The sequence below is a fragment of the Macaca mulatta genome, chromosome X (genome assembly GCF_049350105.2).
Source record: "Macaca mulatta isolate MMU2019108-1 chromosome X, T2T-MMU8v2.0, whole genome shotgun sequence".
Classification (NCBI taxonomy): Eukaryota; Metazoa; Chordata; class Mammalia; order Primates; family Cercopithecidae; genus Macaca; species Macaca mulatta.
In genome coordinates, this window is record NC_133426.1 from 2,273,147 (window position 1) to 2,331,371 (window position 58,225).

Below are 58,225 nucleotides of genomic sequence, written 5' to 3' on the forward strand. Positions count from 1 at the left end.
GGAAGTGGCTGCACGGGCGAGCGGGGAAGGGGGAGCTCTGTGTTTCCAAGAAGGGCGGCAGTTTTATGCCACTACAGTTAAGAGCTGCCCTGGGGCGTGCATTCAGGGGGCTGTAATCTGGGAGGGACCCGCACTTTCCCGAGAATGTTGTAGTCCACTTTGCTCCGGGTCGGCGCCGCCCTGGCTACGGCCTTGTGGGTGGGGGAGGGGGCGTGGGCAGCTTCTCGAAAAGGGAGGGGGGTGTCCCGTGCTCCCCTCGGTGCTGCCTGGGGCCATCCCCTCCCGCCTCCCCGTTCTGTCCCCTCCCCAGGCCCGGCGTTCCCGCCCCTTCTGTGCGCGCGTGGAGGCCGGGGCGGGGCGGGGCGGGGCCGGCGCAGCCGGGGCTGAGCTTGCAGGGCCGCTCCCCTCACCCGCCCCCTTCGAGTACTCCTCGGGCTTCGCACCACCCGGCCCGTGGGGGAGTATCCGTCCCGCCGCCTTCGCCCACGCGCTGCATTCGGGGACAGTCCCTGCGCGCTCTGGGCGCACCATGGCCCGCGGGGCTGCGCTGGCGCTGCTGCTCTTCGGCCTGCTGGGTGCTCTGGTCGCCGCCCCGGGTGAGCGAGCGGAGGGATCCGGGTGGCGGGACGCAGAGGGCGCGGACCGGGCCTGGGGATCCGCTTGGGATGCGGGGTTGCTGGGACACCCGCACCCTCCTCCCTGCCTAGCGGGACGTGCTGTGCCCGCGGGGGCCCAGGCCCGGAGGAGGCCCCCACTTTCTCCCTAACGCTTTTCCTGGAGCCATTTCACAGAGAAAAGTCAGCGTTTGTTGTCGGAGTTGTAAACTCTTAAATTTGGGGGGGCCTTGGGAGAGGTGGCATACGATTCTTCCCAATCTAGGGGACTTTCTTACGGATCTCTGCCCCTTTGGATAAGCCCCTCACCCCACCCCGTTATCTCCCCGCAGGGTTTGGGGACCTGCGTCTTTAGGCCGCGCGCGGAAGCCGCCCTGGAGTTGCCTGTCAGAGCCACGCCCTGCGTCCCGGGCCTAAATTTGGAATCGCTGGGAGCCGGAGACCCGGGTGGTGGGGGGAAGGGAAGGAAAAGTTAGAAAAACACTTTGAGCCCTGAATATGTTCCAAAATACTGTGGATGCAGGCTCTGGGCATTTCAGCGCGTGTGCGCCAGGCAACACGGGGCGCCGAAAGAAACGTGTGCTTACCAAATTGTCCATCTGTGGCGGTGGAGAATTCGGGAAACAAAAAGTATCCAGGGAAGAGCGAGCCACGGTCACCCTCCCACGCACGGCCTAAACCGGGCCTATTTCTAATTGTTACTCTAATCATGTTTTTCTGTTTCCCTCCCTTTGAAAGGGAAACGGGACCCTGCTGGATGTGGTGTGTTATCAATTCTTTTTTCCAGTGGCCAGTGCATTTTTGCTTTTAAGTAGGCAGGCTTTTAAGTAGACCGGCTTGCAGGTGGTGTAGACTTCAGGACCGGCCTTATCAGGGTTGGACATATTTAGGAAGGAGAGGCGGGAACGCCCAGCTCTGGGGAGGACAGAGGCGGCCCGGTTTGTGTTGAGGGGATCTAGCTCAGCCTGGAGCTGTGGTGACTAGACCGGGTCTGTATTTTTAGGGAGGAGTTGCTAATGGGTTTACACCCTGTTTAAAGGGGTCCCGGGTATCCTAGAGATTGTGGTTTCACTCGGTAGAGGTTAGAGATAATGAAGCCTGCTCTGTAGAGGAAAACTGGGAGGATTTTCCAGCCTGCAGGGGAGGTTCCAAGCAGAGCTTCCTGTTTCTCCCTTTTCTTCCTAAATGGCCTTCCTTCTTGCCGGCAAGCTGCCACCACGAACGGGATGGCTCTGTAGGGTTTTATCAGCTGCATTTATTCCCAAGGCACCCTTTAGATGAAAGGGTTTTTTCTTGTCTCTCTGCGAATGCATTTCTTCATCCTTCATGTGTTCCTTCCTTTCTTTGCATCTACTGTGTGCTTGGGGTCAGGGAAAAATATATCCAAGGGAGTTCTGGTGGCCTAAGAATTCAGTTTCCTGGAGAACAGAGGCATCTGAACAGGCAGATGGGAGACAGGGCGACAGGCACCATTATAGTTCCATCACAAAATAACTCCGGGGTTCCCAGTGGTCAGTCTTGGTGAGGGGCTGGGCTACGTTTTGAAGCCCTGGGGACAGTTTTGCCGGCTGGTCTGGCATTCCAGGTCATTGGAGGAGAGTGGGTGGAAAGCCTTATATTCTCTGAGCCCCAAACAAGTCGTTGCACAGTTTTTTTGTTTGTTTTTGTTTTGTTTTGTTTTTTGAGACGGAGTCTCTGTCGCCAGGCTGGAGTGCAGTGGCGCGATGTCGGCTCACTGCGTTGCACAGTTTTTAAACCCATGGCAGTGTTCATCTGGAACTCCTGATTTTGGAGGCATACTGGGCTTAGGAACTCCAAGCTGCTGATGTTTGAGTAAAGGGAAGCGTAGCTGTCTATGGGGTGGGTGGGTAGGGCAGGGCAGTGGGACAGGGGGATAACAGGGGCCAATCTGTCCTTCAATTGCAGAGGAAGGCCTGGCCGTCGGCACTGATGGATCTCCCTGAGGGACCCTTCTCACCTCGTCTTTCCAGTCTGACCCTGCTAGAGATGGAGACAGAAACAGCCTGTCCCAGTAATATTAGTACACATGTTGTTTCATTAGGAAAGTTGACTTTTGAGTTGATGATGCTCAGAACACACTTTCCTATCGAGCGATATGCATCAGGTGCACAACCCCGTTGAGCCTGGAGTAGGTTCTCACACTGGTGCTGATAGCCCTGGCCTGATCTCAGAGGGTTGGGGACGCTGTGTTCCTTGGTGTCTTCATAAATTCTCAGGGGTACAGGTGGGATGTGGCGAGGGGTGGATGGACAGAGGGAAGTGTATAGAGGAAAAGAGGACGCTTCAGCTTTGTAGAGAGCAGGACGTCCCCACAGGGCGACGCTGGCCCGGAGGAGACACTTTGTGATGGTTGCAGACATTTTTGGTTGCCACCCTGGGGTGGGACCTCCTACCATCCTGCAATGGGTGGGGCAGCTTAGGGAAGCTGCTCAGAATCTTTCAAGGGCCAGAACGGCCCCCAGCACAAATAATTCATCTAGTCCCAAATGCCAATAGTGTTGAAGGTGGAAAACCTTGAGGAGGGCTTGGGAGTTGTATGTATGCGCTGATTCAGGGCTGCCCCGTCCCAGACAGTAGAGCAGCGCACATCCAATGCATCCGTGCTCTCCAGCAAAGGCTGATTTCCACCCCCGGGCAAAGGCACAGCGGCCTGTGCAGTTTGAAAAACTCCAAACACCCACGGAACTGCCATCTCTTGAACAATACCAGGCCTCTTCAGGATTCCTTCACCCCAGTGGAGCAAGCGTGGGCTTCGTTTTTTTACTCTCCAGAGCTCTTGTCTCCTGCCCGTGTGGGTGTGTGTGGAAGTTATTAGGAGAATGTTTCTGGGCAGAGGAAGTGGGTTTTATCATCCCGCGAGTTTGCCTTGATTTTCCACCAGCATGTTTGGCTCTGATAAAAGTTGATTGCTTTGCATTTAACTCCCTACTAAAGGCCGGGCATGGTGATTCAGGCCTGTAATCCCAGCACTGTAGGAGGCCAAGGCCTGTGGATCACATGAAGCTAAGAGTTCGAGACCAGCCTGACCAACATGGCAAAACCCCGACTCTATTAAAAATACAAAAATTACCTGGGTGTGGTGGTGAGCTCCTATAATCCCAGCTACTCAGGAGGCTGAGGCAGGAAAATCACTTCAGCCCAGGAAGCAGAGGTTGCCATGACGTGAGCTGAAATCTTGTCGCTGCACTACAGCCTCGGTGACAGAGACTCAGTCTTAAAGAAAAAAAAAACAAAGAAAACTTCCTGCTTTAGCTCTTTCTCCTTTCTTCTGTGTATGAGACACTGTTCAAATACAAATACATGTCTTTACACTGTGGAGATATTCAAGTAAATGATTGTTTGTCTGGAAATCACTTTTCTTCCGGAAGGTTGTGTGGTGGGTACATGCTGTCATTGAGAAAAAAATGCAGCTCATACAACACTTCTCCCAATTCAGCATTTAGGAATCATGGCGGGATTTCATGGATACTGTCTGTCTGGAATGTTTTCAGACTTAGATATCTTCCCCCAGAGAGATAGACGTCTCAGTAGCCACATGGGCCTTGTGCTGGTTTTCAGTCCTGCTGAAAATTTTCTAATTACTCTTGTTACTTTAGGGGAAAAGAATTACATGTCCTTTGTGATTTATAGACACAGTAAGAAATAAGACCCGTGTGTCTTTAGGGGTGTGAAGGAGGAAAAGTCTTTTTTTTTTTTTTTTTGAGATGGAATTTTCCTCTGTTGCCCAGGCTGGAGTACAGTGGCACGATCTCAGCTCATGGCAACCTCTCCATCTCAGGTTCAAGTGATTCTCCTGTCTCAGCCTCCCAGTTAGCTGGGACTACAGGTATGCGCCACCATGTCTGGCTAATTTTTGTATATTTAGTAGAGATGGGGTTTTGCTATGTTGACCAGGCTGAAAAGTATTTTTTTGAGGTGGGGTCTCATTCTGTTGTCCAGACTGGAGTGCGGGGGTGCAATCAGGGCTCACTGCAGCCTCTACCTCCTGGGCTCAAGCAATCTTTCCACCTCAGCCTCTGCAGTAGCTGGGACTGCAGGCACATACCACTGTGCCTGACCACTTTTAAATTTTTTTGTAGAGACAGGGTCTTGCTATGTTGCCCAGACTGAAAAAAAAATATATATATATATTTTTTTGGAGACAGAGTCTTGCTCTGTCACCCAGGCTGGAGTACAATGGCAGGATCTCGGCTCACTGCAGCCTCTGCCTCCCGTGCTCAGGCAATTCTCCTGTGTCAACCACCTGAATAGCTGGGAGTACAGGCACATGTCACCATACCTGGCTATTTTTTGTACTTTTAGTAGAGGCAGGGTTTCACCATGTTGGCCAGGCTGGCCTCGAACTCCTGGCCTCAAGTGATCTGCCCACCTTGGCCTCCCAAAGTGCTGGGATTACAGGCGTGAGCCACCTGAAAAATCATTTAAAAAATCAACTGTCCTGCGTTCTTACTTGGAAGGGACTCCTGTAACCAAAGACGGGAAGAACAAACCAAACTTTATTAACATGCATTTTTCATTGATACACCTAGAAATGGGTAGTTTTCAAGGAGGTGGCTTGGATTCTAGCTGCTCTAGCATCCTCAACAAAGAACAGTCCATTTTTAGAGAACTGGCAGAGAAAGACAAAAGACTTTGAGTCTTCAGGGGCAGCAACTAAATAGCAGAGAAAGGCTGGTTAGTGAAGCTTGTTCATTCCGAATCCTGTGGTTCCGAGTCCAGGCCCATGAGGATTTTCCGCTGTCTTCCGTGGTTCACCTCTGTCCTCCCAGTTGGGGAGGTGGGGTTCGGATTGCTTGTGAATGTGGTCTCATCATTGCTGGTATAGCTTCAGGCTGCAGGCTGTCCAGGGCTTGAGGATTTGCTGATACTCTTTTTTTTTTTTTTTTTTTTTGAGATGAAGTCTCGCTCTTGTCCCCCAGGGTGGAGTGCAATGGTGCGATCTTGGCTCACTGCAACCTTCGCCTCCTGGGTTTGAGCAATTCTCCTGCCTCAGCCTCCTGAGTAGCTGGGATTACAGGTGCCCACCACCATGCCTGGCTAATTTTTGTATTTTTAGTAGAGACGGGGTTTCACCATCTTGGCCAGGCTGGTCTCGAACTCCTGACCTCAGGTGATCCACCCACCTCGGCCTGCCAGAGTGTGTTCTTTTTTGATTTATCCCAGTCTCTTGTCTGAAACATGGTAGCTCACCAAAATTTCTACTCCCGTTTGTCCAACTGATAGTATCTTTTCACATCTCTAGAGACCAGAGCGACTTCCTCTTCTTGAATTTCCTGTTCAGTATTCTTTCTTGGCTTGGTTCCTTGGTGAGTTTTGAGGAGATGGTGCATGGGTGTGTTTTTCAGCTTTGTTTTAGTATGACTCAGGGTTGCCACCACGCCTTGTACGGTCTCCTAGTCATAGTATTAAAATTTCCCCTGAGCAGGAAACCAGAAACTTCCTTTCTTCTCCCCCAGAGTCAGATTCAAACCAGTGTTTCTCAAGTGGGCTGTGAAAGTAGCATGCAGCCACCCGCCTGACAGAGAAGAAAATTCAACAGAGGAGAGGATAAAACGCCCACAGGGTGCATGGAAAGCCTTGCTAAAGAAGCCACATGGGCAAAGCTTTTGTTCCGCTCCCTCTGCCCTGGTGGACTGGGCTGGGCTGAGATATAATACATGTTCGTCATTGTAGACGGCATTTGGATGGGTCTGAAAGCGATTGCAAACCCCTTTAATTCGCTTTGATTTCTCAACTGAGTGGTGTCATGGGCTGGGGTGGGTCCCCTGTTTTTGAGAAGCACTCGAAAGACTCTGATTTTCTGCAGCTTTTCGGGGAGCAAAGCCGTTGCTCCAAGAGCGCTCTTTAAAAGCTGACAATAATGTATTTGGTTGAACTAACAGCCCTTCTTGAGGAGGCAGCAGACTGGCCAGAGCTGTTACATTCCAGGGGTTCTGCAGGCATTACTCATCAGAGGCACCTGAGCCTGGATAGCCTGACTCTTGTTTGTTTCTGCTTTGCCTGACCCTGCAAAATTATTGTCCCAATGCACCCTGGCAAGCATTGATCCACGAGGGATGCTGAGCAGAAGGAGCTTTCGTTTCTGCAGGAACACGATGGACTGGAATGATGACAAGAATAAACACACTGCATTGTCTTTTAGGGCCAATGGGCTTACAATTAGGCATACAGATGTTATAACTACCTCCAGAAGCCAAATATTGCCAGTCGGCGTCTTCCTATCTTCTTCTGGGGGAAATGGGTTGGGTTCTAAATATGAATTCACATAGGGCTGTCTTCGATGAATTCAGCACAAAATAGTCTCAGCAATTGAAGGGACACACTCAGAGAGAAGTGTTAGGCATTTAATAGAATAGCAGGACAGGGAAGGGTTTGGATCTGGGCAAGCAGGAGATGGGTATGAACACCTGACTTTCGAGACCCTGCCGAGGTGGCCTTGAAGGTAGAGGCCCTCTATGTTGATATCTTTACTCAAGAGGCTGTGGTCCTTTGGTGCTAACATAGCATCCAATAGACAGACAAGATGGACAGCTATAGCCACCTATGGGAAGCGGTTTCTACTCTTAAACTACAAGCCCCTAGACACTCATCATATCATAAACATATCACTGGGCAGTGGCTTGCAATCTTTTTTCTTTTCTTTATTTTTTAGACTTGCCCAGGCCGGAGTGCAGTGGCACGATTGTAGCTCACTGTAGCCTTGACCTCCTGGGTGCAGGTGCATCTCTCACCTCAGCCTTCCGAGGAGCTGGACCACAGGCATGTGCCACCCTCAGCTCATTTTAAAAATCTTTTTGTAGAATCGGGGTCTCACTATGTTGCCCAGGCTGGTCTTGAACTCCTGGGCTCAAGCAAACCTCCTGCCTCAGCTTCCCAAAGTGCTGGGGTTACAGGTGTGAGCCACCATGCTCAGCCTGCAATCTTTTTTTTTTTTTTTTTTTTTTGAGGCAGGCTCTCACTCTGTCGCCCAGGCTGAAGTGGTGTGATCTCAGCTCACTGCAGCCTCGAACCCCCAGGCTCAGGTGATTTGCCCACCTTAGCCTTCTGTGTAGTTGGGACTACAGGCACGTGCCACCACACTCAATTAATTTTTATCTTTTTTGTAGATACAGAGTTTCGTTCTGTTGTCCAGGCTGGTGGACATATTTTAATCCTACAGAGTCCAGGCTAAAAACACACCAGTAACTGTGATGCCCATCCCTCCTGCATTCCTGATTTCTGAGTGACGGTTTGAGACACAGACCTGCTTGACCACCCTCCAGTGGCTCTTGCTGATCTAGACCCGAGGTTCTCAGCTTTGACTCCATTGCAGGAAGCTTGGAAACGTCACTCTTGCCCAGGGTTACCTGGGTAGTCTGGTTTATAGACATGTTAGGCGTTTTAATTTTTTTAAAAATATTTTTGAGAAAAGATTTTGCTCTGTCACCCAGGCTGGAGTACAGTGGTACAATCATAGCTCACTGCAGCCTCAACTTCCTAGGTTCAAGTAGTCCTCCCACCTCAGCCTGGAAAGTAGCTGGGACCACAGGCACGCCTCACCATACCTGGCTAATCTTTTCTTTTCCTTTCTCTTTTCTTTTCCTGTCCTGTCCCTTCCTTTTCCCTTCCTTATCCCTTCCTTTTCCTTCCCCTCCCCTCCCTTCCCCTCCCCTCCTCTTCTCTCCTCCTCCTCCTCCTCCTCGTCCTCCTCATCTTGACAGAGTCTTGACAGAGTCTTGCTCTGTTGCCCAGGCTGGAGTACACTGGTGCAATCATGGCTCACTGCAACCTCCGCCTCCCTGGTTCAAGCGATTCTCTTGCCTTAGCCTCCTGAGTAGCTGGGACTACAGGCACGCACCACCACGCCCGGCTAATTTTTGTATTTTTAGTAGAGACGGGGTTTCACCATGTTGGCCAGAATGGTCTCGAACTCCTGACCTCATAGTCTGCCCGCCTCGGCTTCCCAAAGTGCTGGGATCACAGGCGTGAGCCACCCTGCCCAGCCTATTTATTTTTTATTTTTTATTTATTTTTTATTTTTTATTTTTTTTTGAGACGGAGTCTAGCTCTGTTGCCCAGGCTGGAGTGCAGTGGTCGGATCTCAGCTCACTGCAAGCCCCGCCTCCCAGGTTCACGCCATTCTCCTGCCTCAGCCTCCCGAGTAGCTGGGAGTACAGGCGCCCACCACCTCGCCCGGCTAATTTTTTTTGTATTTTAGTAGAGACGGGGTTTCACCGTGTTAGCCAGGATGGTCTCGATCTCCTGACCTCGTGATCCGCCCGTCTCGGCCTCCCAAAGTGCTGGGATTACAGGCTTGAGCCACCGCGCCCGGCCTTCATTTTTTGTAGAGACAGGGTCTCCCTATGTTGCTAGTCCTGAACTCCTGGGTTCAAGCCATCCACCTGCCTTGGCCTGGCAAAGTCTTGGGTTTACAGGCAGGAGCCACTGCATCCCGCTATTAGGAATTTTTTAAAAGCCCCTCGGAGGGTCTTCATGTGTGACTGAGTTGTCAAGAATCATTGTTATTTTGCTGGATATTCTGTTTCTTCCCTCCTACACGAGATTTCCCACGACTGCTTCTCGGATGTGAACGTCTGTGCCATGGATTACATTTTTCAAAGAGCATTCAGTTTGTTATTTCATCTTCAGTGAGCCCTTAAGATATTTCTCATGGGTCTTTGGTAGATAAAGACACTGGGGTCAGAGAGTTCAGGAGCTTGCTGCTGAGCACGTGGTCAGCATGGGGAAAAATGCATGTGGGCATGAGCTCTGTCGGTGGCGAGACCTGGGCACAGGGGCTGCTGGGCCTGGGACTTGGTGGCTGCGTGTGTGGGCTGAACAGAGCTCCCCAGGCACGGCCTTGTGGACCTTGAGGGATGCCTGCCTTCACCACTAGTGTGACTTGAAGGGGAGGAGAATGTCCAGTGATGGGCATTTTGATATGGAAGAGAACTCCCATGAATCCTGATGGTGAACTTGTCTCAGACCAGTCACTGAGGCCTCTCCAGCTCCTCGGGGTCTCCATGTTCTAGGTATTCATGTGTCCTTTCATCCATTTACCCATCCATTTATGTATCTATGCATCCATCCATCCATGCATCCTCCATTTATCCATCCATCCATCAACCCATCCTCCCATTCATTTACCCATTCATCCATTCATCCATGCATGCATGCATCCATCCATCCATCCATCCTCCCAGTCATTTATCCATCCATCCATCCACCCACCCATCCATCCATCCTCCCATTCATTTATCCATCCATCCATCCATCCACCCACCCACCCACCCACCCACCCATCCATCCATCAACCCATCCATCCGTCAACCCATCCTCCCATTCATTTACCCATCCATCCATCCACCCATCCTCCCATTCATTTATCCATCCATCCATCCATCCATCCATCCATCCATCCATCCATCGTCTCATTCCTTTACCCATCCATTCATGCACCTGTCCATCCATCCATCCATTCTCCATTCATCTTTCCATCCATGCATACATCCATTCATCCATCCTTTTAGTTCATCCAGCCACTCATCAATTGATACATCCACCTATCTACCATCCACTCATCTGTCCATCCATTCACCCATCCTTTCATCAATTTACCCATCCACCATCCATCCATTTATCCATTCACCCATTCATCCATCCATCCATCCATCCATCCATCCATCCATCCATCCACCCACCTATCTATTCACCCGTCCATCCATTCATCTATCCATCTATCCACCTACCCACCCACCCACCCAACCATCCATCCACCTGTCCACCCATACCTCCATCCATCCACCCACCCACTCATCCACTTAACTAGCCATCCATCCACTTATCCATCATTCATCCATCCGTCCACCCATCCACCTACCTAGTCACCCACCTAAACTCGTCCATCCACTCAACCATCCATCTGCCTATCCACCCGTACCTCCATCCATCCCCTTACTGCCCATCCTTCCACTCGTCTACCCAATTACCCATCCATCTGCCCAGCTATCCACCCAACCATCCACCCACTCATTAATTTATCCACTCACCCAGCCATGCATCCAACTATCTGTCCATCCATCCATCCATCCATCCATCCATCCATCCATCCATCCATCCATCCATCCATCCATCCCATCCATCCATCCATCCATCCATCCATCCATCCATCCATCCATCCATCCATCCGTTCACCCACCCACCCACCCATCCATCCACTTACCTGCCCGTCCATCCACCCTCCCAGTCCATGGCTTTCTCATGCATTCCTTCAGCCAACATAGGTTGAAGTTAAATGTGCTCTTGGTGCTATTTGCTGTGGGCCCAGAGAAGACATACCTGGTCCCTGTTTTTTGTTCTCTGCCTGGGAGGTAACAACCAGAGCATCAATTTGGGCATAAAAGCGCCATTGTGGATGGAAGGCCTGGATGTGTGGAGGCACAGAGCAGGGACCATACTTGCTCAGGGGGTCAGAGAGAGTTCTCCCATGAGGGGCCCTCCCTGGACACTGAGCTTCCAAGAGTGAGCAGAGCAAGCCAGATGTAAGGAAGAGGAAGGGTGTCTCAGCCTGATAGCGAAGCAGTAAGAGTGATGATGGGGCAGCTGCAGTTCATCTCAGGCTAGAGGAGCTGCAGGGGCCAGTTGGTGGGCAGCCTCTGTTGCCATTGCTGAGGAGTGCAGATTTAGGCTCCCCTGAAGGGTTTGACGCAGAAAACTGTGCAGGGACACTTAACTTGCTGAAGGCCCCTCTTTGGATAACAGCATGGAGAACAGGTGGGAGGGGCTGGGGCTATTTTTGGCAGAGCCTGGATAAGTCAGCGGAGATAGAAGAAAAGAGACAAGCTATTTTAAGAGATATTAAGGAAGTTAAGATCTGTAACAGGTCCCTGCCTGCAGAGTTGACCACACGTTTGCATCACGTGGGTAGGCTTATAGACACCTGCATCTCACCTTGGAAAGTTTCTGATTTAATTAGCCTGGGCATGAGGACTTAGGAAAACCCCACAGATATGTGTAATTTGCTACTGGAGTTAAGAACTGGGGTCTGGAGCTGTGCTCCTTAAACTGTAATATGCTTACAAATCGCCTCTGGTAATGCTTGTGAGAAAGTGCTTCAGGTTGGCCAGGGAGAGGATCACGGAGGGCTTCCTGGAGAAGGTGACATTCTCCTAGGGCCTTGAGGGGTGAATAGAAGTTTTCCGGGTTCGGAAAGAAGGAACAGGCTTTCATGGCCAGGTAGAGGATCCAGTGAGGCAGATGAGGGGCCCAAATTCTGTGACCCCCTCCCCCCACCGCACCCCCAGGATACCCCTGTATCAGTCCCATGGTGTAACAGCCTAATTCACAAGATGCTGCAGAGGGGAAGGGATTTTAAATTTTCCGAGAAAGACAATGATATATTTTGAACTCCATGAGAAGTACTGTTACTAACTTGTTTTAACCTATGTACATGCAATCTTCATCATTCAAGGATTCTGTATTTGTGAACTTGCCTACTTGCTAAAATGTATTTGTCATCCCCACATCAACATTCCCGGCATTTAAATTTTTATTTTTATTTATTTATTTTTTTGAGACAGAGTCTCACTCTCTTGCCAGGCTGGAGTGCAGTGGCGTGATCTCGGCTCACTGCAACCTCCGCCTCCCGGGTTCAAGTGATTCCCCTGCCTCAGCCTCGCAAGTAGCTGGGATTACAGGCACGCGCCATCATGCCCGGCTAATTTTTTGTATTATAGTAGAGACGGGGTTTTACCATGTTGGCCAAGATGGGCTTTATCTCCTGACCTTGTCATCCACCTGCCGCAGCCTCCCAAAGTGCTGGGATTACAGGCGTGAGCCACTGCACCCGGCCTTTTCTAAATTTTTATTTATTTATTTTTTAACTTTCATTTTAGGTTCGGGGATACATGTGAAAGTTTGTAACTTAGGTAAACACATGTCATGAGGGTTTGTTGTACAGATTATTTCATCACTGTGGTATTTAGCCCAGGACCCAATAGTTACCTTTTATATTCCTCTCCTTATCCTTGGCGATTTTGTTCATGCACAGAACAGCAAAAAAATTGAACTTCTTTTTTCTTTCTTATTTTTTTTGAGATGGAGTCTCCCTCTGTAACCAAGGCTGGAGTGCAGTGGCATGATCTTGGTTCACTGCAACCTCTGCCTCCTGTGTTCAAGTGATTTTCCTGCCTCAGCCTCCCAAGTAGCTGGGATTACAGGCATGCACTACCATGCCTGGCTAATTTTTGTGTTTCTAGTAGAGACGGGGTTTCACCGTGTTGTCCAGGCTGGTCTTGAACTCCTGGCCTCAAGTGACCCACCCACCTTGGCTTCCTGAAGTGCTGGGATTACAGGCGTGAACCACCGCGCCTGGCCAGAATTGAGCTTCTCAGTAGCTCATGTTCTCAGTTGAGGTTCAGCAAAGCCAGACACTGCCTTCTCAGGCCAGCACATACTGTCAACAGGGTTCTTTTCAGGTCTATTCAGTGTCCTGTGTTTTGTGTTTTCGTGCTTTTTGTCAGTGATTTTGCGCTTTCAAATATCCCCAAATCAGTGCTGACATGCTACTTAGCGTCCCTAAGTACAGGAAAGTGGCACAGTCTCATGGGGAAAATACACATTTGATGAGCGTCATTTAGGCACGAGTTATAGTGAAGTTGGCTTCGAGATCAATATGAGTGACTCCACAATGTCTATTCACTACGTTGTCTTTAAACAGAAACCCACATAAAACGCACTTAGGTAGTGATTGGTTGATGACCTCTGGGAACGCAATCCTGTCTTTTCGTAGGAGCAATAGTTCACTATTCACTAATTCAGTGTTCACTGAGACTTTATAAAATGTAACTACTTTGAATAACAAAGCTGTAGTCAACAAACTGAGCTGTTAAATGTGTGTGTGTGTGTGTGTGTGTGTGTGTGTGTGTGTGTGTGTGTGTGTGTGTTGGCCTTGCGTCATTTTTTTTTTTTTTTTTTTGAGACGGAGTCTTGCTCTGTCACCCAGGCTGGAGTGCAGTGGCCGGATCTCAGCTCACTGCAAGCTCCGCCTCCCGGGTTTACGCCATTCTCCTGCCTCAGCCTCCCGAGTAGCTGGGACTACAGGCGCCCGCCACCGCGCCCGGCTAGTTTTTTGTATTTTTAGTAGAGACGGGGTTTCACCGTGTTAGCCAGGATGGTCTCGATCTCCTGACCTCGTGATCCGCCCGCCTCGGCCTCCCAAAGTGCTGGGATTACAGGCTTGAGCCACCGCGCCCGGCCTGGCCTTGCGTCATTTTACAGAGACACACAGGGCTCCGTGAACTGCTAATAGTTGGGACCGGCGGAGGGTTTATTTCGAGCAAGCCCCGAACTGCAGGGCAGAGACCACTTTGAAAGGAGACCAGCAGTCGGGGAGTGACTGGCATGAAGTTGGAAAAAGTGCTGAGGCTGCTAAGTCAGTTTCCGGTGTTTCCACGTTAGCGTTGGGGGGTAATGACTCAGTTTCCTGTAGGAATGGGATCTGGGCTAGCATCTGCCTGCGGAAGGGGTGACTGGGACAGAGAGCAGGGAACCCCGAGCAGCCCTGCCTTGCTGTCCTCTGAGCCCCAGAACTCCTGAAGGCAGGGTCCTTCAGCATCACCCTGGAGTTTGTTAAAGATGCAGGCTCATGAGCCTCACCCCACACCACAGAATGAAGATGTCTGGGGGTGAGACCTGGGGTTCCACATCTCCCCAGGTCCCTGGCAGGGTGATTCTGAGAACTGCCGGTGTGAGGTGTGCTCAGCCCAGCCCAAACATTCACACCATTCTTTGGCCTCTTGTGAAACTTGGCATAGCTCAGGGGACATTCCCAGAATTATGGCACAAGAACAAAAGAAAGTTTCCCACTTCTTACCAGACATATTGTAAAATTACAGAAAAGAGCTTGTTCCATCACGTCTACACCCTCGTGCTGTTGTCTCAGTTAGGATGAAGCCGAGATGATACCTTGTACGTTAGGCCACCCCAGACAAGGAAGCGTGTGCAGCTTAACCACCTGCATATAATGCAGTTTAACCACCTGCATATCATTTTTTTTTCTTTTTTCTTTCTTTCTTTCTTTTTTTTTTTTTGAGACACAGTCTCATTCTGTCACCCAGGCTAGAGCACAGTGGTGCAATCTCGGCTCACCGCAACCTCCACCTGCCGAGTTCAAGAGATTCTCTTGTGCCTCAGCCTCCCAAGTAGCTGGGACTACAGGTGCATGCTACCACGCCCAGCGAATTTAGTAGACATGGGTTTTGCCATGTTGGCCAGGCTGGTCTCGAACCCCTGACCCCAATGATCTGCCTGCCTCGACCTCCCAAAGTGTTGGGATTATGGGAGTGAGCCACCACGCCCTGCCTATTTTTTTGAGGCAGAGTGTGTCTCTGTTGCCCAGGCTGCAGTGCCATGGTGCAGTCTCAGCTCCCTGCAATCTCAACCTCCCCCCCAGGCACAGGCCATCCTCCCACCTCAGCCTCCCAAGTAGCTGGGACCACGGGTGTGTACCACTTCACCTGTCTAATTTTTGCATTTTTTGTAGAGACGGAGTTTCATCATGTTGCCCAGGCTGCTGTTGAACTCCTGGGCTCAAGCGATCCTCCCACCTTGGCCTCCCAAAGTGTTGGAATTATAGGTGTGAGCCACTGCACCCGGCCACCTATATATAATTTTCAAGCTAAGAAGACAGACGAGTTTATTGCTAGAAACACGAATCCCTTTCCTTTCCATAGTTCACCAGCAGAGAATGTTTCCAGGCACAGTGGCCACTGTCACCCACTGCGTTCATAGCTTTCCATGAGGGGAACAGATTGTGCTGGACTCAGCGGTTCAGTCGAAAGTGTAGGGTGTTCGGTTAACTTGGAGTTCCTTGCACTTGTCCATAATTCCTTGCACTTGTGTTTTCTGTACTCAGATATTTAGTCACTGGCACACATCCTGGACGCAGCACTGGAGTGTTTCTGAGACTATGACACTCCAGTGTATTCCTGAAGCAATTTATCACACTATTAAGCTCTTTTCTGTCATTTTACAATATGTTTGGTAAGACCTCGGAGCTAGATTTTTTTAAATGATGTGTTAATTTCTTTTAATTGACAAATACCCATTGTATCTATTTATGCGGTTGCACGTGGTGTCTTGATGTATGTATCCATGGTGAAATGGATTTAAATATGCATAACCTCACAGACTTCCCAGCACTTTTTTGTGTGGTGAGAACACTTAAGAATGGGCTCCTTTAGTCGTTTTCGAATATTCAAGCCATTGTTACTAATTGCAGTCGCCATGGTGTCTCTGAGCTTTCCTCAAGTTATTTCTCCTGTCTCATGGAGACTTTGTATCCTGTGACCAATCATCTCCCCTGTGTTAAATGATACATCTTGAAAAAGAGAACAATACTTCCAGAGCAATTTGGTTTTAAGCAACAGAAAAATAAGGGTGTTTGGACCATCTGAATAAAACGGTAAAATGAAATGTATCAGCTGCCTCCTGCTGTTCCCACACAGGAGGACTTCTGGTACTCGCTCCAATGTGGAGGCATTTTCTCTTGCACCGTTCTGAGCTTTCTTTGTACTGCAGTTATCTCTAGGTTGGGGACCCTTCCTGAGGCCCCTCAAACCTAGAATGAAAGTTTTTAGGGGCAGACCATGTGACTGGTTCCACCGACCTCCAAAAAAATAAAAAAAAGAGCTGGGCACAGTGGCTCTCGCCTGTCATCCCAACACTTTGGGAGGCCGAGGCAGGCGGATCACGAGGTCAGGAGCCACCTTGGCTAACATGATGAACCCCGTCTCTACTAAAAATACAAAAAATTAGCCAGGCGTGGTAGCGGGCGCCTGTAGTCCCAGCTACTCGGGAGGCTGAGGCAGGAGAATGGCGTGAACCCAGGAGGTGGAGCTTGCAGTGAGTCGAGATCGCGCCACTGCATTCCAGCCTGGGTGACAGAGAGAGACTCCGTTTCAAAAAAAAAAAAAAAAAAAAAAGACTCAGCAATGAGTAAAGAGCACATATGTGCCCTCTGCACCTCCTCCCCCTCCTTTTCTACAATGTCCTGAAAGTTTGTGTTTAGAGGGCTTTGGAAAAGGGCGTGGAAAAGCAGCAGGAGCAGATGAATACTGGAGTGGCCATCAGCAGGTGTGAGCACCCCAGGGTGATGGTGGGGCTGAGTGAATCGGACATTTTCCAGCAGGCACACCCAGGCCAGTGGCGGGATCTTCATCCTCCCACCCTTAATGAAGATTAACAGTATTATTGAGAACGCTGCAGGCACACACACAGCACTGCATAAATGACATCCCTGGCTGCTGCTGTTACTATGTAGTGATTGTGTTATTCTTATGAAAATCTGAAAGTTATAAGAATCTTGGAACTGCCTAATTTTTATTTTTAACTAATTAATTTATTTATTTTGTCACTCAGGCTGGAGTGCAGTGGTGTGATCTCGGTTCACTGCACCCTCCACCTCCCGGGTTCAAGCATTTCTCCTCCCTCAGCCTCCCAAGTAACTGGGACTACGGGCGTGTGCCACCACGCCCAGATAACTTTTAATTTTATGTGAAACACCTGAATGGTGTGATGATGGGGGTTTAAGATATCCCAAGTGTCCGGGCGCAGTGGCTCACACCTGTAATCCCTGCACTTTGGGAGGCCAAGGCAAGCAGATCACTTGAGGCCAGGAGTTTGAGACCAGCCTGGCCTACATGGTGAAACCCCATCTCTATTAAAAACAGAAGAATTAGCTGGAAGTGGTGGCACATGCCCGTAATCCCAGCTACTTGGGAGGCTGAGGAAGGAGAATCACTTGAACCCAGGAGGTGGAAGTTGCAGTGAGTTGAGATCGTGCCACTGCACTCCAGCCTGGGCAACAGAGCAAGATTCTGCCTCAAAAAAAAAAAAAAAAAAAGAAAGAAAAAAAAGAAAGAAAAAGAAAAAAGAGAACCCAGGTACCGGCTCTCCTCCCGAGTTTGCCACGGTTGAGCGCATTCCTACATAGTGCAAGCCCTGGTCACATTTCGGAGGAACTCACACACCCCATGTGGCCTCAGGGACTTCACTCTAGGTTCATCCTGTTTTTCGAGTTGCCTGGCTGATGTGAAAAAGAAAACACGGTTTGAATCAGTAGAAAGTGTCTTGTCAGACTGACTCATGCCATCTGTGGTCCGTTCTGCCTTGTCCTGATGAGTCATTGCCCTGTCCCCAAAACATCTGGAGCTTTGAGAGGGCCGGGTGGAAACCGCAGTGGCAGTAGGGGGTTCTACCGAGGGTGTGGTCTCTTTGCAATTTTGCAGAGAAGCTGAACACCGTGAACATTCAACATGGGCACCTGAGTTCTCCACCAGGCTCCTTCTCTAAGGGCATGGTTGCAGCTCCTGCTGGGTGGGTTTTGATGGTGTTTTCTTCACATTTGCAGCCCCGGAGGTCGTTTTCAGGAGCAAAAAAAGAAAGTGGGGGTGTCTGCTGTGAGCCCACAATTTCCTGCCTACCACCTGAAAGCTCAGGGAATGTGATGAATTGGGAGATGAGTCCTAGGAAATAAAGAGACCAGTGGACTGAGTTAGGAGACGACAGCTTCATTTACAGAGGTTCCTTTACTGCCTCATGATCATTGATTGGGTTTGCTTCCCCATGAGGCTTCAAGCCAGTAGCATGTGCATTTGTATACACCTGGGGGACTGCGTCCCTCACACACCTGGGGGACGGCCTCCCTCACACACCTGGGAGACTGCCTCCCTCACACACCTGGGGGACGGCCTCCCTCACACACCTGGGAGACTGCGTCCCTCACACACCTGGGGGACGGCCTCCCTCACACACCTGGGGGACTGCGTCCCTCACACACCTGGGAGACTGCGTCCCTCACACACCTGGGAGACTGCGTCCCTCACACACCTGGGAGACTGCGTCCCTCACACACCTGGGAGACTGCGTCCCTCACACACCTGGGGGACGGCCTCCCTCACACACCTGGGGGACGGCCTCCCTCACACACCTGGGGGACTGCGTCCCTCACACACCTGGGGGACGGCGTCCCTCACACACCTGGGGGACGGCGTCCCTCACACACCTGGGGGACGGCGTCCCTCACACACCTGGGGGACGGCGTCCCTCACACACCTGGGGGACGGCCTCCCTCACACACCTGGGGGACGGCCTCCCTCACACACCTGGGGGACTGCGTCCCTCACACACCTGGGGGACTGCGTCCCTCACACACCTGGGGGACGGCCTCCCTCACACACCTGGGGGACGGCCTCCCTCACACACCTGGGGGACGGCCTCCCTCACACACCTGGGGGACGGCCTCCCTCACACACCTGGGGGACGGCCTCCCTCACACACCTGGAAAATTAGCCTCAGAGGTGTCTGCAGTACCAGATTTTACCAGGGAGTGAACGCTTGATCATGGGTGATTCAGAGGGCCCACCTTTGTATGAAATCAAGAGCTGGTCACCCCCCTTTCCTCCCTACTCTCTGTGGGGTGGTGTTTGGGAAGCTGTCTTAAGTGTTAGTCACCCGAGGAGAAAATGGTGAGGGTGGGACTCTGTGTCCCACACCTACACATGCACACACAAACCCACAAATGCACACACCTACACATGCGCACACACAAAGCCTGGCCAACATGGTGAAACCCTGTCTCTACAAAAAATACAAAAAATTAGCTGGGTGTGGTGGCGGGTACCTGTAATCCCAGCTACTCAGGAGGCTGAGGCAGGAGAATTGCTTGAACCCGGGAGGCGGAGGTTGCAGTGAGCCAAGATTGCACCATTGCACTCCAGCTTGGGCAACAGAGTGAGACTCTGTCTCAAAAAAAAAAAAAAAAAAAAAAAAAAAGGAAGTCCTGACATTTGCACCAACATGGATGGAGCTGGAGGACATGATGTTAAGTGCAGTAAGCTGGGCACAGAAAGACAAATACCGTCTGACCCAAACACACTTACGTGGAATCTAAAAACATTGAACTCATAGAAGCAGAGTGGAATGGCGTGACCAAGGGCTTGGGAGTGAGGGGTGAGGGAAACGGGGAAATGATGGGTAAAGGGTACAACATTTCCGTCAGATAGGAAGGGATAAGTTCAGGGGTCTTCTGTACTCAGGGTGACTGTGGTTAGCAAGAATGCATTGCATGCTTGAAAATGCCTAAGACAGTAGCTTTGAACTGTGTGCACCACAAATAAATACGTGAGGTAAGATGTAAATAAAGAAAAAGTAATACAACTTCAAAAAATACAGTTATAGATTTCTATGGAAACATATGAACATGAATGCATATATATATGCGTGTGTGTGTACATGCCTTATGGTTTATTCCAGATCAGTAGGATCCTCCCTTGCTACTGTCTAAAGATCTGCCACATGCTGCAGGAGGAGCTGTAATTGCATTTGTTATGTCTGGCAAACGTCCTGTTGTAGAAAAAGCCATTTCAGGGCTCTGAGGTTGTGGAAACAACTCCACTCTGGTTGCTGGCATGGGGCCCACAGAGCTGTTCTGAGGATTTAGTCTACTTTCTACTTACTGTTGACACACACAGAAACACACCAGCAGCCATGGGTACACACACACAGACATACAAGCAGACATAGACACACCTACCTGTATGTACATACTCAATACACGCCTTCACACTATGCACACCTACCCATACGCACACGTGCACACAACTACATGTGTGCACACAGCACGTGCATACATGCACCTACGCATATGCACACATGGAAACACACCACACTACACACGCACACACAAACCCACAAATGCACACACCTACACACGCACGCACAAACCCACAAATGCACACACCTACACACGCACGCACAAACCCACAAATGCACACACCTACACACGCACGCACAAACCCACAAATGCACACACCTACACACGCACGCACAAACCCACAAATGCACACACCTACACATGCACGCACAAACCCACAAATGCACACACCTACACACGCACACACAAACGCACCTACACATACACACATTGACACATGCACACACACATGCATGCAACTGCACACATGCACATGAAAAACATACACACTACATCTGCCTACACATACACACACAAACCCACATATACATGCACCTACACATATGCATACATAACACCTACACATTTGCACACAGAACCCACACATACATGCAACTATCCATAGGCACACAGAAGCAGCTACACACTACGCACACCTGCATATGCACACACAAACCTACACGAACATGCACTGACACATATGCACACAGAAAACACTGACACACTGCGTACACACACACACAGGCACAAACCCACAAAATGCACCTCCACAGTTACACAAAACACGCCCACACATATGCACATATGCAAACCCACTCATACATGCACTTGTATATATGCACACACAACACATACATACACATATACACACAGAGAACCCACCTACACACCCCATGCATGCACACAAAACCCACAAATACATACATTTGCACTGCAAATGCCCAAATATACATGCACACGCACACACACAGCCCTGTGACATATGCATGCACTCTTCATTTATACACACAGGAGCATGGCCCGGTCACTTGCACCTGCTGTGGAACTGGACACATTTCTGTTGTTCACAGGGCTCCCGCGGGTTGTTCTTGGACCCCTCAGCACCCACTGCAGGTGCTTCCTGACGGTTGAGAGGTGTTGCACCCCTTTGGTGCTGAGGAATGGGGACGCTGGATGTTGACGATTATCCTAACTCTTCCTCCAGTTAACCAAACAGTCCAAGTCGACTTTTCCAAATTTTCCTGAATTTGGCTTTTCTTCAGTGCGCCAGAGATGGCCACGTTGAACTAGCATTGAAATTCTTGTAATTAAAAACTGTAGAAACAGGATAGCCTATCAATAATTGAGCGTGACAGTTTCCTCATTCTGTGAGATTCCATGAGATTTTTTTTTTTAATGCATAATGCATGTGTCTTTCTGGGTTGTTGAGTGTTTCCGCTATATTTTGGTTTGTAATTACAGGACAGTTGCCAATAAAAAATGGAGAATTTTGTTTCCCATGTTCTTTTCAGTACATGTTCAAAATTGTTACTCCTTTGTTTCAAAGGAACTGCCTTTTAAGAATAATACACAAAATGATCACGTTTTCCCACTATTTTAATTTCTACTAAGCTCGAAGGTCATTGTTTCTTTAAAACCTAGGCTAACATATTCTTACTTTTAGGAATGAAAGTGAATATTTAGAATGAAAAGAGAAATCACAGCACCTTGTAAATTTTTTTAAGTTGCCGTTTTAAATGTCACAAAAGTCAAAATCACCTACCATTTTTTATCTCTATAATTTTCAAATTTATTTTTATTTTTCTTGTTTGTAAGTTGACTCTTTTTTTCCCTCTTAGATGATGGTTTCGATTTATCTGATGCCCTTCCTGGTGAGTAACAACATCAATTTTTAAAATCCTGTCAATATTTTATGTTAACATAGTAAATACAGGCATATCCTAGACATTTCTGGCTCGGTTCTAGAACACCGCAGTACTGGGAGTCATAGCAATTTTTGGCTTCCCAGTACATATAAGTGTTATATTTACTCTTGACTGTAGTCTGTTAAGTATGCAATAGCATTACTTCTAAAAACAGTTTACTCTAATTGAAAATAACTTATTGCTAAACAATGCAGATACAGAGACAGGAAGTGGGGCATGTGCTGTTGGAAAAAATGATGCCGAGAGTCTGGCTTGGCGCAGAGTTGCTGCAGACCTTCTGTTTGTAAAACACATAGTATTTGCAAAGCACCTTAAGACAAAGTGCAGTGAAGGAGGTCTGCCTGTATGTGTCCACCTGCCTTATTATAAAAACTAGATTCATAGATGACAAGGAAAAGCAAGATGCCCTCGTTAAGATAAACGAACCACCCTGGTGGAATAATTCACACTCCTGTGATGGTCGAAGGCCGAGCGAAAACTTGCCAGGTGCTTGGGGAAGGGGCTAGAGGAGGTGAGCAAATGGAGGTCCCCCTGGAGAGAGGGGCGTCCAGTCCTGGCATCCTCCCTCTCAAAATCGGCACCCACTCTCTCCATGGGGCCACTCCTTCCTTTTTCTGCAGCTCTTCCTGTCTCCTGCTCCTCACCCAGAGCCCTCGGTGAAGGGCATGGGAAAAGGAATTGAAGGAATCCGTCTTATCACTCTATCTGCTTCTGGGTCTTGTCATCCCTTTGTATTTGTTTTCTGGGGCTGCCATAAAAAGGTACCACCAACTGGGGGCTTAAACCACAGGGATTTACCATCTTCCAGACCTGGACAACGGAAGTCTGAGATCAAGGTGTAGACAGACCCATGCTCCCTCTAGGGAGCTCTAGGGGAGGGTCCTTCCTGCCTTTCCCAGCTCCTGGGGACTCCAGGTGTCCCTGGGCTTGTGGCCGCATCACTCCGGTCTCTGCCTCCTTCTCCATGGGGCCTCCTCCTCTGTGTCTCTGTCTCCTTTTCTTTCTTTTACAAGGACACTTGTGATTGGGTTTAGGGCCACCATACTCCAGGATAACCTCATCTCAAGATCCTTCTCAAGCACATCTGCAAAGACCCTATTTCCAAATAAAGTCTCAATACCAGGTTCTAGGCTTAGGATGTAGATATGTCTTTTGGGGGAACCACTGCTCAATCCACTGCAGTTATATCCAGTTCTTTTTGGTGGCTCTAGGGGAGGATCCTTCCTGCCTCTCCCAGCTTTTGAGGGCTCCAGGTGTCCCTGTGCTTGTGGCCGCATCACTCTAGGCTCTGCCTTTGTCTACACTGGTCTCTTCCCTGTGTCTCCATGTATCCAAATTTCCTTCTTATAAGGGCACCAGTCATTAGGATCTATCCTAATCTGTTCTAACTTCATCTTAAGTAATTACAACTGCAAAGACCCTGTTTCCAAATAAGAGCACCTATTGAGGTTTGGGGTGGATGTGGATTTCGGAGGAATGCTCTTCAACCCAGGACAGCCCTCTTCACTTTTTTGTTTGTTTGTTTGTTTTTGAGATGGAGTCTCTCTCTCTCGCCCAGGCTAGAGCGCAGTGGCGCGATCTTGGCTCACTGCAACCTCCACCTCCCAGGTTCAAGTGATTCTCCTACCTCCACCTCCTAAGTAGCTAGGATTATAGGCATGCACCACCATGCCTGGCTAGTTTTTGTATTTTCAGTAGAGATGGGGTTTCACCACGTTGGTCAGGCTGGTCTCGAACTCCTGACCTCGTAATCTGCCCACCTTTGCCTCCCAAAGTGCTGGGATTACAGGCATGAGCCACTGAGCCTGGCCACCCTCTTCACTTTTTTATGTTTTACTTTTTTTTTTTTTTTTTTTTTTTTTTTTGAGACACTGTCTCACTGTGTTGCTCAGGTTGGAGTGCAGTGTTGGGATCTTGGCTCACGGCAGCCTTGACTGTCTGGGCTCAAGCAGTTCTCCCACCTCAGCCTCCTGAGTAGCTGGGACTACAGGCATGTGCCACCTCACCTGGTACAGTAAGCAATACGGGGTCTCACTGCGTTGCTCAGGTTGGAGTGCCATGGTGGGATCTTGGCTCACTGCAGCCTTGACCACGTGAGCTCAAGCAGTCCTCGCACCTCAGCCTCCCAAAGTGCTGAGGTGTGAGAGGATTGCAGACGCGAGCCACTGCACGTGGCCAGCTTTTAATTTTATGTCCTGTGGTGCAATGCCGATGGTTTGAGAGTAACAGTGCTAATGGGTATCATCTCTTTCCTGATCACCTACCCCTTCTTAGCCCTTGGGAACAGGGGTTCACTGCAGTGGGAGGTGCCCTTAGTCTTAAAACCTCCACCTGATTTGCCTGAGACTTCCATTCCCAGAGGGGGCAGCCTAGGCAGAGGCCTGACGGAGCCAAAAGTGTGTTTCATATGAGAAATGTGAACAGCCTTTCAACCATCAATCCGGTGTCTCCTTCTCATGCATAGATCTTGGGCTCTGAAAGGGCAGTTTTTCTCCTAACTTTGCCATTCTCCTGCCTTCCTGGCTTACATCTCGGTCACAGTCCCCTTTAATGTCAAGAAGTGGAAAAGGGCTGGGCGCGCGGTGGCTCACGCCTGTCATCCCAGCACTTTGGGAGGCTGAGGTGGGTGGATCACCTGAGGTCAGGAGTTCGAGACCAGCCTGGCCAAAATGGTGAAACCCCATCTCTAGTAAAAATACAAAAAATTAGCCGAAAGTGATGGCATGCGCCTGTAAACCCAGCTACTCGGGAGGCTGAGGCGGGAGAATTGCTTGAACCCAGGAGGCAGAGGTTGCGGTGAGTGGAGACCATACCATTGTACTCCAGCCTGGGTGACAGAGCAAGACTTGGTATCAAAAAAAAAAAAAAAAAAAAAAAAGTGGAGAAGGGGCCCCTGGTCTCTGTGGAAACCATGGCTGGTAGCAGCCTCTGTGCCTGTCTTCTGGGCTCAAGAGTCATCCTGTGAAGCTCAGCGCACTTGGGCTGGAGAGGAAAAACAATGCTAAAAACATTCTCCAGCTGTTTCCAAGAAAATGAAACAGCCTTCACCACAAAAGAGTTGACACTTGTTTTCCCAGCCGCAACTTTGACTGACTAAAATGTCTTCTCTCTTTAGACAAAGAAGGCAAGAAACCCACTGCAACCCCCAAGAAGCCCAGTGCTGGTGAGAAGGACTTGTTCCTAGTATGCAAAGAAAAAGAACAAATCATTTTCTGTCACAGCAGGACGGGACTTAGGCAACTAGAAAGAAGAGAGAAGTGATTGGAGTGCTCCGGGCGGAGTCTGGTTCATGCTGGAATTGTGTTAAGATGTGGACATTGCATCTGATGATTCCAGGAGAGAATGGTTGCTGATGTGAAATGTTTTGGGGTCATTGGGACAATATCTCCGGGTGCTTTTATTCTAAGGATCTGAGTTACTCTGTCTTTAGATTTTCTTCTCCCTTTTTTTTTCCGGCTAATTTTTTGTATTTTTACAAAATACAAAAGGCAGAAACAAAAGTCAGAAACAAGGGCCACATGATGGAATTGCCCAAGGGTCAACCCCACTGGTGGATAAACAGAGTAAAAATGATGCCCAAACTTACAGCATCACTGTCTTGTCTTAGCACTTCTGAGTTTTCTAATATAAAACATGAATAGCTCCACTTCATTATTGGACTTCCTGTCTAGAGTGTCAGCTCATGAGCAAAGGGACCCGTGTCCCCAGATCCTTGAACTATGCAGTCGTGCAGACAGCACCCAATGAGTAGGTGTTGAACGTCTGGATTTGTACTCTTACAGTCTCCTTGAGGAAGGGACTGGAAATTCCCATACGTGACTCAGGATGGCTCAGTACGTGCTGTTGGGTGGATGCCAGCAACCATTCCTCCATCTTAGTTGGGTATTCAAAATCATTCTTCCTACTAGAAGACAAGATCTGAGGCCATGGTGAATTGTCACGTCCATTGCAGAGCACATGTGGGTTGCCAGAGCCGCATTTTAGACACCCTCTAGCCTAAATCTAATCACAGTCATCTGTCCTCTTCTCTTGGGGTCTGCCTTTCAAAAGTTGTTAGGGACCTGGGAGGAGAAGGTAATCGGATGGGGAGTCAACAGGAGAAAATCATGTGCAGGCGGAATTGGAATTTCACCTTGGTCCAGGCAACACAATTCATTTATAAATTACTTTATTTCTGTCTCTCTCTCCCCTGCCCCTCCTCTGAGAGCTTCTCTCCTAGCTCTTTGTCTCTCTGTGTCTCTTTTTGTTTTTTACTCTTTTAGTCTGAGAGAATAGTGATGTAAAAATGGTCAGGAATTCACTTTTTCTAATGAGATCCCGGTCAAGCTGATATTCAGAAAAGTATTCAGGAATGTGGGGCTGTGGTGGTTTTTCGATCTGTTCATGATCATTCCTTCCTCGTTTCTCTCTGAAATTTGGTATTAACTGCTTTTTTCCCTCTTTTAGGGGATGACTTTGACTTAGGAGATGCTGTTGTTGATGGAGGAAATGGTGAGTATTATCCTTTAATCTCTTCTGCTGCTGGCCTGCTTATTATCACCCAATTATGATCAGTTCAGAGAGAATTCTCCCATTTAAATTATAAAGGGAGCCAGCTTTCACAGTGGAAACCTAGGGAATAGGTATGTTGGTTTGTTCTTGCTGTTGTCGTTGGGTTTTTCTTTACAACCAGTACATGTGCTTTTATTTTAAAACTGTTACAGCCTTTGGAAGGACATGAGACACATGTGCCTACCCTGGCCAGGGCTGGCCTCACGAGCATGTGACCTGTGCAGTGGCACGGGACCCCATGGCATGTTGGTTTGACATGGGCACCATACTGGTTTACTGTTCTGGTGCCGCCGTCTTGGAATACTTAACAGAATTTGAAAAATGGGTCCCACCTTTTTATTTTGGCCCCAGAAATTCTGCAGCTGGTGTGGATACCCGCTTTAATTTTTATTGAACATACTTGAAATTAAGAACTGTGGCTCAAAGTTGATGGGAGGAAATTGGCAGGAGACTGTGTGTATGGGTATCCCCACCAGGACAAAGGCCAAGGTCCAGTTTCTGCTGAGGGAACCGTCTGTATGTAAACTGATGTTTCATTTTCTTTACTGCAAGGCACTTATCATTGCAACTCTCATCTTTCACAAACAGACGACCCACCACCACCGAACCCACCCAAGCCGAAGCCAAATCCAAACCCCAACCAGGCTGGTTCCTCTGGTAAGAGTCTCTGACCCTGTGAGCTGTCTCCATGTGGTTCAGAATTCATTGATATTTATGTCAGCTGAGACGAGGTGATTTCAGATGAGTGTGTGCTTACTGTTGACTGCCTGTGCAGTGTAATGCCCGTGTTCATGTAGTGGAAAATGTACCTTTCAAAAATAGATATTCAGCTTGGATTTTATTTTTAATTTGCTTTTTTTTTTTTTGAGACAGAGTCTCGCTCTGTCACCCAGGCTGGAGTGCAGTGGTGCCATCTTGGCTCACTGCAACCTCCACCTACTGGGTTCAAGTGATTCTCCTGCATCAGCCTCCTGAGTAGCTGGAATTACAGGCACACACTGCCATGCCCAGCTAATTTTTGTATGTTTAGTAGAGTCAGGGTTTTGCTGTGTTGGCCAGGCTGGCTCGAACTCCTGACCTCAAGTGATCCGCCCACCTTGGCTTCCCGAAAGTGCTGGGATTACAGATATGAGCCACTGTGCCTGGCCTAGTATCCCGGCCCACGGGATAGTCAGAGCAGGCCCTGGAGGAGGGGGTGGGAATTTGGGGAACAAGAGACATGAGAAATGGAGACAAGACAGTGCTCTGATCAAGTCTCGTTTAATGGCGGTAATGCACTGCCTTATATACACTTGGAAGGGAAGGGGTTGGGCTAAGGCGGAAATGATCTCATTGCCGAGGGCGTGGCCAGGTTAGTTTCGGTTTCTCCGGTCGGACGTCATGTTGCGCTTGCGCTATTAAGTAACAATTTTCCCGGGCGCGGGAAAAGTGAGTGAAGAAGAAGCAGGAAGAGCGCCATCTTTAACGAGGTATTAGTACAGGGGAAAAAAGGCAAAGATAGGGAGAAGGTGTGGGGTGGAAATGAATATAGCTCAGGCGTTTAATCCTCAATTATTATTCGCTATGGCCGGGGCGTGCAGCTCCGGACAGGTCCCCCTTTTTATATTTTTATGAGAAAACCCCTTGGGAACTGCGCCTGTCTTAGGTTGGGTCAACTCACCCCCACCTTCTAGGCCCGTCATGGGATAAGGCAGCAGCAAGGGCGGCCCTCCTGTCTTAGGCTCCGATGGAGATAGTGTCCTCTTACCCGTGATTGACTGTCCAGTTCAGCACACAGGGGAGGTGGTCTTATTAAGGTAAATAAGACTCACCATTTTCAGTCATCTCAAGGCGATGATAATGGACCTGTATAGATTTGGCCTGGAAGGCCTCAATTTGTTGTCTGACAAATGCCATAAGCTTATTAAGGATTATAGGCCCGAGAGTGAGGAAGAGTAGAAGAGTGAGTAAAGGACCAAGAAATGGCAGGAGATAGGGGAGAAGTCCATCGAGTCCAGTCCATAGTGGATTGGCGGCCAAGCCTTTTCTGCGCTTTTCTAGTTCTTCTTGTAACGTTTTTATCTTATCTCTGACGATTCCGGATTTGTTGGCGTAAAGACAGCACTTTTCCTGTAAGGCCAAACATATCCCTCCCTGTTCTGCCGTTAACAAATCTAGACCTCTTCTATTCTGGAGAACTACTTCAGCTAACGAGTCTACTTGGTCTTGTAAGTCTTGTATAGTACTGGATAAGGTCTGTACATCTGAAATTAATTGATTGGATAATTTAGTATATTGGGTTAGTGAGACTCCTAGGCCTGTGGCTCCTGTAGTAAAAGCAGTGGTGATTCCTAGTCCAGCCAACAAGGGAATAAATTGTATGGCTCGTTTCGGTCTATAAATAAAATGTTCAATAGCGGGGATGGGGATAGGTTCATCTCCAGGGATGATATCAATGTCGGGGAGAAGAGTGGCCAGAACACAAAGCCCTGTCCAATTTGTAGGTAGATACGTATATGCCATGTTGTTTCCACAAACGAAAACCGAGCCATTTATAGCACACAAAGGGTTGGTGGCATTGATTATGGAAGTACAGTTGCCAAACACAACATAGCCTAAATCAATTTCTTTAGTGTTATTATATGATGGTGAAAAGAGGCAAGTGGAATTAGAAAATATCATCGGTTGAACTAAGTGGGGGGGGTAATAGGACAGGAATTATTTACTAAGGATTCATTTGAGTAATTGACATAGGGCAATGAAAGGTTAGGTATGGCTAGAGGAACAGGGGGGCCCATTTTAAGACAAAGCCAACAATCGTGGGCCAGGCTTGTATTGGACATTTGAAGTAAATTGTAAGTAGCATTGAGGATATCAAAGGTTTGGGCATCGAGCCTAAAATTACCTCTAAGCTCAGGCAGGGCTAAAGGGTGATATTGAAGTTCAGGATATGAAGCTTTATGAATTTCTTCTAATTTTTTCTGGACGGTTTTAATCCTTGCAATATCTAATGGGCCTCCTCCATCAGAAATGTGAATGGGGGCGGTAGTGCTCCAACAAACAGGCTTTCCTTTTTGGCCGTTACAAGGAGATTGTACAAGTTTATTAGTGGATCCTAATACTTGTACGTCATTGATGCCTCCAGTTTGTGTTTTTAGTAACGTGGCCGTATAATACGTTCTATTGCCTGATTTGCATTGTTGATAGGATGTATAACAGGAACTATGTACAGAAGATTGGAAAGAACTACAAGGGCATTCTAGGAGCGGCCCGTTAGGTGAGGTATCTCTTGGGGTAGACTTACATTTCCATAACTGGTTTGGCATTAGGTAAGCTGTCTTGCCCGTGCAGGTCACCTGGGTGATTCTATCTGACGGAGGTTCAGATATTTGTCCCCCTCTGCAGTCACAAGGCTGGCCGTATTGTTTTCGTAATAATTCTCTTGCCTTACGAGGGTCACCAAAACCTGCATAGACTGTCACTATGTTATATAGAGCGATTATTCTCCAAAGGAATTTCATGTTAGGCTTCATTTTCTGAAAAACAAGAAGGAAAGAACTTCTCAGGGAGATTTATCTTCCCTGGACTGACAATGGTTATGATTTATTTGTCTTACCAATCTTTCAGGCAGCCATCTGGCTGCATCATTTTTTTGTGAGAAGATGCACACTGAGCCTCTTCCCCAAATTAAAACTGGATCGGGGCCATGCCATGAACTATCAAGTGGATCTTTCCATTTTACCATTGCAAACTGTTTTTGAGATTCAGGATGCCAGAAACGGTCGGCAGCCGATTTTCCATGACTGTCCAAATTTAAAAAATTAAGGATAAACAGGGCATGATTGAGTATGTTTCTGGGGGTACCCTTCACGGGGTACCAGCTCCCCCCTTTTAATTTTGTGATAATAGTTTTTAATGACAGATGAGCTCTTTCTACTATACCTTGTCCTTGGGGATTATAGGGAATGCCTGTGGTATGTTTAATTTGTAGGGTATTACAAAATTGTAAGAAGGTTTTGGCTGTATAACCGGGGCCATTGTCTGTTTTGATTTGTTTGGGTATTCCTAAAATAGAAAAGCAGTGTAATAAATGAGCTATGACATGTTTGGTGGCCTCTCCTGTTTGGAGAGTTGCACTGATGAATCCACTATAGGTGTCTATGCATACATGGATATATTTTAGTTGACCGAATTCTAAGTGGTGAGTAACGTCCATTTGCCAAATTTCGTTGGGGATGAGTCCTCGGTGGTTAACTCCTAGATGGGGAACAGGTAAATATGTTATGCAGTTGGCGCATTGTTTAACTATTTGTCGAGCTTGTTCTCTGGTAAGTTTAAACATAAGCCTTAAGGTCTGGGCGTTTAAATGATGTAAGGCATGTGCTTTTTGCGCTTGTTGCAAATTGTCTGTAGTGACTGTGGCTATGGTTTTTGTTGCCGTGTCAGCTGTTGCGTTACCTTGTGTTAGAGGTCCCGGTAATCCTGAATGTGCTCTAATATGCCCAAGAAAAAAGGGAGTAGTCCTTTTTCGGATAAGTTGTTGACATTGTAAAAATAGGTTAGCTGTGTCTGAAATATGTTTAATTTGAGACACGGTCTCTAAGAGGGGTATTGAATGAGCCAGGTAGGCGCTGTCTGTATAAATGTTAAGTGGCTGACAAGGAAAAGCTGATAGTGCTGCAATTATAGCTTGCAATTCGACCAGCTGAGCTGATGTATAAGTGGTCTGGAATTTAACGACTACATTATTGTAAGTGTAAGCGGCAAGTCCTGTGGAGGATCCATCAGTGAAAATTAGTAATGCGTCATTGAGAGGTTCTTTACTGGTAATATGGGGAAATACAAACGCATGAAGTTTGCAAAATTGAATAAGTTTGTTAGGTGGGTAATGGTTGTCAATCGTGCCAGTGTAAGAAGCGCAAGCAATTGGCCAGGCTTCCGTATTTTGTAACAGCCAATGGATGCGTGATTGAGTGTAGGGCTGTATAATGGTAGAGGGTTCTATTCCAAAGTATTTTCTACTGTTCTCTCTTCCCAAGATAATTAGATCAGCTATGGCATCATAATAAGACAACAAAACCTTTTTAGGGGAGGAGGAAGGTGTACCCACATAATGGGATTGTCTGCCAAAATAGGCCAGTAGGGGTTATTGTTGTGTTAAAAATAAGGAATATTAATGGCTGAGAATAATCAATACCGGTAACAAATTGTGTTGCAATGGCATGTTCTACCTGTTGGAGTGTTATTAATGCTTCTTTAGTAATGGACCTGGGGGATTTTGGATTAGAGTCTCCTTTTAATATATCAAAAAGAGGTTTTAACTCTCCTGTGGTGAGCTTTAAGTACGGTCGAAGCCAATTTATGTCTCCCAGTAATTTTTGGAAATCATTTAAAGTTTTTAAATGATCACGACGTATAACGGCCTTTTGATTAATGATTTTGGGTCCATTAATTTGGAAACCAAGATAAGTGTATGGATCTTGTAATTGTACTTTTTCTGGGGCTATTTGTAGTCCGGCTGCTGTTAACTCTTGTTTGAGTTGGGCGAAGCACTGTAAGACTTGTTCGCCAATTTCTCCTGCTATTAAAATATCATCCATATAATGTATAATATACATTTGTGCCCATGTTTTTCTGACTGGCTCTATAGCGGCAGCTACATATTTTTGACACAAGGTAGGACTATTGGCCATACCCTGAGGTAAGACTTTCCATTGATAACGCTTCATTGGTTGTTTAAAATTTGTAGATGGAAGACTAAAGGCAAATCTTTTCTGGTCAGCAGGGTGAAGGGGAATTGTAAAAAAGCAATCTTTAAGGTCAATAACAATTTTAATATATTTTTGAGGAATCGCAACCGGTGAAGGCAATCCTGGTTGTAAGGCACCCATAAGGATCATAGTGATATTTACTGCTCTTAAATCTTGTAAGAGTCTCCATTTACCAGACTTCTTTTTAATAACAAAAATAGGTGTATTCCAAGGGGAATTACTTTCCTCAATATGTCCTGCTGCTAGTTGTTCCTGCACTAACTGTTGGGCAGCACTTAGTTTATCATTGAGTAAAGGCCACTGATCAACCCAAACGGGCTCATCTGACTTCCAAGTAATGGGGTCAGCGCACCTTTGGGGTGCAGGTATGTCAGTGGCCTGAGCTAAAAATTTCCAAACCCCTTTTTATCAAGTTGTCCTGAAACCAGTATAGGCTGTGGGATACCGTTCTCTCCTTTTCCAAGACCTTTACCAGGGGTGTATCCTTGAGTCAACATTTGTGCAGTAACTATATCATTTGGACTACACATTATAATTTTCATTTGAGAGAGTAGATCTCGCCCCCAAAGGTTAACAGGTAGGTAAGGGATGACAAATGGCTTAATGAGGCCTGAATTGTTTTCTTTATCTGTCCATGTTAGGTATTTAGAACTTTGTTTAGGATTACTGCTTTGTCCAATTCCTCTCAAGTGAGTTAAAGTTTCTGTGGTAGACCAATGAGAGGGCCAATCTTCCTCTTTAATGATAGTTACGTCAGCCCCTGTGTCTATTAGTCCAGTGAATGCCTTCCCGTCTAACCATAAGGTTAGAGAGGGTTTTTGATTTGTAATTGGTTGCACCCAATATATATCTGATGATCCGAAACCTTTTATATTTCTATTAGAGTATTGGATATTATTATCTGTTTTAACCAAAGGTAGCAGGAGTAACTGAGCTATTCTAACTCCTCGAGGGACAGTAATAATACTATCAATAGCTCTGGCCATGATTTTAATTTCTCCTTCATAATCATTATCGATAACTCCAGGGAGGACTTGTGAGCCTCTCATGGTGACACTACTTCTTCCTAAAAGTAGCCCAAAAGTGTTAGGTGGTAAGGGTCCATATATTCCGGTATTTAAGGTTTGCGGTCCCATTTCAGGTGTTAGTATTGTGTGGGAGGTGGAACTGAGGTCCAATCCTGCACTTCCTGGGGTTGCTCTACTAAGTTTTGAAATGGATTGCTGTTGCTGGCTGGAACAAAACTGACTGCCCCATATGCTTGTTTCGGGGCCTGAGGCTGGCCCCTCATCCCGTTTCCCTGCCTGGGGGGTAAAGGATTTCCTTGACTGTCAGTTTTAGATTTACATTCGTTTGCCCAGTGCCTTCCTCTTTTACACCTTGGGCAAAGGCCTGGGATTTTTGCTTCTGGACTCTTATTTTGGTTTTCACAGCAATCTTTTGCAAAGTGTCCCCTTTTACCGCATCTAAAACATCCCCCTTTATCTTTACCTTTGTTAATGAGGAAATCTCTTACTGTTTGGCCGCTAAAAGCGGCGGCCATTGCTAGGCCTTGTTGATATGAGGGCCCAATATCTGAACAAAGGCGAATGTATCCTGTTAAATCTGTTTTCTTTCGATAAGGTCTGATTGCCGCTTGGCAGGCGGGGTTAGCATTTTCATAAGCTAACTGTTTAACATAATCTACACCCGTTTCTGCATTTCCAAAGATTCTACCTGCCGTGGTCATAAGTCTATGCACAAAGTCTGAAAATGGCTCATCAGGTCCTTGTTTAACCGCTGTGAGCGAGGCCCCCTGGATCTCCTTTAACGGGAAGTTTTCTCCAGGCTTTTGTAGCAGCAGCCTGGATTTGTGAGAACAGTCCAGGGTCATATTGCATTTGGGCCTGAGTGTCCACATAATTACCTGAACCAGTTAACATATCAAAATCCCAACTGTTTCCTGCCTGTTGATTTCTTTTAGCTGTATCTCTACAATTTTCAAAGAACTCTGACTTCCAAATTAAGTGGTCTCCCCCAGAAAGAACTGCCCTGACTAAGGTATTCCAGTCTGTAGGAGTGAGCCAATTCTCAGCTACAGATTCCACTATAGCAAGAGTATATGGAGCAGTAGCCCCATACTGAGAGGCAGCAGTCTTTAACTCTTTTATAATAGTAAAATCAAATCCAGTATGATGCCTCCAAGCCTGTCCCTGTTCATCTATGGTTTCCGTGACCAGAAAAACGTCTTTGGGGGAGGAGTCTTCTCTATGTCGGCTAGCAACTAACCCCCCTCTTGGAACATGTTGTCCAGGCCGCTGAAGTGGGCACAAGGAACCCTCCATAGCGTCTGAGTTAGGTATTTTTTCATTTCCTGTTTTTAGCTTTTGGAGCCTAATTATCAATGATTGATGTAACTCTTCAAGTTTAATCTGTTCTTCTAGTTGAGCAATTTTTTGCTTTAATTCTTCTTTAGGATCTATTGCTGCCATAATAATGGGCGCAGAAGCCTCATTATGTGTCTTATTATATGGGGGTGGGTATGAAGTAAAGGGAGGCAAATCAGGGTTGTGATATTTAGCCGCCTCTTCCTCTAAATCATCCCAATTGATATCCAATTGATTAGGCTTATTAATTTCCTCCTCCTTTTGAAGCATCTGTAAAATTGGGTATTTTTTTTGGTTTGTTTTCGTGTGGTATTTCTTTATCTGTTACAGAAGGAGACTTGATTTCCTCATGATCACTTTCGAGGGAAATGAGATCCTCCTCCGTATCTTGCGGAGGCTTTGCGAGGTTAGAGCGGGAGCTAACCTTTAAAATATGCTCTGTCTGAGCGACCGCAGCCATGACTTGTGGATCGGCCTCCTTCTTATCTATTAAATCTCTAATGAGGTTCCAATAAGAGAAGGCGGTTACAGGAATTTTTTCTGGCCCAAAAGTATTATAATAGTCCTGAAGACAATCCCCTACTCTACGCCATCTTTTAATATCAATAGTTCCTTCCTGTGGGAACCAAGGGCAAGTGTCTTACAAAATCAAAAAATTTAAACAAATCATTACCTTTAACCTTTACTCCTCGTATCTTTAAAGCCTCTTTTAATTGTCCTACATATATTTGATGTTGGCTTAATTCTTGTCCCATTTCGGACGCGCCACTTACCTTCGATCCTGACGCGGCAGGTTCCCGCAGTGATCGGAAGAGTTTGACTCCTTTTGTCTTCGTTAGCGGTCGACCGTCCTTTGGCGTCCTTTTCCTCACGGAGTCCCTCGTTTCCAGGTCCCTGTTCGGGCGCCACGTATCCCGGCCCGCGGGATAGTCAGAGCAGGCCCTGGAGGAGGGGGTGGGAATTTGGGGAACAAGAGACACGAGAAATGGAGACAAGACAGTGCTCTGATCAAGTCTCGTTTAATGGCGGTAATGCACTGCCTTATATACACTTGGAAGGGAAGGGGTTGGGCTAAGGCGGAAATGATCTCATTGCTGAGGGTGTGGCCAGGTTAGTTTCGGTTTCTCGGTCGGACGTCATGTTGCGCTTGCGCTATTAAGTAACAATTTTCCCGGGCGCGGGAAAAGTGAGTGAAGAAGAAGCAGGAAGAGCGCCATCTTTAACGAGGTATTAGTACAGGGGAAAAAAGGCAAAGATAGGGAGAAGGTGTGGGGTGGAAATGAATATAGCTCGGGCGTTTAATCTTCAATTATTATTCGCTATGGCCGGGGCGTGCAGCTCCGGGCAGCCTAGTTTGCTACTTTTACTTCCAAGTTCCATCTTATGGAACTTCTAAAAAATTGAATACAAGAATTTAAATATAGACTTAATAAAGAGAAAAGTATTGGCATACACATTCCTTATGGAGAAGCTAGTGTGTTTTAAATCTTTTTGCCCTTAAATATTTAAGAAAAAAGTATTTTCTGACATATTACAGCATTTTCAGTGTTATTTGAATAGCACCAGTTTTTTTTTTAGCTGAATGATTGTTGAAAGTTTATATGCTTAGGGTTTTTTTGTTTACATATTTAATTTTTAACACAGAAATATATTAATGATGTCCACATCTTGTTGACATTTTGATGGCGATTAGTGCTAGTATTTTATGTATCTTTTTTTTTTTTTTGAGACAGGGTCTCACTGTGTTGTCCAGGCTAGAGTACAGTGGTGTGATCATATTAAACATAGGAGCATACCACAGCCTCCAACTCCTGGGCTAGAGAGATCCCCCTGCCTCAGTCTTTCAAGAAGCTGGGGCTACAGGCACACAGCACCGTGACCAGTTAGTTTTGTCATTTTTTGTAGAGATGGGGTCTCAGTATGTTGCCCAGGCTGGTCTGAAACTCCTGGCCTCAAGCAATCCTCTTGCCTCAGCGTCCCAAATCTCTTGAGATTATAGGCACGAGCCACCTCACCCAGCCTATATATTAATCTAAATGAAATAAATTTTAAGCAAAGTTCCAAGTCTTTTGTTTATACTGCATTGCAACATTACTTTTTGCTTACTGATATTCCATGAACATTTTTTCATGTCACATAATCATTTCTATCGTATGACTTTTACCGATAATCATGTACTATTACATACTACATATATAATTATATACTTCCTTTAATTCTGAAAATGTTGTGTTTCTTCTGGCATTTTAGAATTATGAATTAACAAAGCAAATCTGAGTCAACTCCATGCACTATTTTTATTCCTTCGAAGAAATTTCTAGCATTCAAGTTGTTTAGATCAATGTGTATGAGTACTTGTATAGCTTTTGACCTGGTTTTTAATTTGCTGCAGAATTTTAGCAATTTATTTTGATGCCAGGGGTGTGTGCAAATGTCCCTGTCTTCACACCATCTCCAATATTAGTTATCACCTGGGAAACCTTTGCAAATAGTGTGAAATATTCCGTCAACTTTCTCCTGGTTTCATGACTTTACTTCTAAAATTAAAAAAAAAAAAAACCTGCATCCATTGGCCGTGGGTACTTCTTATTTTGTGTATTGTATGCTTTGCCTTTTATTCTTATATTCTGATATGACATTATTGATTTATAAACCTTCTTCATTTATTTACAGACATTAAATATTGCCAGCATGCAATATTATGCTCACGTTTTTCCACTTTATTTATGATTTTTTGTTTTGTTTTGTTTTGAGACTGAGTTTAGCTCTTGTTGCCCAGGCTGGAGTGCAGTGGTGCCATCTTGGCTCACTGCAACCTCCACCTCCAGGGTTCAAGTGATTCTCCTGCCTCATCCTCCCAAGTAGCTGGGATTACATGTGCCTGTCACCACACCCAGCTAATTTTTATATTCTTAGTAGAGATGGGGTTTCACTATGTTGATGAACAGGCTGGTTTTCCTGAGTTTTTCCTTTATTCTAAGACATGAAGACCCTTGGAGGAGTTCCAGGTTGACAGATGATGCTGTATTTTCTTTCCTAGGTAGCTTCTCAGATGCTGACCTTGCGGATGGCGTTTCAGGTGGAGAAGGTACAGTTACCTTGTTTTCTGTCTCTTTTCTCTCTCCATCCCATGATGCCCACCTGCTCTGCAGAATCACTACAGGGTCTAAACTCTCAGCCCTCTGTGAACTCACAGTGAAATGTTCAGTCATTTCTGTGGGAACTGCCCGTTTGCTGAGGCTTCAAGATTGTGGGAAGTAAAGGCTGCCCCATAGAGGATTGGTCCTGGGGGAAGAGTTCAGGGCCCAGGCAGCTGTCCCACTTTTCTGAGGGACAGGGCCTGTCGAATGGGCCCTTCTCACCACCTCCTCACCCATCCATTCGCCTGTGTATTCTTTCGAATAGCTAGTGTTGTTTCAGCTTCGTTTTATTGGGCTGTTTTCTGTAATTTAAGGAACGTGAATATTAAAGCCCTAAGAATAAAGAGAGAATGCCTGGGAGTACAGGTTCTCAGAGTACCCCTGGAGTGTAACAGGCAGCACCCCAGCTCTGTAGCTGGGTAACATGCACCCCCACAGAGTGTAACAGGCAGCATCCCAGCTATACAGCTGTGTAACATGCACCCCCACAGAGTGTAACAGGCAGCACCCCAGCTCTGTAGCTGTGTAACATGCACCCCCACAGTGTAATAGGCAGAGGCAGGACTCCAGCTCTGTAGCTGGGTAACATGTATCCCCGTAGAGTGTAAGAAACAGGACCCCAGCCTCTTCACGGTCCTGGCTGTGAATTTTTCCTTGATCCCGAATCTTCCAGATGCAGATTGTCAGCAGATGTTGCTTTTGTGTTGCAGGAAAAGGAGGCAGTGATGGTGGAGGAAGCCACAGGAAAGAAGGGGAGGAGGGTAGGTGCACCTGGCTTCTGCCATTTTTCTTCTTGTCTCTCCCATGTGGTGGTGAGAAGGGGAAGCAGAATGTCTGAGAGCTGGCGGACTACACTGGCATCGGCCTCCTGAAGCTACTGGCAGGAGACACGGGTGTTCTGTGCCCAGTGCTCCCAAGCGGTATAGCCACAGAGGTCCCCCCAGCAAACCAGCCCTGCTCCAGGTGCCCACGTGACCCAGATTTTACATTTGGTCACCTGCCCATGATGTTCTGGCTGGCGATCTGATCCCTACATCATGCTTAGCCTTGTCCTTGTGTTTACTAAAGCTCCTACACTCACCCTAACGATCAGAAGCTTGTGACGCGGCATCCTCCATTGCGCTTGGCCCTTGAGAACATCAGTGACCAGGTGGGAGGTGGGAATGTGGATTGCTCCCACCCTGGCTGTAACAGGCATTGTGTTCTCCATGAAAGTGCCGGTGATGTATCTCCTGTCTCCTTTTTCATAACCTTTTCCCTTAGATGGGACAAGAAAATAACAACAGAAAGAATTCCTTTTAAAACTGTAAAGAAAAAAAAAATGAGGTAAGAGAAAGAGAAAGTAGGGAGGAAGGAAGAAGGGAAGGAAAGAAGGAAGGAGGGATGGAGAGAGAGAAGGAAGGAAGGAGGAAAGAAGGGAAGAAGGAAGAGAGGGAAGGGAGGAAGGAAGGGAGGAGGAAGGGAGGGTGGGAGGAAGGAAGGAAGGAAAAGAGGAAGGGAGGGAGGGAGGGAGGAAGGAAGGACAAGAAAGACGGAGGGAGGGAAAAGAGGGAGGAAGGAGGAAGAAGGGAGGGAGGGAAGGAAGGGAAAGAGGGGAGGAAGGAAGGGAAAGAGGGGAGGGAGGGAGGGAGGGAAAGAAGGAAGGAAAGCAGGAGAAGGGAGGAGGAAAGGAAGGAATGAAGGAGAAGGGAGGAAAGGAATGAAGAAGAAGGGAGGAAAGGAAGGAAGGAGAGAGGGAAACAGAAGAAAAGAAGGAAAAGAAGGAAAGAGGGAAGGAGAGAGGAGAGACAGAAGAGAGGGAGGGGCGAGGACAATAGCTTCGTATTTTAGTATCTCACATCTCTAAAATTCTCAGGGACTTTGCTTCTAGCAAAATGCCTGGTTTTAAGCAGCTTCTTTGGCAGAAGAGGTACTAACTTGGCCAAAGATTTTAATACCTGTTTGCCATTTTAATCGCTGATAAAATGTGAATTATTAAAATACGCAACGAATGTTTGTGGAAAAAGAAAAGTGGGTAGTCTACCCTTGTTTTAGGTAGTTATGATTTTTATGGATACAGTTCTTGAATTCTAGGCTTTCTTTGAAGAGGTAGTAATCTGTCTGTAGCCCTCACCTGGGACTACAAGGTCATTTAAAAAAAAATAGCTAAGAAAACCCATGTCTGGCATGTTTATGGCAGGCCGTTGCTCTTGGCCTTCTGAAGAGTTCATGTTTACTATGCCACTTCATCAGGGAGGGGTAGTTAAGCTCAAAAAATCTTTCCATGACATGACTGTGTCTTGCACATATTAAAGACTGGCCGAATGAACACACCACCCACAGACCATGTTTGGAGCCAGTGTTTTTGCTGAAAGTCAGACAATTCTCCTTCCCCGTCACGGAGGGCAGAGAAGATTCTATCTGGAGAAGGGTCCTCTAAAGCTCACATCTGGCATTTGGAATTAAGAATCTCTTCATCGGCTGGGCGCCATGGCTCACACCTGTCATCCCAGCACTTTGGGAGGCTAAGGCGGGAGGATTGCTTGAGACCAAGAGTTCGAAATCAGCCTGGCCAACATGGTGAAACCCCTTCTCTACAAAAAATACAAAAATTAGGCCAGGTGTGGTGGCTCACGCCTGTAATCCCAGCACTTCGGGAGGCCAAGGTGGGTGGATCACTTGAGATCAGGAGTTTTGAGACCAGCCTGGTTAACATGATGAAACCCCATCTCTACAAAAAATACAAAAATTAGTAGGGCGTGTAGCATGCACCTATAGTCCCAGCTACTCGAGAGGCACAAGAATTGCTTGAACCCGGGAGGCAGAGGCTGCAGTGAACTGAAATCGTGCCACTACACTCCAGCCTGGGTGACAAAGTAAGACTGCATTTCAAAAAAAAAAAAAAAAAAAATGGCCGGGCGCGGTGGCTCAAGCCTGTAATCCCAGCACTTTGGGAGGCCGAGACGGGCGGATCACGAGGTCAGGAGATCGAGACCATCCTGGCTAACACAATGAAACCCCGTCTCCACTAAAAATACAAAAAAATTAGCCGGGCGTGGTGGCGGCGCCTGTAGTCCCAGCTACTCAGGAGGCTGAGGCAGGAGAATGGCGGGAACCCGGGAGGCGGAGCTTGCAGTGAGCCGAGATCGCGCCACTGCACTCCAGCCTGGGCGACAGAGCAAGACTCCGCCTCAAAAAAAAAAAAAAAAAAAAAATTAGCCAGTGGTGGTGGCACATATCTGTAATCCCAGCTACTTGGGAGGCTGAGGCAGGAGACTAGCTGGAACCCGGGACGCAGAGGTTGCAGTGAGCCGAGACTGCACCATTGCACTCCAGCCTGGGCAATACAGCAAGACTCTGTCTCCCAAAAACAAAAAAGAATTATTGCTGGAATGACATTTTTTTAAAAAATAGGCTGGGTGTGGTGGCTCATGCATGTAATCTCAGCATTTTGGGAGGCCTAGGCAGGCAGGTTGCTTTAGGCTGGGAGTTCGAGATCAGACTGGGCAACATAGCAAGACCCCAATTCTATAAAACCACAATAATTAACCAGACATGGTGGTGCACACCTGTAGTCCCAGCTACTCGGAAGGCTGAAGTGGGAGGATCTCATGAGCCCAGGAAGATTGCGGTGAGCTATGATTGCATCATTGCACTGCAGCCTGTTTGACAGAGTAAGAACCCATCTCAAAATAATAAACAATAATAATAATTAATTACATAGATATGGATTTAAAATATTTGCATTGAAACCCAAAGCTGTTTTCAGGGGGTGAAAAACGAACATTCTAACGATACAGAACGCTATGGCAAAGCACCAAGCATTGCAGGTCTTTGCTTCTTCATCTTCTGCCCCTACCTGGGCTCTTTCCTCCAGGTTTGATGTCCAGCTCTCTCTCTTTTTTGTTTTGTTTTGTTTTGTTTTGAGATGGTGAATTGCTCTGTCACCCAGGCTGGAGTGCAGTGGCACGATCTCGGCTCACTGCAACCTCCGCCTCCCGGGTTCAAGCGATTCTCCAGACTCAGCCTCCCGAGTAGCTGGGGTTAAAGGCGCCCGCCCCTACTCCCAGCTAAGTTTTATATTTTTCATAGAGACAGGTTTTACCATGTTGACTAGGCTGGTCTCGAACTCCTGACCTCAGGCGATCCGCCCGCCTTGGCCTCCCAAAGTGCTGGGATTACAGGTGTGAGCCATTGCGCCCAGACCCAGCTCTCTCTTTCCATAGGTCTTTGTCTGTCTTTGTCTCTGCCTTGGTTCTGCTGAGCTTCTTCCTGTACCTCGCTGGCCTCTCTTCATGTCTCTTTTCTCCCTGCTCCACTCCCTCCACGGTCTGACCAGGTCTGCCCAGCATGGCTGGCGATGGGAGACTGTGCCTTGCTTTGCCTTCCTGTGTACCATTCTCGGCGTGCTCCCTTTGCAAATCGGTCAGCTCGGGTGACTGAGATGTTCTGAGGATCTTGGTGCTCTCAGACTGACTGTCTCTGCCAGCCACTGCTCCCTGGGATCTTCTCTGCACTGTGCATGTCTCAGTCATGATGCTGTGTGCTTCCTCCTGCAGCGGACGCCCCAGGTGTGATCCCCGGGATTGTGGGGGCCGTCGTGGTCGCCGTGGCCGGAGCCATCTCTAGCTTCATTGCTTACCAGAAAAAGAAGCTGTGCTTCAAAGAAAACGGTAAGGCTCGCTCTGCCAGTGCCGCTCCTTCATGCCTTGCTGATTGGAAAACTGTGCTTTCTTTAAAAGGCAGAGACCAAACTCGGGCTGGCACGAAACAGGTGCACGATGACTGGTGGTTCATGAAACCACTAAAACTTTGGAATCAGACCTTCTGGCTTTGATTCCAGGGCTGTTCTGCCTTGTGTTTCATTGTGTGAAAGTTTACAAGTTCTCACTGCTGCAGTGCTTGGGTTTTTTACGTCTACAAAGTGGGAAATGGTTGGTACATACGCCGAGGAATTGTTGCAGGGGCTAGAGACAGTCGTGCAGGAAAGCCTCCACAAGTTTCCCTGCAGAGAGCAAAGGTGGAAGACACTTAGCTCTGATGATTCCTGCCTTGTTATTTACAATCAATGTCATCATTAGGAGGAGAGCCGTGATGAGGGGGCTGTCACGGTCCTTTCTTCACCCAGGAGAGTTAAGTTAAAACCCAGCACAAGGCCGGACACAGTGGCTCACAGCTGTAATCCCAGCACTTTGGGAAGCCAAGACGGGTGGATCATGAAGTCAGGAGATCGAGACCATCCTGGCTAACATGGTGAAACCCCATCTCTATTAAAAATACAAAAAATTAGCCGGGCGTGGTGGCGGGCGCCTGTAGTCCCAGCTACTCAGGAGGCTGAGACAGGAGAATGGCATGAACCCAGGAGGCAGAGCTTGCAGTGAGCCGAGATTGCACCACTGCGCTCCAGCCTGGGCGACAGAGCGAGACTCCGTCTCAAAAAACAAAACAAAACAAAAACCAGCACTGCGGATTCCCTTTCTGTTAGTACTGAAAACCCACACGCACCCAGGACCTGGGAAGTTTCTTGGGTCGGGACTAAAATTTACAGGGGAATTAGGAGGAGCACGTACTCACCATTGCAGTCCTCCTAGGCCAGTCAGCAGGCTCTTTGGGATCTTGTATTCAAAAGTCCCTAAATCATTTAGGATCCGCCGTGAAGTTGGGAAGTAAACCCTGCTATTTGGAACACAGCTAACGTGCATGCATCACTGGGCAGTTATGTTTAGCTCTGGCCTCCCTCTTGCATGACCAAGCAGTGTGGTTTGCAGGGATCTCATCGACCGGGAACAGCTACTCTTATTTTTCATTTTTTTTCTTGAGGCAGAGTTTTGCTTTGTTGCCCAGGCCGGAGTGCAGTGGCGCAATCTCGGCTCACTGCGTCCTCCAGCCCCCCGGGTTCAAGCAGTTCTCCTGCCTCAGCCTCCTGAGTAGCTGGGATTATAGGCGCCCGCCACCACGCCCGGCTAATTTTTGTATTTTTAGTAGAGAGCGGGTCTCACCATGTTGGCCGGGCTGGTCTCCAACTCCGGACCTCAAGTGATCCACCCGCCTCAGCCTTCCAAAGTGCTGGGATTACAGGTGTGAGGCACCACACCCGGCCAACAACCACTGTTTTATGGAGGAGCCCCTGGGGTCCTTCACGCCTCTGGGTGTCTGAACATCTCACCCTACTTAGATCTTAAGTCCTGACTCATTCTTGGTCACTGATGTCATCCACCCAAAGCACTGCTTCCTGAAGATTTTAGGGAGATTCCTAGAACATTTGAATAGATGCTGGTATGGACAAAGTTAGACCGTAGGGGTGGAGTTTCCCCGTAATCTCCCATCATTCCAGCATTTGACATCCACAGACGTTATTTAGAGTGTAAAATGGAGAGTCCTAAACAGCTTTCAGGTCTCAAGACTTTAAATGAGCTGCGGGTGTTTATATTGCCATTCTTGCTGTGGGGTTTTGGGCAGTGTGTGGAAGACAGTTGCCTCCTACCTGCTGGGTGGACTAGTGGGAATGGTGTTTGGTTGTTTGTTTGTTTGTTTATTGAGATGAAGTCTCAGTCTGTCACCCAGGCTGGAATGCAATGGCTCCATCTCAGCTCACTGCAACCTCCACCTCCTGGGTTCTCCCACCTCAGCCTCCCAAGTAGCTGGGATTACAGGTGCACACCACCACGCACGGCTAATTTTTGTTTTTTTAGTAGAGCTGGAGTTTCATTATGTTGGTCAGGCTGGTCTCGAACTCCTGACCTTGGGTGATCCGCCCGCCATGACCTCCCACAGTGCTGGGATTGCAGGCATAAGCCACCGTGCCCAGCTGGCGTTTGGCTGATTGAATGGCAGTGTTGAGCGAGGCCCAAATGGACAGATTACCACCTTCAAGGAGATGCCTATAAGAGACCTACAATTAGAACCACGTTGGAAAAAAGCAAACAGCAAAACATTCTTCTCCCCTCTTGCTGCTTCTAGAAGTAGCAAAGAGGTTAAAACAGTAGGGACACAATGAAAGGGAATTTGTGTTTGCTTTTCAATGACATTTCTTTTTCTTTTCTGAAACTGTTCAACTCACAGCGTAATATTCAACCAGGAGGTATGGAAGGCTTGTTTGCCAGGACAGGATGTGTAATATTCTAGATGTTTTATTTCAAACTCTCGTTGTTTTTTTTTTTTTTTTTTTTTTGAGACGGAGTGTCGCTCTGTCACTCCGAGTGGAGTGCAGTGGCGCAATCTCGGCTCACTGCAACCTCTGCCTCCTGGGTTCAAGCAATTCTCCTGCCTCAGCCTCCCAAGTAGCTGGAATTACAGGTGTGCATCACCACACCCGGCTAATTTTTATGTTTTTAGTAGAGACAGGGTTTCACCATGTTGAACACACTGGTCTCGAACTCCTGACCTCAGGTGATCCCCCCACCTTGGCCTCCCAAAGTGCTGGGATTATAGGCGTGAGTCAAAGCACCCGGCCTCTAGCTCTTTTTTAGAATCCCAGATAATTGTTGAACACTTTCGCATTAAACTACAAAATCTCTGATTGATGATTCTCTGAAAATCTTTGGGTCAACCCAAATTGGATTCATGAGTTGCAAAGGATGTTTATTACCTTGTGCATGCGGTCTTAGGAACTTTTGGGATCTTGTAATGCTATTTCATATTCACATCCTGTATTAGTCTGTTTTCACACTGCTATGAAGAACTGCCTAAGACTGGGTAATTCATGAAGGAAAGAGGTTTCATTGATTCACAGTTCAGCATGGGCGGGGAGGCCTCAGGAAATTTACAATCATGGCAGAAGGGGACGCAATGCACCATCCCATTATCATGAGAACAGCATGGGGGAACCTCCGCCATGATTCACTGACCCCCACCTGGTCTCTCTCTTGACACCTGGGGATTATGGGAATTACAATTCAAGATGAGATTTGGGTGGAGACACAGAGCCTCACCATACCACATCCCAAGACACACAAACTTGGGAAGGCACCCAGGAGGCTTAATAGGCTTGATTTTGTAAAAAATTTGGAAATAGAGTTGGGAAAAGGAAAAACAATATTTTCTCTGCCTTATCCGCGCCCCCACCCCTGAGTCTTGGTCTTGGGTGGGAGCATTATCTTCATTTATTGCAGGAGGTGGGGCAGGCATGAACAATGAAAGCTCTCACTGAGTAGAAACAATTTTCCTAGATTTTTCAAGAACAAAAGCAAATGTGTCCCGGCCTGGTGGCCCACACCTGTAATCCCAGCACTTTGGGAGTCCGAGAAAAGAGGATCACGTGAGCCCAGGAGTTCAAGATCAGCTTGGGCAACATAGCAAAACCTCATCTCTGCAACAAATGTAAAAAATTAGCTGGGCGTGCTTGCATATGCCTGTGGTCCCAACTACTCTGGAGGCTGAGGCATGAGGATTGCTTGAGCCCAGGAATTGGAGGCTGCAGTAAGCCATGATTGCACCACTGCACTCTAGCCTGGACGACAGACAGAGACCCTGTCTCTAGATATAAAAATAAAAATAACTTTTTTTTTTTTTTTTTTGAGACGGAGTCTCTCTGTGTCACCCAGCCTGGAGTGCAATGGCGCGATCTCGGCTCACTGCAGCCTCTGCCTCCCGGGTTCAAGCGACTCTCCTGCCTCAGCCTCCCGAGCACCTGGGACTACAGGCGTGTGCCACCACGCCCAGCTAATTTTTCATATTTTTAGTAGAGACAGGGTTTCACCGTGTTAGCCAGGATGGTCTTGATCTCCTGACCTCATGATCTGCCCGCCTTGGCCTCCCAAAGTGCTGGGATTATAGGCGTGAGCCACTGCGCCCGGCCCCCAAAATAATTTTTTTTAAAAAAGCATCCTTTCTGAAGAATTGGCTCAGGGGAGTCCAAGATTCACTTTATACTACTGAGATGCTAGGGTAATTTTCTTCTAATATTTTCCGTAAGTCTTTTATTCTGATGCCAAATTAACAGAAGGTCCAACTTTCAATTCCTGGTTTGCTTTCTAGTTGTCCAGGGATTGATTTTCTTGGCCTTTTGTAAATGCACAAATCAAAGGACCAAAAAGAAAATAAATAAAGCATAATAAGAGAAGCAAGAGATGGTGAAACCCCATCTTTACTAAAAATACAAAAATTAGCTGTGCCTGGTTGTGGGTGCCTGTAATCCCAGCTACTTGGGAGGCTGAGGCAGTGAATTGCTTGAACCTGGGAGGCGAAGGTTGCCGTGACCCAAGATTGTACCACTGTACTCCAGCCTGGACAACAGAGCGAGACTCTGTCTCAAAAAAAAAGAAAAAGAAAAAAAGAAAACGAAAACAAGGCACTATTCTATAAATGCCAAGACACTGCCTCAAAAGAGGACTTTTCCAACTGCATCCACTCACATCTTGGTTTTTATACCTGAATTATAAAATGAGTTTAATGTTTATCTCAGTGACACAGTTTTATTAGTAGACATGGAATTGTGATGTTGGATCGAGGTATCCGGAAGACAAAAGATGTCAGAGCGCTCAGCCTCTGTGGCAGAATTTTGCTTTATGGGTTTGGTTTCTGGGATGGTGATTTTGAGATCTTGCAATCCCATGGGTTTATGGGGAGCTTGGAGATTTCATAAGAAGGATGTGAGTATAGCATGCCCCGGTCCTTCAAGAAACCATGGGCCAGGCGCAGTGGCTCATGCCGGTAATCCCAGCACTTTGGGAGGCTGAGGCAGGCGGATCACCTGAGGTCAGGAGTTCGAGGCCATCCTGACCAACATGGTGAAACCCTGGCTTTACTAAAAATACAAAAATTAGCCAGGCATGGTGGTGCACACATGTAATCCCAGGTACTTGGGAGACTGAGGCAGGAGAATCGCTTGAACCCGGGAGGCAGAGGTTGCAGTGGGCCAAGATCAAGCCACTGCACTCCAGCCTGGGGACAAGAGCGAGACTTTATCTCCAAAAAAGAAAAGAAAAGAAACCATGCCCAGTTTTGGGGATACCGTTACAGACTCATTTTCCAGGACTGTGTCATTGCATTGAAATTTTCGGTGTTTGTTAAATTTGCATTAAAATTAGTCCCAGGCAAGTGGGTAGACATAGGTGAGTCTTCCGCATCTTTTCAACAAGGAGATGCCGTCATCAAATCCTGTAGCTTGATACAGATTTATCAAGAAGCTTTGCAGTGTTATGTTTTGGGGCTCACGGATTAGAAACTCCTTGTGGAATCAGACAGCTCTGTCGTATGTTGGTGCAAAACTAACTGCAGTTTATGCCATTAAAAGTAATAGCAACATAGCAAGACCTCGTGTCTACAAAAAATGTACAAAAAAAAATCAGCTGAGTGTGGTGGCTCTCAGCCAATCTTTTACCTTTTTTTTTTTTTTTTGTAGAGACACAGTCTTGCTATGTTGCCATTACTTTTAATGGCAAAAACCACAATTACTTTTGCACCAGCCTCCCTTCTTCCCTTCCTACAGATTTGAGTTTGTGGTGCTTGGGCTTCTCCTGGTTTTTGTCCACATGATATGAAGGGGCCTGTTTAAGCTGCTTCTCTCATGCACTCGGGTCTGTGACTTTGCATCTGGGTGTGTTGGCTTCATGGAGGACCTGGCTGAGACCACTAACCGCACGGAGCCCGACCGCTTCTCACGGAGCCCAGCTTCCGTGGTTGGCACGGGGTGTTAAGGACGCTGTCCTTTGGGTGTGGTGGCTGGTCCTAACGCTGTGTTTACTAGGGTCCTGGGCTCACAGTGGGTTTCTTGAGGCTTTGGCAAGATGGGCTATTGGCTCTCCCTGCCTCCTTCTTTCTCTTCTTCTCTGCCTTTCTTCCTTCCCTCCTCCTTTCTTTCCCCCTCCCTCCTTCTTTCCTCTCTTCCTTCCTTGCTTTTCTCTTTCTTCCTTTGCCCTCAATTCTCTTTCTTTTCATTCTTTCTTGAACTCTCCCTCTTTCTTCCTCCCTCCCTCCCTTCCATCCCTCCTTCCCTTCCATCCCTCCTTCTTTTCCTCCTTTTTTCCTTTTTCTCTCTTCCTTTTCTCTATCTCTTCCTTTCTTCCTTCGCTTTTCTTCTTATGTACCTCTTTCTTTTTTTCTCTCTCCCTTCTTTCTTTCCTTCCATCCCTCCCTCCTTCTTTCCTTTTTCTCCCTCCATCCTTCCTTTTTTCTCCCTCCATCCCTTCCTCCTTTCCTTCCTTCCTTTCTTTTTTCTTCTCTCTATTCTTCCTCTCTTCATCCATCTCTCCTTTTCTTACATGCCTCTTTCCTCCTCTCTCCTTCCTTTCCTTCCTTCCCCCCTCCTTTTCTTCCTTCCTTCCCTTCCTCCCTCCCTCATTTCCCTCCTCCCTGCTTCACTTCTTCCTCCCTCCTTTCCTCCCTCTCTCCATACCTTCCCCTTTCCTTTTTTCCAACCTCCTTCCCTCCTTGTTCCTTCCCTCTCTTTCTGCCTTCCTCCCTTCCTTTCCCCCATCCCTCCTTCCTTCCTCCCTCCTGCCCTCCCTGTTCCCTGCCTCCCTCCCTGCCTTCCTCTGTCTCTCCCTTCCTCCACTCCTTAATTTTGGTTTCCGCTTCCCACTCTCACACTTTCAGCTTCTTACCCCGTTACCTCCTTGCTCAGAGCAGCTCTTTCTAACATCTCCCTGCCGCTGGGGGCCCAGCGCACAGCAAAAGCAGACCTAGCACCAGTTTACCTTTTTTATTATTATTTTTTTGTCTCTTTCAACCTTCCATTTCAGATGAGCTGAAGACCTAGGGGTGAGCAGAGAACCCAGCCCAGGCCTGCGGAGCATCCTGACCGTAATCGTTTTATCTGCTAAGAGGCAGCCTTAAAGCAAACCCTTCCATCTGCCACTCCCCTCGCCCCGCTGGCAAATTCCCACCACAATGGGATTCTCACTCACGTGACAGATTCTCTGCCTTCAATTCCATATGCTTTTGCCTTTCTTGATGCACAGAAGCTCATTATAGCAAACCATATTTCTGCACAAGAGCTTCAGAAAATGAAGTACAGATATGTTCTTTTAAACGTAAATGTAACAGGGCAGTGACTTCCATGTTTTAATGAGTTTTGTCCCCAAGTCTATCCCTGCCAAGGGAACAAACTGGGACCCGGGGTGGCCACCCGCTTCCCTGCAGTATCCTAGGTTAAGCTCACTCACGTCCTAAGGATTTGACTTTCCAGGTCATGCATGGATTTTTAAATCTTCAACCTTTTCAGCCCTTGACTTGCATTTCTCACTGCACTTCCTATGAGGCGGTTCTTAACTCTTTCTGTGATCGGTGTTCCAAACAGGTGCACATCTTGGTTCCTAGAAAAACAAAATTCATATGTTGAGGAATCACCCAAACATCTCCTGATCTTCACATTCTAAGGCCTGTTGGGAATTGGTGGGTGGTCAGGTCCCTATTCACATGTCTGAGCGCAGAGCCTCCCCGGGCGTCTTCTTCAGATTCTCCCATATGCCTGAAGCACACAGATTGTGCCTGGATTTTCCTTCCGTTTCCGAAGTCCACCAACTTGTTCTTCAGCGCAATTGATTCTAACTTTTTCTTTCTTTTACTTATTTCTTTTTTTCTTTCTTTCCATTTTTTCTTCTTTTCCTTCTATTTATTTTACTTTTCTTCTTTGTTATATGTTATTTCTTTTTCTTTTTTTACTTTTCTTCTTTTTTCATTTTTCTTTTATTTATTTTTTGAGATGAAGTCTCACTCTGTTGCCCAGGCTGCAGTGCAGTGGTACAGTCGTGGCTCACTGCAACCTCCACCTCCTGGGTTCAAGCGATTCTCCTGCCTCAGCCTCCTGAGTAGCTGGGACTATAGGCACACACCACCACACCCAGCTAATTTTTGTATTTTTAGTAGAGACAGGGTTTCTCCATGTTGGCCAAGCTGGTCTCAAACTTCTGACCTCAGGTGATCTGCCTGCCTCAGCCTCCCAAAGTGCTGGGATTACAGGCATGAGCCACTGTGCCTGGCCCTTTTTCTTTTTTCTTATTCCTTTTACTTTTCTTGTTTCTTGTTTCTTATTTCTTTTTCTTTTTCTCTTATTTCTTTTTCTTATTTGTTTCCCTTTTTGCTTTTTCTTTTTTTATCTTACTTATTTTACTTATTTTTCTTTTACTTTTATTCTCCATTTTTCTTCATTCTTTTCCTCTTATTTCTTTGAATTTTCTGATTTTTTTTTCATATTTTCCTCTTTTTTCATATTCCTTTTGCTTTTTTCTTATTTTACTTTTCTTATTTGCCCTCTTGTGGAAATGAGGCACAGCCTCCCTTATGGTTTAGCGGTAGTTCTAGCTGAGCACAGATGGTTTGATCCTCCTGTGTTGGGGCACTGTATGGTGTGAGGGCACAAAACCCTGACCCACATGGGTCTGGTCACCTCACAGAGGTCACCTTTACAGCCCCCCACTCTTTGAAGGATGTGTCCCAAGGTGTCTCAAGTCTGATGCAATGAAAGCTGCCCCCCAGTGACCACAAGACTGAGTCCAGAATGTCCTGTGTGTTTCCCAAAATGTCTGTCCTAACACCATTTAAAGATTAGCCACTGCTAGACAGTGATCCGCAGGTATATGGTCTCAGGATTGGCCCCAAGTGCATGGTGTGTGTGTGTATAAATATATATTCACAAAGCATAGGGACCCATTAAAGGCATATTACTTTGCTTAATGGTTCTAATAGCTAAAAATGATTTCTAACCTGAAAGAAAAGCACCACGAATTGTTTGAAGTTGACTTGTCAGATGTGGCGTGCTTGGTCTAAGTTTTGACAGGAAGGGCACGTGGGTGGGGGTGTACGGAGCATCTCATGAGACCAGTTCTCCTGAGAGGTCCGTGATATTGGAACTGTTGCCCCAGATGGACTTTGCCCTTGTGAGACTTTATTCTTTTCAATTGACTTTTTCCCTCTTTAAAACTTGCCAGCTTTTATGTAGTGTTTTATAAAATTACAGGAATAAAAAGAATATCTTTTATGCTTTTTAACCAATGAGGGGGGAAGGAGAAATTATTTGTCCTCTGAAATGAATGCACGTTTTCAGTTTCTAGCCAGGACAGTTGGCTGCAAAATGCACCCGTGTTGACAACTTGCCACCAGCAGAGAACAAATCACATTTGTGCTGAACATTTTCAGATCGTTTCGAATGTTCTCCTCTTTGGGGGTTTTTCCTCTCTTTCTTTTTCTTAAGTCATAGAACTTTGGCCTCTTTATGTGGGAGTCATTTAGTGGTTAGGGAAGAATGGATTAAACCATGAGTTCGTGTGGTATAAACTGGCGAGGCTGCCTCTGCTGCTGTTGTTAAAAGTTATGCTGCTAGCTCAGCACGGTGGTTCACACCTGTAATCCCAGCACTTTGGGAGGCTGAGGCGGGCAGATCACGAGGTCAGGAGATTGAGACTATCCTGGCGAACACGGTGAAACCCCGTCTCTACTAAAAATACAAAAAATTAGCCGGGTGTGGTGGCGGGCGCCTGTAGTCCCAGCTACTCGGGAGGCTGAGGCAGGAGAATGGCGTGAACCCTGGAGGCGGAGGTTGCAGTGAGCTGAGATCACGCCACTGCATTCCAACCTGAGTGGCAGAGCGAGACTCTGTCTCAAAAAAAAAAAAAAAAAAAAAAAAAGTTACATTGCTGCACCATACAAACGTGTCCCTTTATGAAGGCATTCGAACCACAGATGGGGCCGTTTTACAAATAGTACGGTCTTTGTGAGTGGGAAACGCATGGCCACAGATTCAATGAGCTGCTTCTGCTGCTTCTCTTTGTGTTGAAAACGTAGGTGTTTCTTCACACCAACACTGGAAAGAAATAAATATATATAGATCTGTGCATCTCTTACGCGTTTCCAATTCTGTTGGCTTATGCTGTGCGTCGGAAAAGAAGCGACACCGACAACATTTGGGGAGATGACCCTGTTTGCATTGTGGCATGTTTGAAACATTTTTTAATAGAAATTTGGGAATAGAGGGCCGGGCGCCATGGCTTAGGCCTGTAGTCCCAGCACTTTGGGAGGCTGAGGCGGGCAGATCACGAGGTCAGGAGATTGAGACCATCCTGGCTAAAACGGTGAAACCCCATCTCTATTAAAAATACAAAAAATTAGCTGGGCATGGTGATGCGTGCCTGTAATCCCAGCTACTCTGGAGGCTGAGGCAGGAGAATCGCTTGAACCCAGGAGGCGGAGGTTGCAATGAGCTGAGATTGCACCACAGCACTCCAGCCTGGGCGACAGAGCGAAACTCTGTCTCAAAAAAGTACTAATAATAATTTAAAAAAAAAGAAATTTGGGAATAGAAACAACACTGGGAAAAATGCTGGAGGAGGAAGAAAACTGGGTACACAAGACCCCTTGGCTCTCTTGTCCTTTGATGGCTGGGGCGGTTCTTAGTGGTCTGAGTCCTCACTTATCTCACTCTGCATTCTCGGGGAGGTAGAAGGCGGGGTAGGAGAGCCGATTCAACCTGAGAAGGATGATCAGTGGGGGGTAGATAAAGGAAGAAAGTCCCCTTTCCCCAGGTACTGAAAAGATGCTAATCTGCTGAGATTCTCTGCATTTATTTTTATTTATTTTAATTTTTATTTTGGGACAGTCTCGCTCTGTCACCCACGCTGGAGTGCAGTGCCATGATCTTGGCTCACTGCAACCTCTGCCTCTTGGGTTCAAGTGATTCTCCTGCCTCAGCCTCCCAAATAGCTGGGACTACAGGTGCACGCCACCACGCCCAGCTAATTTTTGTATTTTTAATAGAGACAGGGTTTCACCATGTTGGCCAGGATGGTTTTGATCTCTTGACCTTGTGATCTGCCCACCTGGGCCTCCCAAAGTGCTGGGATTACAGGTGTGAGCCACTGTGCCCAGCTTCTGCATTTGTTTTTATTTATTTTTATTTTGAGACAGTCTCGCCCTGTCACCCAGGCTGGAGTGCAGTAGTGCGATCTCAGCTCACTGCAACCTCCACCTCCTGGGTTCAAACGATCCTCCTGCGTAAGCCTCCCGAGTAGCTGGGCGTACAGGTGCACGCCACCACACCCAGCTAAATTTTGTATTTTTTAGTAGAGACGGGGTTTCACCATGTTGGCCAGGCTGGTCTCGAACTCCTGACCTCAAGTGATCCACCTGCCTCAGCTTCCCAAAGTGCTGGGATTACAGGCGTGAGCCACCGTGCCCAGCCATCTGCATTTGTTTGATGAGTTTGGGGGCAGTTATTAAGAATCTTATTTTCATAGATGCATGTACTTTTTTTTATATATGTATAGAAAGGGCTTCCATGTGCGTGTTCCTCAGCGTTTAGGGAGAAGAAAGCAACCCTTAAAATAGAGGAAAATAAAGCTGCTTGGATTACCCTGTTGAAGTTTATCTCTGCCTGTGCCATGCATGAAAAAATACTGGCAGCCGGGCGCGATGGCTCATACCTGTAATCCCAGCACTTTGGGAGGCCGAGGCGGATGGATCACAAGGTCAGGAGATCGAGACCATCCTGGCTAACATGGTGAAACCCCATCTCTACTAAAAATACAAAAAATTAGCCGGGTGTGGTGGCGGGTGCCTGTAGTCCCAGCTATTGGGGAGGCTGAGGCAGGAGAATAACGTGAACCCGGGAGGTGGAGCTTGCAGTGAGCGGAGATCGCACCACTGCGCTCCAACCTGGGTGACAGAGCAAGACTCCATCTCATACAAAAAGAAAAAGAAAAAATACTGGCAAAGTCTTCACTTAGTTGAGTGTTAGACTCCATATTCCCAGTGGGTCTTGGGGTTCAGAACTGAGTGCTCTCATCCAAGCAATAGGAGCGTCAACCTCAGGAAAGCCCAAGTATTTTGTGTGTATTTTGAGGAGAGGGTTCTCTGTCGCACTGAGCCTCTCTGTGTGTTTTCTTCTTGTTTTCAGCAGAACAAGGGGAGGTGGACATGGAGAGCCACCGGAACGCCAACGCAGAGCCAGCTGGTAAGAAGGACGGGGAACAGCGGTCCGCACATGTGGCCAGTGTTCCCATTTTATCTTCTCCATGCTCTCCCATCTTGCTATCTTGCTCACATTCTCAAATTTGGTTGCATGGCTTTGAAGGTCTTCCTTTATGTCTCGTTGCTTTTGAGGGATACTTTCAAGAGACAATGAATGTATAAACTTCCTAGGGCCTGGGCCTTCAGAGAAGACCTGTATGTGCCTAAGTCTCTGTTTAACAAAATATTAAGGAAGTTTTCCCAGGAGTTCGAGACTAGCCTGGTCAACATGGTGAAACCCCGTCTCTACTAAAAATACAAAATTAGCTGGGTGTGGTGGTGGGCGCCTGTAATCCCACCTACTTGGGAGACTAAGGCAGAAGAATCACTTGAACCCCAGAGGTAGAGGTTGCAAGTGAACCGAGATCGTGCCACTGCACTCCAGCCTGGATGACACAGTGAGACTGTTTCAAAAAAAAAAGTTCCAAGTGGCACACGATTGTTGCATCATCGGGAAGTCCACAGCTGGCTGGCATGCACTGGGAATTAAAAGTCCTCCTGAAATGTATCTCCTGAAATACAACTTGTCAAGTTTTGCTGTCAACTTTTTTTTGTTGTTAGAGATAGGGTCTCACTTTGTCGCCCAAGCTGGAGTGCAGCGGCACGATCATAGCTTACTGCAGCCTCGACCTCCTGGGCTCAAGGGATCCTCCCACCTCAGCCTCCTGATTGTCTGGAACCACAGGCGTACACCACCATGCCCGACTGATTTGTTTTTTTATTTTGTGGAGACAAGGTCTCACTAGGTTGCGCAGACAGGCTGTCACTATGTTGCCCATCCTGACCTCAAGCAGCCCTCCCACCTCAGCTTCCCAAAGTGCTGGGATTCCAGGCGTGAACGACCGCACCCAGCCTGCTATCACTTTCTACAACTCCTCTCAACCAGGTGGAAAATGGGGTTAAGAAGAGACTATTTAATTCGTGAGAGGCTTCTCAGGGTAAAAGGCATTTTGCCATTAGAAGCACTTTTGAAAATGGCAAGAAAGATTTCTGTGTGTATATATGTGCGTGTGTTTTGTCTTTCATTTGTACATAATTGGAACCTTCTCATTTGCCTGAGAGATGCAACGTTTATTTTTAATAGGAGCTGTCAAATTGAGATGTATTTTTAGTGAAATGATTTAAAGTATTTTAATTTTTTTTCTTTTTGAGATGGAGTCTCTCTGTCGCCAGAGTGCAGTGGTGCGACCTCTGTTCACTGCAGCCCCCGCCTCCCGGGTTGAAGTGAGTCTCCTTCCTCAGCCTCCTGAGTAGCTGGAACCACAGGCACCTACCGTCATGCCCCACTAATTTTCTTTCTATTTTCAGTAGAGACCGGGCTTTCACCATGTTTTCCAGACTGGTGTCGAACTCCTGACCTCAAGTGATCTGCCCACCTTGGCCTCCCAAAGTGCTGGGATTACAGGCATGGGCCACCATGCCTGGCATTCAGTTTTAAAGATAGAGACTTCTAGAAAGTTAGTGTCTCGCCAGATGCGGTGGCTCATGCCTGTAATCCCAACACTTTGGGAGGCTGAGGCGGGCGGATCACCTGAGGTTGGGAGTTCGAGACCAGCCTGACCAATATGGAGAAACCCTGTCTCTACTTTAAAAAAAAAAAAAAAAAAAAAAAAATTAGCCACGCGTGGTGGCACATGCCTGTAATTCCAGCTACTTGGAAGCCTGAGGCAGGAGAATCGCTTGAACCCGGGAGGCGGAGGTTGTGGTGAGCCAAGATCGTGCCATTGCACTCCAGCCTGGGCAACAAGAGCACAACTCTGTCTCAAAAATAATAATAATAATAATAATAAAAGAAAGTTAGTGTCTTGTTGAGTGCTCTTTCGAGTCAGGGAAAGATGTTTAGAACAAGCTATATCTTGAAGAGAAAAGGAAGATTTCTTCTGCCCACTAATGAAGTTGTCTGGCTTCAGTAGCCAGTACATTGGTATATATGTGTGGGGCCCTCATTACCTGAAGGGCTTGGCATTCCAGTGTTTTCTGCCAGCCTGTTTGGAAGAAAAATACCATTGTTCTTAATTCCTTCTTCCAAATCCCAGCTTCTCCCTCCAAAATAATTTTAAGACTGACATGCAGAATAAAGTTTCCAAAACTTAAATGAACGGACCAGAAAATCTCAGCCTGGCATAATTGCAAATCAGTAAAAACTGCACACTCTCATTTAGAAGATTTATTCTTCCATTTGGTAAGTTATAGGCATTTGTTACTGTCTCTGTGACGTCGTTAGTGGAAATTGCCTTCTGCCGTTTTCCTTCTGCTTTTTCTGCAGTACCCTTTTTTTTTTTTGTATGAATGGCATCATTCAATGAAATTGATTGAGTTGATTGAGAGTTAGGGTTTTGCTTTTTCGTGATGAGTTTTGGGCCCATTTTTCTTATGCAGAAATAAAACCACCGGCTCCTGAAAGTTTTAGGAACTATGTCCACGTGAGTGCTCAGGGAACTGGGAATGACTTTCTCTTCTCTCTGTCTCACAGTTCAGCGTACTCTTTTAGAGAAATAGAAGATTGTCGGCAGAAACAGCCCAGGCTTGGCGGCAGGGTTAGAACAGCTGCCTGAGGCTCCTCCCCGAAGGACACTTGCGTGAGAGCAGAGACGGAGGCCTTCTGTTCACGGCGGATTCTTTGTTTTAATCTTGCGATGTGCTTTGCTTGTTGTTGCTGGGCGGATGATGTTTACTAATGATGAAACATCCAAAGGGGGATAGGCACTTGGACCCCCATTCTCCAAGGCCCGTGGGAGAGGGGTTTCCCATGGGATGTGAAAGGCTGGCCATTATTAAGTCCCCGTAACTCAAATGTCAACCCCACCGAGGCACCCCCTGTCCCCCAGAATCTCGGCTGTTTACAAATCACGTGTCCATTGAGCACGTCTGAAACTTCCCTGGTAGCCCTGACTTTTTTTTTTTAATTAAAATAAGGTAAGCCCTTCAATTTGTTTCTTCAATATTTCTTTCATTTGTAGGGATATTTCTTTTTCATGTCAGACTAATAAAAAGAAATTAGAAACCAAGTACTTTTTTTTTTTTTTTTTTTAACTTAAGTGTTTTGCCATGGGTGCATGTTAAAGAAGGCTGTGGTAATTTACAGGATGGGTTCCAAGTTCTTTTTCTGGGGCTTTAAGGCAAATTTTCAGCCTAAGTGTTAGCTCTTTATTTCCAAAATGTCCTTGTTGGGCTCTTTTCCTTTCCTGCGTCCTGCCACATTGGGACGGGTGCTCTTCTGCACCCAGATACTCCCAGCCAGATACTCTTCTCCATCCAGATACTTTGTTTCCAGATACTCTCCCCGCAGCTAGGTACCCTGCCCCGAGTCCAGATACTCCCTGCTTCCAGATACTCCTGTATATTCAGATACTCGTCTGAATCCAGCTACTCCCTACATCCAGATACTCGCCTCCATCCAGATTTTGGTTTATAGCCAGGTGCTT

At 47.1% G+C, this 58,225-nt stretch overlaps 1 protein-coding gene across 3 annotated transcripts; it reads left to right on the forward strand.

The window, feature by feature from the left end:
• The first annotated feature begins 412 nt into the window (after nt 1-412).
• Nucleotides 413-57,808, forward strand: CD99 (CD99 molecule (Xg blood group)). 3 transcript variants are annotated; one of them, XR_013412687.1, is made up of 11 exons: nt 413-596; nt 21,987-22,019; nt 25,189-25,236; nt 26,520-26,564; nt 27,213-27,281; nt 37,781-37,828; nt 38,591-38,641; nt 42,419-42,532; nt 49,541-49,559; nt 54,688-54,744; nt 57,274-57,808. XR_013412687.1 is itself a non-coding variant. In XM_015126881.3 (10 exons), the coding sequence occupies exons 1-10, from the start codon at nt 530-532 to the stop codon at nt 57,297-57,299; spliced, it is 558 nt and encodes a 185-aa protein (XP_014982367.1). In that variant the 5' UTR covers nt 413-529; the 3' UTR covers nt 57,300-57,808. The 3 variants fall into 3 exon arrangements, 2 of the variants coding, with proteins under 2 accessions (XP_014982367.1, XP_014982368.1); XM_015126881.3 differs by lacking the exon at nt 49,541-49,559; XM_015126882.3 differs by lacking the exon at nt 49,541-49,559 and having other exon boundaries at nt 54,691-54,744.
• Nucleotides 57,809-58,225: the final 417 nt, after the last annotated feature.

Coding starts and splice junctions, on each gene's coding strand:
- CD99 (XM_015126881.3), top strand. CDS start 530: ATGGCCCGCGGGGCTGCGCTGGCGCTGCTGCTCTTCGGCCTGCTGGGT. Junction 38,642..42,418: donor CAGGAAAGAAGGGGAGGAGG/GTAGGTGCACCT, acceptor TTCCTCCTGCAG/CGGACGCCCCAGGTGTGATC. Junction 42,533..54,687: donor GCTGTGCTTCAAAGAAAACG/GTAAGGCTCGCT, acceptor TCTTGTTTTCAG/CAGAACAAGGGGAGGTGGAC.